This window comes from Primulina eburnea, unplaced genomic scaffold (genome assembly GCF_022965805.1).
Source record: "Primulina eburnea isolate SZY01 unplaced genomic scaffold, ASM2296580v1 ctg1007, whole genome shotgun sequence".
In the NCBI taxonomy this organism is placed as follows: Eukaryota; Viridiplantae; Streptophyta; class Magnoliopsida; order Lamiales; family Gesneriaceae; genus Primulina; species Primulina eburnea.
The window spans coordinates 88,738-160,826 of NW_027330554.1; the positions used below are offsets into that span (position 1 = coordinate 88,738).

Below are 72,089 nucleotides of genomic sequence, written 5' to 3' on the forward strand. Positions count from 1 at the left end.
CTCCCCTTCTTAGTCCTAGGCAACCCCAAAATAAAGTCCATAGAAATGTAAATTCAAGTTCTATTTAAGAATAGCACGCAAAAGTATTCCCAAAGTTCTATTGACAACTTCAGTTTGTCTATCCGTTTGAGGATGACAAGTAGTAGAAAACAACAATTTTGTGCCAAGTTTAGCCCATAAAGTTTTCCAAAAGTAACTCAAGAATTTAACATCACGACCAGAAACAATAGTCCTAGGCATGCCATGCAACCTAACGACTTCTCTAAAGAACAAATCCGCAATGTTTGAAGCATCATCGGTTTTATGACAAGCTATAAAATGTGCCGTCTTAGAGAATCTATCCACAACAACAAAAATAGAATCCCTCCCCTTCTTAGTCCTAGGCAACCACAAAATGAAGTCCATAGAAATGTAAATCCAAGTTTTTCTGAAGAATAGCACGCAAAAGTGTTCCCATAGTTCTATTGACAACTTCGGTTTGTCCATCCGTTTGAGGATGACAAGTAGTAGAAACAACAATTTTGTGCCTAGTTTAGCCCATAAAGTCTTCCAAAAGTAACTTAAAAATTTAACATCGCGACCAGAAACGATAGTCCTAGGCATGCCATGCAACCTAGCGACTTCTCTAAAGAACAAATCCGCAATGTTTGAAGCATCATCGGGTTTATGACAAGCTTTATAATTTGCCTTCTTAGAGAATCTATCCAAAACAACAAAAATAGAATCCCTCCCCTTCTTAGTCCTAGGCAACCCCAAAATAAAGTCCATAGAAATGTCAATCAAAGTTCTTCTTAAGAATAGCAAGCAAAAGTGTTCTCAAAGTTCTATTGACAACTTCAGTTTGTCCATCAGTTTGAGGATGACAAGTAGTAGAAAACAACAATTTTGTGCCAAGTTTAGCCCATAAAGTCTTCCAAAAGTAGCTCAAAAATTTAACATCACGACCAGAAACAATAGTCCTAGGCATGCCATGCAACCTAGCGACTTCTCTAAAGAACAATTCCGCAATGTTTGAAGCATCATCGGTTTAATGACAAGCTATAAAATGTGCCATCTTAGAGAATCTATCCACAACAACAAAAATAGAATCCCTCCCCTTCTTAGTCCTAGGCAACCCCAAAATAAAGTCCATAGAAATGTCAATCCAAGTTATTTTTAAGAATATCACGCAAAAGTGTTCCCAAAGTTCTATTGACAACTTCAGTTTGTCCATCCGTTTGAGGATGACAAGTAGTAGAAAAGAACAATTTTGTGCCAAGTTTAGCCCATAAAGTCTTCCAAAAGTAACTCAAGAATTTAACATCGCGACCAGAAACAATTGTCCTAGGCATGCCAGGCAACCTAGCGACTTCTCTAAATAACAAATCCGCAATGTTTGAAGCATCATCGGTTTTATGACAAGCTATAAAATGTGCCATCTTAGAGAATCTATCCACAACAACAAAAATAGAATCCCTCCCCTTCTTAGTTAGGCAACCACAAAATAAAGTTCATAGAAATGTAAATTCAAGTTCTATTTAAGAATAGCACACAAAAGTGTTCCCAAAGTTCTATTAACAACTTCAGTTTGTCTATCCGTTTGAGGTTGACAAGTAGTAGAAAACAACAATTTTGTGCCAAGTTTAGCCCATAAAGTTTTCCAAAAGTAACTCAAGAATATAACATCGCGACCAGAAACAATAGTCCTAGGCATGCCATGCAACCTAACGACTTCTCTAAAGAACAAATCCGCAATGTTTGAAGCATCATCGGTTTTATGACAAGCTATAAAATGTGCCGTCTTAGAGAATCTATCCACAACAACAAAAATAGAATCCCTCCCCTTCTTAGTCCTAGGCAACCCCAAAATAAAGTCCATAGAAATATAAATTCAAGTTCTATTTAAGAATAGCACGCAAAAGTGTTCCCAAAGTTCTATTGACAACTTCAGTTTTTCTATCCGTTTGAGGATGACAAGTAGTAGAAAACAACAATTTTGTGCCAAGTTTAGCCCATAAAGTTTTCCAAAAGTAACTCAAGAATTTAACATCGCGACCAGAAACAATAGTCCTAGGCATGCCATGCAATATAACGACTTCTCTAAAGAACAAATCCGCAATGTTTGAAGCATCATCGATTTTATGACAAGCTATAAAATGTGCCGTCTCGGAGAATCAATCCACAACAACAAAAATAGAATCCCTCCCCTTCTTACTCCTAGGCAACCCCAAAATAAAGTCCATAGAAATGTAAATCCAAGTTCTTCTGAAGAATAGCACGCAAAAGTGTTCCCAAAGTTCTATTGACAACTTCAGTTTGTCCATCCGTTTGAGGATGACAAGTAGTAGAAACAACAATTTTGTGCCTAGTTTAGCCTATAAAGTTTTCCAAAAGTAACTTCAGAATTTAACATCGCGACCAGAAACAATAGTCCTAGGCATGCCATGCAACCTAGCGACTTCTCTAAAGAACAAATCCGCAATGTTTGAAGCATCATCGGGTTTATGACAAGCTATATAATTTGCCTTCTTAGATAATCTATCCACAACAACAAAAATAGAATCCCTCCCCTTCTTAGTCCTAGGCAACCCCAAAAAAAAGTCCATAGAAATGTCAATCAAAGTTCTTCTTAAGAATAGCACGCAAAAGTGTTCCCAAAGTTCTATTGACAACTTCAGTTTGTCCATCCGTTTGAGGATGACAAGTAGTAGAAAACAACAATTTTGTGCCAAGTTTAGCCCATAAAGTTTTCCAAAAGTAACTCAAGAATTTAACATCACGACCAGAAACAATAGTCCTAGGCATGCCATGCAACCTAACGACTTCTCTAAAGAACAAATCCGCAATATTTGAAGCATCATCGGTTTTATGACAAGCTATAAAATGTGCCGTCTTAGAGAATCTATCCACAACAACAAAAATAGAATCCCTCCCCTTCTTAGTCCTAGGCAACCACAAAATAAAGTCCATAGAAATGTAAATCCAAGTTTTTCTGAAGAATAGCACGCAAAAGTGTTCCCATAGTTCTATTGACAACTTCGGTTTGTCCATCCGTTTGAGGATGACAAGTAGTAGAAACAACAATTTTGTGCCTAGTTTAGCCCATAAAGTCTTCCAAAAGTAACTTAAAAATTTAACATCGCGACCAGAAACGATAGTCCTAGGCATGCCATGCAACCTAGCGACTTCTCTAAAGAACAAATCCGCAATGTTTGAAGCATAATCGGGTTTATGACAAGCTTTATAATTTGCCTTCTTAGAGAATCTATCCACAACAACAAAAATAGAATCCCTCCCCTTCTTAGTCCTAGGCAACCCCAAAATAAAGTCCATAGAAATGTCAATCAAAGTTCTTCTTAAGAATAGCAAGCAAAAGTGTTCCCAAAGTTCTATTGACAACTTCAGTTTGTCCATCAGTTTGAGAATGACAAGTAGTAGAAAACAACAATTTTGTGCCAAGTTTAGCCCATAAAGTCTTCCAAAAGTAGCTCAAAAATTTAACATCACGACCAGAAACAATAGTCCTAGGCATGCCATGCAACCTAGCGACTTCTCTAAAGAACAATTCCGCAATGTTTGAAGCATCATCGGTTTAATGACAAGCTATAAAATGTGCCATCTTAGAGAATCTATCCACAACAACAAAAATAGAATCCATCCCCTTCTTAGTCCTAGGCAACCCCAAAATAAAGTCCATAGAAATGTCAATCCAAGTTATTTTTAAGAATAGCACGCAAAAGTGTTCCCAAAGTTCTATTGACAACTTCAGTTTGTCCATCCGTTTGAGGATGACAAGTAGTAGAAAAGAACAATTTTGTGCCAAGTTTAGCCCATAAAGTCTTCCAAAAGTAACTCAAGAATTTAACATCGCGACCAGAAACAATTGTCCTAGGCATGCCAGGCAACCTAGCGATTTCTCTAAATAACAAATCCGCAATGTTTGAAGCATCATCGGTTTTATGACAAGCTATAAAATGTGCCATCTTAGAGAATCTATCCACAACAACAAAAATAGAATTCCTCCCCTTCTTAGTCTAGGCAACCACAAAATAAACTTCATAGAAATGTAAATTCAAGTTCTATTTAAGAATAGCACGCAAAAGTGTTCCCAAAGTTCTATTAACAACTTCAGTTTGTCTATCCGTTTGAGGATGACAAGTAGTAGAAAACAACAATTTTGTGCCAAGTTTAGCCCATAAAGTTTTCCAAAAGTAACTCAAGAATATAACATCGCGACCAGAAACAATAGTCCTAGGCATGCCATGCAACCTAACGACTTCTCTAAAGAACAAATCCGCAATGTTTGAAGCATCATCGGTTTTATGACAAGCTATAAAATGTGCCGTCTTAGAGAATCTATCCACAACAACAAAAATAGAATCCCTCCCCTTCTTAGTCCTAGGCAACCCCAAAATAAAGTCCATAGAAATGTAAAATTCAAGTTCTATTTAAGAATAGCACGCAAAAGTGTTCCCAAAGTTCTATTGACAACTTCAGTTTGTCTATCCGTTTGAGGATGACAAGTAGTAGAAAACAACAATTTTGTGCCAAGTTTAGCCCATAAAGTTTTCCAAAAGTAACTCAAGAATTTAACATCGCGACCAGAAACAATAGTCCTAGGCATGCCATGCAATATAACGACTTCTCTAAAGAACAAATCCGCAATGTTTGAAGCATCATCGGTTTTATGACAAGCTATAAAATGTGCCGTCTTAGAGAATCTATCCACAACAACAAAAATAGAATCCCTCCCCTTCTTACTCCTAGGCAACCCCAAAATAAAGTCCATAGAAATGTAAATCCAAGTTCTTCTTAAGAATAGCACGCAAAAGTGTTCCCAAAGTTCTATTGACAACTTCAGTTTGTCCATCCGTTTGAGGATGACAAGTAGTAGAAACAACAATTTTGTGCCTAGTTTAGCCTATAAAGTTTTCCAAAAGTAACTTCAGAATTTAACATCGCGACCAGAAACAATAGTCCTAGGCATGCCATGCAACCTAGCGACTTCTCTAAACAACAAATCCGCAATGTTTGAAGCAACATCGGGTTTATGACAAGCTATATAATTTGCCTTCTTAGAGAATCTATCCACAACAACAAAAATAGAATCCCTCCCCTTCTTAGTCCTAGGCAACCCCAAAATAAAGTCCATAGAAATGTCAATCAAAGTTCTTCTTAAGAATAGCACGCAAAAGTGTTCCCAAAGTTCTATTGACAACTTCAGTTTGTCCATCCGTTTGAGGATGACAAGTAGTAGAAAACAACAATTTGTGCCAAGTTTAGCCCATAAAGTATTCCAAAAGTAACTCAAGAATTTAACATCGCGACCAGAAACAATAGTCCTAGGCATGCCATGCAACCTAACGACTTCTCTAAAGAACAAATCCGCAATGTTTGAAAGCATCATCGGTTTTATGACAAGTTATAAAATGTGCCATCTTAGAGAATCTATCCACAACAACAAAAATGGAATCCCTCCCCTTCTTAGTCCTAGGAAACCACAAAATAAAGTCTATACAAATGTCAATCCAAGTTCTTCTTAAGAATAGCACGCAAAAGTGTTCCCAAAGTTCTATTGACAACTTCAGTTTGGCCATCCGTTTGAGGATGACAAGTAGTAGAAAACAACAATTTTGTGCCAAGTTTAGCCCATAAAGTTTTCCAAAAGTAACTAGAGAATTTAACATCACGACCAGAAACAATAGTCCTAGGCATGCCATGCAACCTAACGACTTCTCTAAAGAACAAATCCGCAATGTTTGAAGCATCATCGGTTTTATGACAAGCTATAAAATGTGCCGTCTTAGAGAATCTATCCACAACAACAAAAATAGAATCCCTCCCCTTCTTAGTCCTAGGCAACCCCAAAATAAAGTCCATAGAAATGTCAATCCAAGTTCTTTTTAAGAATAGCACGCAAAAGTGTTCCCAAAGTTCTATTGACAACTTCAGTTTGTCCATCCGTTTGAGGATGACAAGTAGTAGAAAACAACAATTTTGTGCCAAGTTTAGCCCATAAAGTCTTCCAAAAGTAACTCAAGAATTTAACATCGCGACCAGAAACAATAGTCCTAGGCATGCCATGCAACCTAGCGACTTCTCTAAAGAACAAATCCGCAATGTTTGAAGCATCATCGGTTTTATGACAAGCTTATAAATGTGCCTTCTTAGAGAATCTATCCACAACAACAAAAATAGAATCCCTCCCCTTCTTAGTCCTAGGCAACCCCAAAATAAAGTCCATAGAAATGTCAATCCAAGTTCTTTTTAAGAATAGCACGCAAAAGTGTTCCCAAAGTTCTATTGACAACTTCAGTTTGTCCATCCGTTTGAGGATGACAAGTAGTAGAAAACAACAATTTTGTGCCAAGTTTAGCCCATAAAGTCTTCCAAAAGTAACTCAAGAATTTAACATCGCGACCAGAAACAATAGTCCTAGGCATGCCATGCAACCTAGCGACTTCTCTAAAGAACAAATCCGCAATGTTTGAAGCATCATCGGTTTTATGACAAGCTATAAAATGTGCCATCTTAGAGAATCTATCCACAACAACAAAAATAGAATCCCTCCCCTTCTTAGTCCTAGGCAACCCCAAAATAAAGTCCATAGAAATGTCAATCCAAGTTCTATTTAAGAATAGCACGCAAAAGTGTTCCCAAAGTTCTATTGACAACTTCAGTTTGTCCATCCGTTTGAGGATGACAAGTAGTAGAAAACAACAATTTTGTGCCAAGTTTAGCCCATAAAGTCTTCCAAAAGTAACTCAAGAATTTAACATCGCGACCAGAAACAATAGTCCTAGGCATGCCATGCAACCTAACGACTTCTCTAAAGAACAAATCCGCAATGTTTGAAGCATCATCGGTTTTATGACAAGCTATAAAATGTGCCGTCTTAGAGAATCTATCCACAACAACAAAAATAGAATCCCTCCCCTTCTTAGTCCTAGGCAACCCCAAAATAAAGTCCATAGAAATGTAAATTCAAGTTCTATTTAAGAATAGCACGCAAAAGTGTTCCCAAAGTTCTATTGACAACTTCAGTTTGTCTATCCGTTTGAGGATGACAAGTAGTAGAAAACAACAATTTTGTGCCAAGTTTAGCCCATAAAGTTTTCCAAAAGTAACTCAAGAATTTAACATCGCGACCAGAAACAATAGTCCTAGGCATGCCATGCAATCTAACGACTTCTCTAAAGAACAAATCCGCAATGTTTGAAGCATCATCGGTTTTATGACAAGCTATAAAATGTGCCGTCTTAGAGAATCTATCCACAACAACAAAAATAGAATCCCTCCCCTTCTTAGTCCTAGGAAACCCCAAAATAAAGTCCATAGAAATGTAAATCCAAGTTCTTCTTAAGAATAACACGCAAAAGTGTTCCCAAAGTTCTATTGACAACTTCAGTTTGTCCATCCGTTTGAGGATGACAAGTAGTAGAAACAACAATTTTGTGCCTAGTTTAGCCTATAAAGTTTTCCAAAAGTAACTCAAGAATTTAACATCGCGACCAGAAACAATAGTCCTAGGCATGCCATGCAACCTAGCGACTTCTCTAAAGAACAAATCCGCAATGTTTGAAGCATCATCGGTTTTATGACAAGCTATATAATTTGCCTTCTTAGAGAATCTATCCACAACAACAAAAATAGAATCCCTCCCCTTCTTAGTCCTAGGCAACCCCAAAATAAAGTCCATAGAATTGTCAATCAAGTTCTTCTAAGAATAGCACGCAAAAGTGTTCCCAAAGTTCTATTGACAACTTCAGTTTGTCCATCCGTTTGAGGATGACAAGTAGTAGAAAACAACAATTTGTGCCAAGTTTAGCCCATAAAGTATTCCAAAAGTAACTCAAGAATTTAACATCGCGACCAGAAACAATAGTCCTAGGCATGTCATGCAACCTAACGACTTCTCTAAAGAACAAATCCGCAATGTTTGAAGCATCATCGGTTTTATGACAAGTTATAAAATGTGCCATCTTAGAGAATCTATCCACAACAACAAAAATAGAATTCCTCCCCTTCTTAGTCCTAGGAAACCCCAAAATAAAGTCTATACAAATGTCATTCCAAGTTCTTCTTAAGAATAGCACGCAAAAGTGTTCCCAAAGTTCTATTGACAACTTCAGTTTGTCCATCCGTTTGAGGATGACAAATAGTAGAAAACAACAATTTTGTGCGAAGTTTAGCCCATAAAGTCTTCCAAAAGTAACTCAAGAATTTAACATCGCGACCAGAAACAATAGTCTTAGGCATGCCATGCAACCTAACGACTTCTCTAAAGAACAAATCCGCAATGTTTGAAGCATCATTGGTTTTATGACAAGCTATAAAATGTGTCATCTTAGAGAATCTATCCACAACAACAAAAATAGAATCCCTCCCCTTCTTAGTCCTAGGCAACCCCAAAATAAAGTCCATAGAAATGTCAATCCAAGTTCTATTTAAGAATAGCACGCAAAAGTGTTCCCAAAGTTCTATTGACAACTTCAGTTTGTCCATCCGTTTGAGGATGAAAAGTAGTAGAAAATAACAATTTTGTGCCAAGTTTAGCCCATAAAGTCTTCCAAAATTAACTCAAGAATTTAACATCGCGACCAAAAACAATAGTCCTAGGCATGCCATGCAACCTAACGACTTCTCTAAAGAACAAATCCGCAATGTTTGAAGCATCATTGGTTTTATGAAAAGCTATAAAATGTGTCATCTTAGAGAATCTATCCACAACAACAAAAATAGAATCCCTCCCCTTCTTAGTCCTAGGCAACCCCAAAGTAAAGACCATTGAAATGTCAATCCAAGTTCTATTTAAGAATAGCACGCAAAAGTGTTCCCAATGTTCAATTGACAACTTCAGTTTGTCCATCCGTTTGAGGATGACAAGTAGTAGAAAACAACAATTTTGTGCCAAGTTTAGCCCATAAAGTCTTCCAAAAGTAACTCAAGAATTTAACATCGCGACCAGAAACAATAGACCTAGGCATGCCATGCAACCTAACGACTTCTGTAATGCACGAAAATTTGATTATTGTAATCTGATATGATTTATTGATTATGAATTGATGTGAGCATATCCGGGCCATTCCGAACTCGGATTTGGGCAAAGAATATGCAATGCATAGATTCGGGCCGAAGGTGCGGCGCCCGGGCGGAAGTTTATGTCCGCCCGCGCGCCATTGAATGTTGGTAGAAAGCCGAACATCTCGCGCCCGGGCGGAACTTTATGTCCGCCCGAGCGTGATTGTTTATTTTGCGAGGGCCGAGAGTCCCGCGCCCGGGCGGAACTTTATGTCCGCCCGAGCGCGAGACGTGCTGCACAAAGGAATGTGCCACGTTTTCTGAATTTGCATGTGATATATATATGAGACTCGTTCCTTCATTTGTTCAGCTGAAATGGAGTGAAGCGAAGGGACGAGCTTCAATTTTTTTTGATGTAAAGATTTTGGGTTTACGAGAGATCCGTCTAACAGAATTCAAATCCGACTGCAGTTCTGAGTTCCTTTTGCTACGGTCTACACAAGGACGTAACTTTTGTTACGTTTTGAGATGTTTTGAAAATATGATGTTGCTAGAATCAAATATGATTCTGATATGATGTTTCTGCTACTGTAGACATTGTAGAATTGAAAACAGATTAAAGAATAGATTGGTTCTGTAATTGTATGATTTTTGAAAGATATTGACTGAGATTCTATATCAGAATTGTGTTAGTATTCAGATTATGAATTGTATTGACACAGATTATGGGCTCAAGAATTATATTTGAGATTTTCAGATTGACGGGGTTATTCATATTGTATTGTTATGCCGTCGAAACATCAGTTGATTTAGATTGATCAGATATGATATTGATTGAGATTCATGGTTATACTGTTGATTTTGATCAGATTGTATACCGATTTGAGTATTGATCAGAACAGATTCTGAACTGAGATATATACTAATATTGTATTTATGTGATTTGTCATTATCAGATTGATATGGACAGATTTGACTTCGAGACTTCGTCTTCGTCAGACCGGGACGACAAAGGTATAATTCATGTGATATTTGGGAAGACATAACTCAAATCAGATTTCATTTTAGTTTCCCAACTAAATCACATACTAGACTTATTTTTTATCTTTTGATATGATTATGATTTGTTTATAAAATTGTATTTGAATCTTTTGAGATAATTATGCATTGTTTATAGATGGTTATGCATTGCATTTGAGATAGGAAAGTTTGACAGAAACAGTCAGACTTCTAGACGTTCGGTGTATCGTTACATAGGAGCAGACATCGCCTTATTGTAGATTATTCGATACAGATATGACCGAAGTCTAGGAATAAGACGTACGTCACCCCGATTGGGAGGGTAGGTGACAGACAGTGACGTCTTATTCACCCCGAGATCCCTAGAGTTATAGTTGAGTCGAGTCTAGACATGATTTGACTAGAACTGTATGCGTTTATGGATGTGGTTTCATAGATTATGAAACCCTTGTTATTGCTTTCAGTCATGATAGCATGTTTTTATGATTTGATTTGAGTAGCATGTTTAATTGATTTGGGTTGCATGCTTATTTTGAGTTGATTTCATAGATTATTAAAATCTATTGTTTTAAGTTTATTCATGATAGAATATTTGATGATTTATTTTATGTATATGCATGTTTACCATGTTTTATACTGGGATTTATTCTCACCGGAGTTATCCGGCTGTTGTCTTGTTTTGTATGTGTGCATGACAACAGGTGGGGCTGGATCGGGTCAAGAAGATGAGGAGAAAAGACGAGTTAGCGTGGTGATTCCGGACTTATTGTAGACTTGGTTTTATTACTTGAATTTAGTAACTGAACCTTAGACCTAGTTTGTACAATATTGTACTTTTATACTGAAATGTAGTTTTTATACAGAGATGTATATTATTTAGATTCCATTACCTTCCGCAGATACATTTTAAAAAGAAAAATTTTTAGACCCTGTTTATCAGAACTGATAATTAAATCCCAAATAAGATTAAGAAAATGATCAGCGTCCGGGTCCCCACAACAGGTGGTATCAGAGCGATAGATCCTTTAGATTGAGATAGTCAGAATTGATAGATCTTTTAGAATTAGATAGTAGAGAATGAGCGGGGTAGATTGAATTGTCTTCCTTGCATGTAGCATGAGATTTATGTCAATGTTGACTTGCATGTTATGTGCTAGCATGATTTACTGCTTTCCCTATTACATGTTGTTTGTATCTGAGTTGATTGCAGCATGTAATTACTAAGCCTGAATCAGAACCGAGTCTGGATCAGAGGTATATGATCAGAGGAGGGCTGAGACAGATTGTATAGATTATGTACTAATCTGATTGATTGTCAGATATACCGCCTCGAAGAATTTCAGAAAAGGGCAGTACTTCGTCTGAACAGATGGATGCATCAGAAACTCAGATAGAAGTAAAGATGAAAGAATTTCAGTTATTGCAGCCGCCGATTCTGAATGGTATCGAGACGTCCGAAGATTGTCAGAACTGGTTTGATGACATAGAAATACTGTTCGACTTACTTGATTGTACAGATGAACAGAGAGTTAAAATGGTACCTTATCAGTTACGAGAAGCCGCCAGGAGTTGGTGGATTACCAGTAGAAGAATGTGGGAACAGAGAGGTACAGTGATTTCGTGGGAAATATTCAGAACTGAATTTTATCGACGATTTTTCTTAGCCTCGTACCGGGAGGACAAGAAAGCAGAGTTTGAGAATTTGAGCCAAGGACAGTTGAATATTGATGAATATACCGCCAAATTCTCTACTCTACTGCATTTTGCTCCTCAGATTGCTGGAAATGATGAAACTGTAGCGAATCAGTTCATCAGAGGGTTGAATTCGGAGGTAGTTGCATTTAAGAATCTGCAGCAACCTTACCATTTTGCTGACATCCTTAGTAGAGCGAAGAGAGCTGAGGCGAGTCTGATTAGAAAGCTAGGGAGGTTGTATGTGAAGCAGCCCCAGACACAGCAATCCCCTCTCAGAATTGATCGCGGCAGTACGAGTGGAAAGCAAGATTTGCTGAAAGCTCGGAAGAAACTATTCAAGAAAATAGGAAGCGATTTATCTAGCTCCAGCGTTTCTGGTCCAAGCCATACTGGAGTGTATTGCATGAGTTGCGTAGGGAGACATCCCACCGAGAAATGCAAGGGAGTGACTGGTAGATGTAACATTTGTGGACAGCCGGGACACTTTATGATTCTATTGCATATGTATTGTTATATACTAATGCATTTGTTAAGAATATCTTTGACTGAGTTGCATGGAGATATGCTGTATCTGTTGGTTGTGTATGTACTGTAGTATTGATGTCCTTGCTTGTTGAGGAAATGTTGATATCAGAGATTTCTGTATATAGTGTATGCTACAGTAAGATAAGAATGAAATAGAGATAGATTATGATGTACTTGTGTTTTCTGATTTGAACGCATTGTTGATATATATATGCTGAACAAGTACAGACAGATTGTTGAAATTGTTCCAGAAATAGTAAGATTCGGACCAGAGATGACTGATCAGTGGAGATACCACGATAAGGATTCTAGATTTAGAATTCTTTGATATTTGTATTGTATATGACTCGATTAGTACAGAAAGGAGCAGATTGCATCCTTATGTATTCAGTAGATCCACTGAAATCGAGCCTAGCATTGGCAGATTTGCCAGTGATATATGAGTTGGCTGATATTTGCCTAGATAAGATTTCAGATTTGTGTGATGTCAAAAAGATAGACTTCAGAAATTGAATGGAGATTAGGTATAGTTTGTATGCTAGATTCAGTACAGAATGATATTGAATATACAGAATAATAAATACCGAATTGAAAAGTTGAATATCTGGAGATGGTAGTGAATATTCTGAGAATTAGAATTATTGTATACAGAAATTATTCAGATAAGAATTCCGCTTGAAACATATTGTATTCAGAGTAAGTGATATCTGAAATTAGTATACAGATTGACCTTGACACAGATGAGATTGTGATCAGGGGCTGATAACGATATCGATGTCAGAAAGATCAGAAATTTCAGAAATGTCAGAATTGTCAGAAATGTATTTTGTCTGATTTGGCGGATTATTTTATTCGATTATTGCTTTATATATGCTGAATATTTTTATTGTTCTAAATCAGTATTCGTGATATCTTATATTGGTTGGGAGCACATTTTAATTGCAGATGAGATATAGCAGTTGATCAGAATGACCTAAAGATATTTACTAGAACTAGTTGTTTTATGAGTTCACTGAACTCACTAGATCTGTATAGGTTACTGATATTTTGTATCTGATTTGATATTACTATTGTTTTGAATCCGTATATGATACAGATTGTTGTGAACCGTTGAGAATTTATACAGTTCAATTGTATCAGAGTTGTTTTCGAGAGGTACAGCTATTCAGAAATGCGATCAAAATGTTCAGAGCTTGATTGATAATCAGAATGGAGCATGGATCAGAATAACAGATATATGATTTTGTGTTTTGTATGAATTGACTAGCTTGTGATATCAGAATGTTTCGGTATTGTATAACAGAATTGATATTGATAGTCAGAGCCGAATACCAGGTAGGTATTTCTTCTTTAGTTTTATTATTAACTGATTGTTACGCCGAATAGTTCGAAGTTGAAATCACAGATAGTGTCAGAAATGCGCTGTAGTGACTTCAGTTGTCATGTTTGTGACTGAGAATGTATGATATTCGAACACACAGTTTTGATATAGACAGATTAAGTCAGTTGTGACAGAAATTATACTGAAATACGAACAGAATTGGTACCGATATGTCTAAATTGCCAATAGATGAAGACAGAAATCAGAAGATTATTACAGATGTGTATGTTTCTGAATAGAAATGGGAGTGCATTTCTATGGCTTTCGTAATGAAATTACCGCCATTTTCTCCAGATTGAAATATGATATGATTGTGATTGACAGATTGTTCAATCTATATTTATCAGTTTGTACAAAATGATGTACAAACATGAGCAAATGACACAGATTGATGTCAAAGAAATGATCAGATTGCACAGAATGTGGCAATAAAATGTATCAGATTGTGATTGTGATTTATTTTGCACATATGGCAGAATATACCATACGTTATTTCGCAGATTTTTCACCGATTGACGAATAGCCAGAGTGTACTATGCAGATATGGAAGATATCCAGAGAGCGGTAGTGCTGGATGTTAGCACTAGTTGACATGAGGTATTGTTACTTTATGGGTGATTGTGTGGTGATAGCTATCAAAAGAGTACGGAGATAGTTACAGAAGACACATTGTACAGTGAGTACTACAGAGTCCTTATAAAGAAGATTCAGAAAGGAATTAAGATAGATCAGAAATGATAGATTGGATAAACCAACATCGGATGATGATGCTTGGTATTTGTAGTGGAAGATTGAATATATCCTTGATTGGGATAAACAGATTGAACAACGACTGTTGGTATTGTTTTATTGAACTGTGATTGGTTTATACAGATGTTGTATAACCAATATGGCAAGATTGTTTCTGTCAGAGTTCATTTAAGAAGTATTATGATAGTATACTTCATGAAGTCTTATTCCAGATTTGGAATCAGAGGTTGATACAAGAAAGAGATTTCAGAATGGATTCATTGAGATGAGAGTTTGATTTAAACTCTGTTATACATTTCTTCTGATATATCTGAATTGATTGATTGTGAGTTCGAGGACGAACTCAGGTCTAAGATGGGGAGAAATGTAATGCCCGAAAATTTGATTATTGTAATCTGATATGATTAATTGATTATGAATTGATGTGAGCATAGCCGGGCCATTCCGAACTCGGATTTGGGCAAAGAATATGCAATGCATAGATTCGGGCCGAAGGTGCGGCGCCCGGGCGGAAGTTTATGTCCGCCCGAGCGCCATTGAATGTTGGTAGAAAGCCGAGCATCTCGCGCCCGGGCGGAACTTTATGTCCGCCCGAGCGCGATTGTTTATTTTGCGAGGGCCGAGAGTTCCGCGCCCAGGGCGGAACTTTATGTCCGCCCGAGCGCGAGACGTGCTGCTCAAAGGAGTGTGCCACGTTTTCTGAATTTGCATGTGATATATATATATATATATGAGACTCGTTCCTTCATTTGTTCAGCTGAAATGGAGAGAAGCGAAGGGACGAGCTTCAATTTTTTTTGACGTAAAGATTTTGGGATTACGAGAGATCCGTCTATCAGAATTAAAATCCGACTGCAGTTCTGAGTTCCTTTTGCTACGGGCTACACAAGGACGTAAGTTTTGTTACGTTTTGAGATGTTTTAAAAATATGATGTTGCTAGAATCAAATATGATTCAGAAATGATGTTTCTGCTACCGTAGACATTGTAGAATTGAAAACAAATTAAAGAATAGATTGGTTCTGTAATTGTTATGATTTTTGAAAGATATTGACTGAGATTCTATATCAGAATTGTGTTAATATACAGATTATGAATTGTATTGACACAGATTATGGGCTCTAGAATTATATTTGTGATGTTCAGATTGACGGGGTTATTCAGATTGTATTGTTATGCCGTCGAAACATCAGTTGATTTAGATTGATCAGATATGATATTGATTGAGATTCATGGTTATACTGTTGATTTTGATCAGATTGTATACCGATTTGAGTATTGATCAGAACAGATTCTAAACTGAGATATATACTAATATTGTATTTATGTGATTTGTCATTATCAGATTGATATGGACAGATTTGACTTCGAGAGTTCGTCTTCGTCAGACCGGGACGACAAAGGTATAATTCATGTGATATTTGGGAAGACATAACTCAAATCAGATTTCATTTTAGTTTCCCAACAAAATCACATACTAGACTTATTGTTTATCTTTTGATATTATTATGATTTGTTTATAGAATTGTATTCGAATCTTTTGAGATAATTATGCATTGTTTATAGATGATTATGCATTGCATTTGAGATAGGAAAGTTTGACAGAAATAGTCAGACTTCTAGACGTTCGGTGTATCGTTACATAGGAGCAGACATCGCCTTATTGTAGATTATTCGATACAGATATGACCGAAGTCTAGGAATAAGACGTACGTCACCCCGATTGGGAGGGTAGGTGACAGACAGTGACGTCTTATTCACCCCGGGATCCCTAGAGTTATAGTTGAGTCGAGTCTAGACATGATTTGACTAGAACTGTATGCGTTTATGGATGTGGTTTCATAGACTATGAAACCCTTTGTTATTGCTTTCAGTCATGATAGCATGTTTTTATGATTTGATTTGAGTAGCATGTTTAATTGATTTGGGTTGCATGCTTATTTTGAGTTGATTTCATATATTATGAAATCTATTGTTTTAAGTTTATTCATGATAGAATATTTCATGATTTATTTTATGTATATGCATGTTTACCATGTTTTATAATGGGATTTATTCTCACCGGAGTTATCCGGCTGTTGTCTTGTTTTATATGTGTGCATTACAACAGGTGGGGCTGGATCGGGGTCAAGAAGATGAGGAGAAAAGACGAGTTAGCGTGGTGATTCCGGACTTATTGTAGACTTGGTTTTATTACTTGAATTTAGTAACTGAACCTTAGACCTAGTTTGTACAATAATTTACTTTTATACTGAAATGTAGTTTTTATACAGAGATGTATATTATTTAGACTCCATTACCGTCCGCAGATACATTTTAAAAATAAAAATTTTTAGACCCTGTTTATCAGAACTGATAATTAAATCCCAAATAAGATTAAGAAAAAGATCAGCGTCCGGTTCCCCACAACTTCTCTAAAGAACAAATCCGCTGTAATGCCCAAGAAAGGTCGTAGAATTAATCAGATAAGATTAATGTAATGTCCCAAGACTTGTAGAATTGATCAGATAAGATTATGGGAGGTTGCACGGACCAAAAATATAATTCTTAGAAGTTTGCACAACCACACCCGCGGTGCTAGCACGACCGCCCCCGCGGTGCGTGTGCAGAAAATGAAGTACAAATCCCGTAGACCCACCGCACCCGCGGTATTAGATGGAGCGCACCCGCGCTGTGACACCGCACCCGCAGTCTTGTAGGCAGCGCACCCGCGGTCAAGCTTCGGGAAAGCTGGATAAAGTCGACGAGACGGGACCGCACCCGCGGTGCATATATGACCGCACCCGCGGTGGCGACGTGCCGCGCAGAACTAAGCCACGTTTCAGACTTTGCATGCACTATATATATGAGGATTGCACGTGTTTCTCTCAGAAAAATTCAGAAAGGAGGCGAAATCTTGGAAAGAAAATCCTTACGCCTTTTAAATTTGTGATTGTGGAAGATCTGTCTATCAGAATTCAAATCCGACTTCAGTTCTGTGCTCCTCTCGACTCGAGCTACACAAGGACGTAAGCTTTGTTACGTTTTGAGATGTTTTGAAAGTATGATGTTACTAGAATTGCATGTGATTCAGATATGGTGTTTCTGCTACCGTAGGCATTGTATAATCGAAGTCAGATTTCAGATTAGAATGGTTATGCAATTGTTATGAATGAGGAAAGATATTGATTAATATCTTGATATCAGAATGGTGTATCATTGATTGTGAACATACCGGTATTGAGAGTTTGAGTTATGATATTATATATAGGATGTTCAGATTGACAGGGTTATTCAGATTGTATTGCTATGCCGTCAAAACATCAGTTGAGTTAGATTGATCAGATTCAGATATGATTTTGATTAGATTTTGATAGTATTGATATGAATCAGATTGTATCTTGTTCAGATATTGATCAGATTGTATACTGAATTGAGTATTGATCAGAACAGATTGTGAATTGAGTTATTCACTGATACTATGTATTCGATATTGTGATTTCAGATCGGATATGGACAGACTGGACTTCAAGACTTCGTCTTCCTCAGACGCGGACGACAAATGTATAATTCATGTGATATTCGGGAAGTAACAACTCAATTGAGATCACCATTTGAGTTGCCCAATAAATCACATACTATATTCTTGTTTATAGATTTGTTTATAGAACTTGTATGCAAATCTTGCTATGCTTTGTGTACAGATCATGTTGCATTGCATTGGAATGATTATGCTTGTTTACAGATTGTGTATTCATGCATTAAGATAGGGTAGTCTGGAGATCAGGCAGACTACTAGATGTTCGGCGATATCTCAGCTTAAGGGAAAATCACCGCCCCTTTGTAGACGTGGATACAGATCAGGCCGAAGTCTAGGAATAAGACGGTCAGCACCTCGATTGGGAGGGTAGGTGACAGACAGTGCCGTCTTATTCACAACGGGATCCCTAGAGTTATAGATCGAGTCAAGTCTAGACATGATTTGATTAGGACTTCATGCTTATATGGATGTGGCTCCTAGATCATGGGACCCATCGTTATTGCTTTCAGTTGTGCTAGCATGTTTTATGATTTAGATTGTTTATATGCATGTTTATCTGATTTAAGCTGCATGCTTAATTTCATAGATTATGAAATATATTGTGTTTATACATGATAGCATGTTTTATGAATTAGTTTGTTTATATACATGCTTACCATGTTTTATACTGGGATTTATTCTCACCGGAGTTATCCGGCTGTTGTCGTGTTTTGTATGTGTGCATGACAACAGGTGGGGCTGGATCAGGGTCGAGAAGATGACGAGAGAAGACGAGTTTAGCGTGGTGATTCCGGACTTACAGTAGATTGGATTTTACTACTAGAACTTTAGTAGTAAACCTTAGATTAGAAGGTTGTACATTATTGTAATTTAATACTGGATTTGTAATTTTATATACAGACATGTATAGTATTTAGAGTCCATTACCTTTCGCAGTTATAATTTAAAAAAAAAAATTTAGACCCTGTTTTATCTTAATTGATAATTAGATCTCAAAGACGATTAAGAAGATGATTAGCGTCCGGGTCCCCACAACAGGTGGTATCAGAGCGATAGATCCTTTAGTGATAGATCCTTTAGTGATAGATCCTTTAGATTGAGATAGTCAGAACTGATAGATCCTTTAGACTGAGATCGAAGAGAATGTGCGGGGTAGATGAATTTTCTTTCCTTGCATGTGTGTGCTAGCATGAGATTGATTTAATGTCGATTGACATTATGTGCTAGCATGAGACTATGTGTGTGGGGACCCGGGCTCTAACTCAATTCTTTGGGATTTAATTGGATCTTTGTTCGAAAATGTGGGTCAAAATTTTGCTTTTAACATTAATTTAAATGTATAACTAAAGCATATCATGTCTTGATATTAAATAAACAACATAATATACATACATGTCTGTTTGGTAAAATCATACGCTAGTGTTCAAATCCCAACTACAACATAAGTAGTACAAGTCAAAAGGAAAACACTAGAAATCTTCAACGCCCGTGATCTCCACGCTATCGTCAATCTCTCATCTAGCTCGAGACCCAGATCCTGCCCTACCTGTTGCCATGCACACATACAGACACGACAACAGCCGGATAACTCCGGTGAGAACATATCCCAGTATAAAACATGGATGCATGCAATGTAAATATCATGTACAAAAGCATAGCATATATCAAGCAACATGGATGCAAATCTAAACATGTAGAAGAATACAAATCTGTATTCAACATTTAACTCTTGACTCGACTCATTTCTAATCTAGGGATCCCGGTGTGAATAAGACGGTCTGTCACCTACTCAACCAATCGGGGCGACGGTACGTCTTATTCCTAGACTTCGGTCAACTCTGTATCGAGGGTCTACACATAGAGCAAATCTACTCCTATGCGTCGATACACCGAAACGTCTAGTTTTGGCCAGTCTGCCAATATCTCCTATCTCAGGACTCGTAAATCAATAAACAAGGCATTACATAATGAAATGTAATAACAATCTAGTATGTGATTTAGGGAAACTCGTATCAAGTCTGAATCGAGTTGTGCAATCCCGTGACCACATGAATTATACCTTTCGTGTCGAATAGTCGGTGTCGTAGTCGAAGTCTCGAGTTCACAATAGCCAATACAAATCTGAAATGGCATAACCAATGTGCACTTCAGTCATATACATCTCAAGCAAATCAATATACAAAGCTGAAATCGGTTTCAATAAAATTCGACGGCGTAACGACGTAGTTCTTCGAACCGGTAACACCACCATAACATGCTCAATCATAATCAACTCATAAACTCATCAACCTCAATACATAAGCTGAAATCTGTACCATCTTAGCGTAATACATGCTGGAAACTAACAATCGTAGCAAATAACATCCGTTTCTTGATGCGGTTACGAATATACCATGCTCAATACCTCAAGAACACAATATAACTAACATATTACAATTTTTCCAACATCTATAATTCGAAACATGTTGGAATTGCATAAAACTTACTTCACCTTGTATCCGTCGATGTAAGGAGTACAAATCTTACCTCGGAACACAAATCGAATAGCTAAATCTCGCACAATCACCACTCCAAGATCAAAAGAAACGGAAGCTCTCTCCTTGAAGTTCCCTCGGCCTCAGCATTCTGAAATGGAGGAGGTGAAGACACATAATCATATATGCATGACAAGAAACAAGTGGTTTATTTTTCACTTGACACGCAAGACCGCGGGTGCGGTACACTAGCAGCGCGGGTGCGCTGTGCTTTCGGCAGCCCGTCTATTTTCTGAATCTCGATCACCGCGGGTGCGGCGCTTGCATCACCGCGGGTGCGGTCTCACCACCGCGGGTGCAGTCTTGCACGCACCGCGGGTGCGGTGTTGCTTCGCACATTTCCCTCAATTTTCTATCACCTACACCGCGGGGGCGGTAGTCCTAGCACCGCAGGGGCGGTGTGGCTTCGGCCATGCTTGCTCAAACTCTCATTTTTCATGTCACGCATTCTCCTCTTCAAGTCTCACATTGATGACAACGGATAATCCTCGAGCCTTATATTTCTCCCCCTCTTAGACAGGAGTTCGTCCCCGAACTCGCAAACAATTAATCATGCAAGTATATATAAAATTTAAAAATCAAAACGGGAAGAAAGACTCACATCAGAAAAATAGCTCGGGATGCCTCTGTCTCATCTCAGACTCTGTCTCCCAAGTTGCTTCCTCGATGCCATGACGACTCCACTGAACCTTCACAAGCGGAATGGTCTTCGTTCTGAGTCGTTTTTCTTTCCGATCAAGAATCTGTATCGGTCTTTCAACGTAGCTCAAGGTCTGATCCAGCTCGGCTTCGTCAGGTTGAATGACATGAGAATCATCCGGCATATATTTGCGCAACATCGATACATGAAAAACATCATGTATACCGGACAGTGAAGGAGGAAGAGCAAGTCTGTAAGCTCGATCGCCAATCTTCTCAAGAATCTCATACGGACCGACGTATCTAGGAGACAACTTTCCTCGCTTGCCAAATCTGACAACGTCTCTGAAAGGTGAAATCTTCAGAAATACTCTGTCTCCCTGCTCGAATACTAACGGTCTGCGTCTGATATTGGCGTATTTCGTTTGCCTATCCTGTGCCGTCTTCATTCGCTTCTGAATGATCTTCACTTTCTCTGTCATCTCACGAATCATATCAGGCCCCAACACTGGTACCTCAGATATATCATCCCAGTACAACGGAGATCTGCATTTCTTTCCGTATAAAGCTTCGAACGGTGCCATCTCAATGCTAGTCTGATAGCTGTTATTGTATGAAAACTCACACAATGGCAATGAATCTTGCCAACTAGTACCAAAATCTAGTACTACAGCTCTCAGCATGTCCTCTAAAGTCTGGATAGTCCGCTCTGACTGTCCGTCTGTCTGAGGATGATAAGCAGTGCTCAGGTGTAAAGTCGTACCTAAAGCCTGCTGCAAGCTATGCAAAAGTGAGAAGTGAATCGTGGATCACGATCTGATACGATCGACTTCGGCACACCGTGCAATCTGACGACCTCTCTGACATACAACTCTGCCATCTGATCGTGTCGGTAGGTCATTCTGTACGGAATAAAGCACGCTGATTTGGTCAGTCTGTCTATCACAACCCAAATCGCGTCACAGCCCCGCGAAGATCGAGGTAACTTCGTCACGAAGTCCATGGAAATGTGGTCCCATTTCCACTCAGGAACAGACAAACTCTGAAGTAAACCTTCGGGCTTCTTTCTTTTTGCCTTCACCTGCTGGCAATTTAGGCATCTAGACACGAATTCTGCAATGTCTGTCTTCATTTGTTTCCACCAGAATTGTATCTTCAAATCATTGTACATCTTCCTGCCTCCAGGATGAATGCTGAACCGACTACAGTGTGCCTCTGACATGATCTGTCGTCTCAAATCTGAAATTTCTGGCACTACTAAGCGGTTATTCACATACAGAACAGAATCTCTAACCTGATACTCTGATTTATGACCAGCTCTGACCATATAAATCGATCTCTGCACGCTCGGATCAGTTCTCTGTGCTTCTTTGATCCTCGAAATCAGATCTGGCTCAATCTGAATCGCAGCAAGTCGCAGCGGTCTACTCTCTGTATCAAATGTCAATCCAGACAAGCAACAATCTTCTACTAAACTCGATACACCTATAGTCGACAAGGACAAAGAACATACCTTTCGACTTAAGGTGTCTGCCGCTGCATTCGACTTTCCTGGATGGTATTTGATCTCGCAATCAAAATCTTTCAGCAGATCAAGCCATCGTCGCTGCCTCATATTCAACTCTGACTGAGAAAAGAGATACTTCAGGCTCTTATGATCGGAATAGATCTCAAATTTCTCGCCATACAGATAATGACGCCAGATTTTGAGTGCAAAAACAATCGCCGCCAATTCAAGATCATGAATCGGATAACGAGTCTCGTGCGGCTTCAGCTGTCTAGAGGCGTATGCTATCACGTGCCCTCGCTGCATAAGAACACATCCTAACCCTCTGTGAGATGCGTCACAGTATACAACGAACTCACCTGTACCTGCAGGAATCGTCAAGACAGGCGCACTAGTCAGCCTCTTCTTCAGCTCTACAAAACTGGCTTCACAATCTTCGGACCACACAAATAGCATATTCTTCTGTGTCAACTGGGTGATAGGCTTCGCTATACTGGAGAAATCTCGGATAAAACGACGATAATACCCGGCTAGACCCATGAAACTGCGTATCTCAGGCACAGAAGTCGGTCTCGGCGAACTGATCACAGCCTCAACTTTACTCGGATCTACCGCAATACCATCTCCCGATATAATGTGCCCCAAGAAGACAACCTGTCTCAGCCAGAATTCACACTTGGACAGTTTGGCATACAACTGCTCTTTTCTCAAAGTCTTTAATACAATCCTCAGGTGATCTGCATGCTCAGTCAAACTCTTCGAATACACCAAAATATCGTCAATGAACACAATAACAAACTCATCTAAATAGCTCTGAAAAATACGGTTCATCAAACTCATGAAAACCGCTGGTGCATTCGTCAAACCGAAAGGCATAACAACAAACTCGTAGTGTCCATACCTGGTTCGGAATGCAGTCTTCGGAATATCAACGTCTCTAACTCTGAGCTGATGATACCCTGATCTCAAATCAATCTTCGAATATACCGAAGATCCCTGTAACTGGTCAAATAAATAGTCGATGCGCGGCAACAGATATTTGTTCTTCGCTGTTGCCTTGTTCAACTGCCTATAATCAATACACAGTCGCATCGAACCATCTTTCTTTCGAACGAAAAGCACCGGAGCACCCCAAGGAGATACACTGGGTCTGATATATCCCTTGGACAGCAGATCTTCCAACTGTGTTTTCAACTCTTTCAGCTCTATCGGTGCCATCCTATACGGAGCTCTCGAGATAGGAACACTGCCTGGCACAAGATCAATGCTGAAATCAACCTCTCGAACTGGAGGCAACCCTGGAATCTCATCTGGGAACACATCTGCAAACTCGCAAACCACTGGCAGATCTGCCACTGCTGGGCTCGACTTCAGTAAATCTACTGAATATACAAGAAAGCCCTCTGCTCCTCTCTGAAGCAGTCTACTCATAGTCAGAGCAGATACTAAGGGAATCCGAGATCTGGAACCCTTGCCGTAGAATTTCCACTCATCTGTCATCTCGGGTCTGAATCTGACAATCTTGTGGAAACAATCTACAGTGGCCCTGTACTTGGTTAACATGTCTATACCAACTATACAGTCAAAATCAGCTAAACCAAGTACTACACAATCAAGATCAATCTCATGCCCCTCAAACTGAAGCATACAGTGTCTAACAGTAGTCACAGATATCAAACCACTTCCCAACGGAGAATCTATAGACACTACTGTCGACAACGACTCAACAGGCAATGAATGTCTCAATGCAAAATGTTCAGATATAAATGTATGAGATGCCCATGTGTCAATCAACACATATGCAGGATAACCGCAAATAAAACAGCTACCTGCAATGACGTCATCTGGCGCCTCCTGCGCCTGCTCCTCTGTCAGGGCAAAAACACGTGCCTGCTGTCTGGGAGGCTGACTCACCGTCTGACTACCTCCTGGTCTCTGCTGGGTCTGTGTAGAGGGTGGCTGGAAGGAGTGTACAGAAGATGCCTGTCTCTCCATCTGTGGCGCTGGTGCTGATGATCCGGTGCTTTGGAATCGTTGTGCACCTCTCTGGGGACAAACTCTGGCGAAATGTCCCTGTTGCCTACAGATGTTGCAGCGTCCCAGAACTCCTTGACACTGCTCCGTCGCATGTCGCCCTCCGCACGAACCACAGTATGCGCCACTATACTCTGACCCCTGACCTCTCTGTCGAGATCCACTCGAACTCGATGAACTACTCCAAGATTTCTTAAACTGTTTGCCTTTAGCCTTCAGAAATTCCTTCTTACCACTACCACTAGCTTCGCTGTCAAAACGAGGAGGAGGTGGTGGAAACTGTACGGTAGTAGGCTGTGGCGGTCTCTGCCCCTGAACACCGTAGGAAGCCCCTCGCTGCCTGATCAAGCCAGCCTCGACTCCCTTCGCTCGGTTCAGTGCCTCTGAAAAAGTACTAGGCCGGCCCGTGTTCACCAAAGTAAAGACATCGGGATTCAGCCCGTTGATGAACTGATCGGCCACTGCCTCATCGTTCCCTGCCACATGCGGTGCAAATCGTAGCAGTGCAGAAAATTTAGCAACATACTCCTCAATGTTCCACTGTCCCTGCTTCAAATTCGCAAATTCAGCTCCTTTGTCTTTTCGGTAGGAGACGGGGAAGAAGCGCTGATAGAACTCATCTTTGAAGACTTTCCATGTGATATCAATGCCTCGGTGCTCCAAGGCTCTCTTCGTAGTCAACCACCAGCTCTTGGCAACCTCCTGCATCTGATGCCCTATCAGTTTCACACGTCGCTCATCAGTATATGCCAAAGACTCAAACAACATCTCGATATCGTCAAGCCAGCTCTCGCACTCTACTGCACTCTCTGTGCCCTTCAGGTTAGGCGGATGGAAAGACTGAAATCTCTTCAATAAGGTCTCCATCGGCGTAGCGGTAACATCCATTTGTGCACCGGACGTGCTACCCTGCTCTGGCTGTGGCACTCGTCTAGGCGGCATAAATCTGATTATCAAACTGATTAGTACACAACCAAAATCATCTGTCTCAGCCCTCCTCTGATCATAGACTCTGATCGAGAATCAGTTCTGATTCGGGCTTGAAATGCTGTAAATCAATTCAGATAATACAACACAACATATAATAGGGAAAGCAATAATCATGCTAGCATCTCAAAAGCAAGGAAGATGACTCGATCTACCCCGCTCATTCTATTCTATCTCAGTCTACAGAACCTACTGCTCTGATACCACCTGTTGTGGGGACCCGGGCTCTAACTCAATTCTTTTGGGATTTAATTGGATCTTTGTTCGAAAATGTGGGTCAAAATTTTGCTTTTAACATTAATTTAAATGTATAACTAAAGCATATCATGTCTTGATATTAAATAAACAACATAATATACATACATGTCTGTTTGGTAAAATCATACGCTAGTGTTCAAATCCCAACTACAACATAAGTAGTACAAGTCAAAAGGAAAACACTAGAAATCTTCAACGCCCGTGATCTCCACGCTATCGTCAATCTCTCATCTAGCTCGAGACCCAGATCCTACCCCACCTGTTGCCATGCACACATACAGACACGACAACAGCCGGATAACTCCGGTGAGAACATATCCCAGTATAAAACATGGATGCATGCAATGTAAATATCATGTACAAAAGCATAGCATATATCAAGCAACATGGATGCAAATCTAAACATGTAGAAGAATACAAATCTGTATTCAACATTTAACTCTTGACTCGACTCATTTCTAATCTAGGGATCCCGGTGTGAATAAGACGGTCTGTCACCTACTCAACCAATCGGGGCGACGGTACGTCTTATTCCTAGACTTCGGTCAACTCTGTATCGAGGGTCTACACATAGAGCAAATCTACTCCTATGCGTCGATACACCGAAACGTCTAGTTTTGGCCAGTCTGCCAATATCTCCTATCTCAGGACTCGTAAATCAATAAACAAGGCATTACATAATGAAATGTAATAACAATCTAGTATGTGATTTAGGGAAACTCGTATCAAGTCTGAATCGAGTTGTGCAATCCCGTGACCACATGAATTATACTTTTCGTGTCGAATAGTCGGTGTCGTAGTCGAAGTCTCGAGTTCACAATAGCCAATACAAATCTGAAATGGCATAACCAATGTGCACTTCAGTCATATACATCTCAAGCAAATCAATATACAAAGCTGAAATCGGTTTCAATAAAATTCGACGGCGTAACGACGTAGTTCTTCGATACCGGTAACACCACCATAACATGCTCAATCATAATCAACTCATAAACTCATCAACCTCAATACATAAGCTGAAATCTGTACCATCTTAGCGTAATACATGCTGGAAACTAACAATCGTAGCAAATAACATCCGTTTCTTGATGCGGTTACGAATATACCATGCTCAATACCTCAAGAACACAATATAACTAACATATTACAATTTTTCCAACATCTATAATTCGAAACATGTTGGAATTGCATAAAACTTACTTCACCTTGTATCTGTCGATGTAAGGAGTACAAATCTTACCTCGGAACACAAATCGAATAGCTAAATCTCGCACAATCACCACTCCAAGATCAAAAGAAAAGGAAGCTCTCTCCTTGAAGTTCCCTCGGCCTCAGCATTCTGAAATGGAGGAGGTGAAGACACATAATCATATATGCATGACAAGAAACAAGTGGTTTATTTTTCACTTGACACGCAAGACCGCGGGTGCGGTACACTAGCAGCGCGGGTGCGTTGTGCTTTCGGCAGCCCGTCTATTTTCTGAATCTCGATCACTGCGGGTGCGGCGCTTGCATCACCGCGGGTGCGGTCTCACCACCGCGGGTGCGGTCTTGCACGCACCGCGGGTGCGGTGTTGCTTCGCACATTTCCCTCAATTTTATATCACCTACACCGCGGGGGCAGTAGTCCTAGCACCGCAGGGGCGGTGTGGCTTCAGCCATGCTTGCTCAAACTCTCATTTTTCATGTCACACATTCTCCTCTTCAAGTCTCACATTGATGACAACGGATAATCCTCGAGCCTTACAATGTGTTACTGCTTTCAGATACATGTTTACCTGATTATGTGATTGGAATTGGTATTATGTATTCTTAAGTATGAATCAGATCATATTCATGATCAGCAGTAAGATGATCATGATCAGAGAAAGATTGGTACAGATTTGTAGTACTAGATTACTAATGTGTTTGGTAATCAGATGTACCGTCCAGCAGAATTCCAGAAAGAGGCAGTACTTCATATGATCAGACAGGTAGGTCAGAACCTCAGATAGACGTGTCAGAAATTCAGATGGAAACACAGTTACAGAGGTTCCAATCGTTTCAGCCGCCGGTTCTGAAGGGAAATGAGACGTCAGCAGATTGTGAAACGTGGCTTGAAGAAATAGAAATGTTATTTGAATTCCTGGATTTCACAGATGAGTGTAGAATTAGGCTTATTGAGAACCAGTTGCACGAAGCTGCCAGAAGATGGTGGTTACTCACCAAAGGAGCTTTAGAGCAGAGTCGTTCAGTGATTTCATGGAAGATTTTTAAGGTTGAGTTCTACCAAAGATTCTTCCCCGTGTCATATAGGGAGGACAGAAGTGCAGAATTTGCAAACCTAAAACAGGGTCAGATGAGTATTGATGAATACTTAGCACAGTTCTTCACCTTGTTACGTTTTGCCCCTTTTATAGCTAGAACTGATCATGCTATATCTAGTCAGTTCATTCAGGGATTAAATCCAGAAATACGTACATTGGTGAATGTGAAGCAATCGAGTAGTTTTGCTGATACCTTGAATAGGGCCAAAAGAGCAGAAACGGTTCTGATAGGACAACAGGGAGTCTCGTATGATCTTCCAACATCAAATCCACAGCAACTGCCTTCTAGAGTTGAGATTGGCAGCAGCAGTGATAGGAGGAAAGAACCATTGAAGATTAAAAAGAAACAGTTTAAGAAGTTAGGAAGTGATTCCTCTAGTTCTAGCAGTCCTAGTCCGAGCTATACCGGAGTGTATTGCAGGACGTGTGGAGGGCGACATTCTACAGAACAATGCCAAGGAGTGCTTGGTAAGTGCAATATCTGTAAGCAGACGGGACACTTTGCTAAAGTTTGTCCTCAGAGGCATTTTCGAAGATCTTAAAGCACAGAGTCATTGGTGGTAATGACTAAAGAACAGACCCAGAATTCGCAACAGGTACTATTCCTTTTATGATTATATGCATAGGTATTGATATGTACTACTGCATTATTTATGAGTATCTGTGATTGAGTAGCATGGAGATATGCTATATCTGTTGGGTCTGTGTATACTGTAGTATTGATTCCTTGGTTGTGGAGGAATATGTTGATATCAGAAATGTCTGTGACATATGATATACTACGGTTAGATAAAAATGAGATTGAACTAGATTGTGATGTACTTGTGTTATATGATTCTGATTGCAGTATTGACATGTATATGCTAAACAAGTACAGAAATATCGTAGACTGTGTGCCAGAAACGGTAAGATTCAGACCAGATCTGGCTGATAAACGGAGATTTTCCGGTGAGGATTCTAGATCCAGAATTCCTTAAATTATTGTACTGTTTATGACTCGATTATTACAAAAAGGAACAGATGATATCCTTGTGTATTCAATAGATTCATTGAAATCGAGTCTAGCAGTGACAGAATTGCTAGTAATATAATAGCTGACTGGTGTTTGCCTAGATAAGATGGCAGACGTGTTTGATATCAGAAAGGTAGATTTCAGAATTGAATCAATACCGAGTATTGCTGGTATATTAGAACATAGTACAGAATTATTGACAGGATTGATATAATTGACAGATAAAAGAACATTAGCTGAGAAATCCAGTTGATTGAGTATTTCTCTGGAAGATATTTCAGTTCTGTTTCTAAATTGATAGATTTTATGTTCAGAGGTATTCTGAAAATTATGCTTGGCATATCTATGATTTATTGATATATTGCAGCATTTGATTGATTATATTGAATATTTGAAGATTGGGTTAAATATTCAGAGAACTATGATCATTGTATACAGAAATGGGTCAGGTATTAATCCGATATGCAGTTATTGATATAGTGTTTGTAACGTCCGAAAAATCAGTCCACGTAAACCACATGCATGCAAAAATATTTTAATTGCTTAATTGTTTTATTTAATTGCTTTTAAATGCTAGCATGATGTTTATTATATGATTAAATATAGGATTGCATGATTAAATGATTATGTGACATGTTTTCATAAAATTAAAGATTTTGCACGAATATTCGATAATAGGTAGGGGGAAGAAGACCGGGGACGACCAAGACAAGAATATGTATTTTTATTTAAATAGTGGAAAGGCTTCCTAATATGATTAAAAATGATTTAATTTTCCTAAAAATATTGGAGTTCGAATTTATTTTACGAGTTGAGCTCGATTTTTCCCGGGAAGCCGGTTTTGGGCAAACAAGGAGTTTTAAAAGATCAAAAATATTATTTTGAGAAAATTTATTTTATAAACTTTTATTATTTAATTAATTAAGTGTTATTGGGCTCAATTTAATGATTTAAAGAAGGCCCAATTACCCTTAATCATACAAGCCCAAACCAAAGCCCATTTAACTTGTTAATTAATTATAAATATGCTACCTAGGTCCTTGAAACCTAATTTTTCACCTACACCAGCCGTGAAACACACACCACACACACAATTCAGATTTTCGAAATTTAGGAGGAAAGAAAAGCTTGTGTTCTTCGTCGTCCGGTCGTCCAACGTCGCACCCTCGCCGAAGATCGAATAATCGAGCGTTATAAACGCAAAGGCACGTTTCCTAAACTCTTTTAACATCATACAAATCATAATATGTTTGATTTAATTGTTTATACATGAAAAATATGTGGGTTCGATTATTTTACGGTACATTGCGTATTTTCAAAGTTTTAACGATTTCGCGCTAAATTTGAAAACGTTTTTGAATCCAACGAGTGCGCTGCCAAAGGATGATAAAAATATGAATATATTAGGGACAAAAAAATAATAAATTAATCAAAAGAACATGCTGGAACCGTGGGAGAATTTCAGAATTTGAACCGTGGGTTTTGTTGGGTTTGTCAAGGTGCAAGTTTCGGTTCTTATGCATGGGGCTATGTGGCTCGACCAGGGCTGGTTCAGGGGCAGGGGTGGTCTCGGTCTAGGGCTGGGTTGAGTCCTAGGGCGGCTAGGGTTCGAGCTTGGGGCTGGGGAAGAGTCCTCGCTGCTTAGGAGACTTCCCGTAGGGTGATGGAGTGTTGGCCGAGAATTCCAGGGGTTGTGGCTCGGTTTGGGCTGGGCTAGGTGGTCTATCAGGGTCCCAGGGAGATGGTCCAAGGTTGGGGCAGGGGCTGGAGTGGCTCGGACCGCTGATGGCTCGAACAAACATGGAGGAAGCAACTCGCGCACAGGGAGAGCATTCTTGCGCGGCTGCTGTCTTCTGATCCAGGGGGCTCGCTGCTGGGGCTGGGTGGCTTAGGTTAGGTTCATCAGGGTCCTATGGTCATGGGAAGGGGTCGGGCCAGGGGTTGGTGCGGCTGGGTTCGCTGCTGGCTCGGCTGGAAGTGGAAACGTGAGGGATGTTCTTGTAGCGCGCAGCTTGGATCTTTTGGATTCAGGTGGCTCGCTGGTGGGTTCTATGCATTGGGCTGGTATGGGTATAGTATGGGCGTGGTCTAGGCTTGGTGAGGGTCGGTGCTGGTAGATGGTTAGGGGCTATAAGGTTCCTAGAAAGGGTAGGAGTCCTAGTGCACCACTACTCTTCACACGCACACACACATGCAATATGGTGCAGATTGCAGCAGGATTTTCGAGTGTTAAGGGGCTGGTCTAGGGCTTGGGCTTGGTCAGTAAGGTCCCTAGGTGGGTTGGCTAGGTTTTGGCTCAAGGTGGCTCGGGCGTGGCTCGAGCAAATTGGGAGATGGCTCGGTAGGTTCGTTAACGTGTCAAAAACGAGATTTTAAGAACAAAAATTGAATCCATGGGTCCACGGGGGTGGCTTATGACTTGGAAGGGTAGAATAAATACTAAAAATGCTACGTTTAAAATTTGGGGTCAAAATAACGCGTTTTGGGTTTAATCGGGATTTAATCGCCGCACGGAACGCTAATTCACGAGCTAATTAAAACACCTAGTTTTAAGCTTTATAAAATTATGAAAAATTAGGTTTAAGCTTAAATAATTATTAAAAGTTTAAGTTTTTAATTTGGGAATTTTATATTAAGGTTTGGATTAATTCGGGATTAAAACGCGTTAATACGTCTTATTTAAAGATTAAATTTAAAAGTCATCGATTTAAGCCAAATAAAAATATGAGAAAATTCAAGCAAGCTTAAACAATTATTTAGAATAATACCATGTCATTAAAAGTGAGAAAAATATAAATTAGAGGATTTTTACGTCCAGGGGCAAAACGATCTTTTTACACATAGGAAAATACGAAAACGCTTGGCAGCGTCCCGAAGGATAATAATGCATGTAAAATGATATTTTATGATTTATTATGATGATTTCGATGATAATATGTATTTTTACGATTTATGGTAAAGCTGTGCAATTTATACTGTCTAAAATGCTAGTTTCTGAAAGCTGTCGTATTTTATGATTTTTAAAGAAAAGGAAAAATATTTTGAGGGACGTGAATTGACTGTGACAAAAGATATGAGTTATGATATATGATTTTGTGGGGATAACGCGAGGGGAAAAGGCCCCAGAGGGAACTCATTTACGGGAAAAGGCCCCAGAGGGAACCCATGTTTGGGAGAAGGCCCCCGAGGGAACCCGTCTATGGGAAAAGGCCCCCGAGGGAGCCCCAACGATCGTATTTCCACGGTGGAGCCTAGTGCACACCCCCGTGGGCCATGTGGAGCTAAGACTGCAGTCGACCAAAGGATAAAAGCTAGTCACTTTCAAGGATCAAACTTCACCCAAAATGATATATGATTAAAAGCTTATGATAAAAATGATTTCTATGATATATGATTTATGATGATGATTAAAGCTATTATTAAATTATTTTTTTAAGGATTTATTAATGCTTAAAGTTATTTTAAAATAATTTCACTATTTATGATTTAGTTATGCTCAAATGATTTTTAATGGTTTATTTATGTTCAAAATATTATTTTAAATAAAAATATGATTTTTAAAGGTATGTGTATGTATATGTATTATTTGTTATCCATGTTTAGAACGTGTTGAGTCCTTAGACTCACTGGGTTTGTATGATGCAGGATTTTATGATTTTGGAGGCGGTGACGATTGAGTCGATCGAGTGCAGCAGTACACACCCGAGGGCCTTTATGTTTCCGCACTAGCTAGATAGATTTATGATATAAAGATTTTGATAATGATTTTTATTAGAAATATTTTTATGCTTTATTTTTATTGTTAGCCGATGAGTTAGGATTTTAATTCATGCTCTTGAGATTTAAATTGATAAATTATTATGATTCATGATTATGTTAAATTATTTTATTCAGTAATTTAGAATTTATGATTTAAGATTATAAAAAAAAAAAAAAAAAAAAAAAAAAATCGAGGTCGTTTCATTTGGTATCAGAGCCAGGTTTTCCCAAAAGGGTTGTGTACTGTCACTTCGAGAAGCTCAAGAAATCACGCCTCAAATATGTGAGTTTTTACTGCTTTATATTTTATATGCTTAAAATTCTTTTAAATGTTTATATGATACATGTAAGTTGCATGTTGCATGTAAAAAAAAAAAAAAAATTAATGCATGTTGGTTACGTGGTTTGGACGACGTATACAGAGATGCCTCCTAGAAGGAATGTGCTTAGGACTGATGAGGGTAGACAGGAGGAGGATATCCCACAGCCTCCACCTGGTCAGGATGCTAGTGCCCGTGTACTAGCCGGTATGGCCCGTTTCTTTGAGCAACACGTAGGGAATGGAGCAATGGGTAAACCAGAGCCAGTATATGAGCGTTTCAGGAGGATGCACCCCGATGAGTTCCATGGCACTACTGATCCATTTATGGCTGAGGGATGGATTAGATCATTAGAGGTAATATTTCGTTATATGGACATGGCGGACGCCGATCGCGTTCGATGTACTATCTACCTGTTGAAAGGCGACGCTTCCTTATGGTGGGAGGGAGCGGAGCGAGGAGTGAATATGGCGACTTTGACTTGGGAAGGATTCAAGAGAGTGTTCTATGACAAGTACTTCACATCCGATGTTCGTTCTAGGCTTAAGAGAGAGTTTATGAGTCTCCGTCAGGGGGATTGGACTGTTGCCGAGTTTGTGCAGAAGTTTGATAGGGGCTGTCACTTTATGCCCTTGATTGCCAATGATCCTGCTGAAAAATTACGACATTTTCTAGATGGTTTGAGGCCGACTATCCGACGCGATGTGACACTTGTCGATCCTGCTGATTATACTACCGCCGTTGCCAGGGCTCTTAGAGCCGAGCAGTCATTGAAGGATATCGATTGGGAGATGCAGCGAAAGAGGAACCGTGCTCAGCAAGCTAATCAGAGTAATAAGAAGCCTCATACGGGACCTTCTAAGCAACCAGAACCACCAAAACCACAAGGACAACCACCTAAAGGAAATGTTCCGAAAGCTGAAGAAAAACCACTTTGCAAGGAGTGCAATCGTCCACATTATGGCAAGTGCATGTGGGGCACCTTCAAGTGCTTCAAGTGCGGGGAGTTGGGACACAAGGCTGCGGATTGCACCAAGCCTAGGCAACCCATGACCGGAAGAGTCTATGTGATGCAAGCTACAGAAGATGAGACAGAGTCGACACTACACTGATTTCGAGGTAACCTAGCTGTTTAACATTTTTCTATGCTCTTCTTGCATGAAATGTTAAATTGGGTGATGGGATTTGATTGGGATATTGAAGAACTTAGAGGAAAATAGGATGCATGCGCTACTTGAGCTAGATTTAGGAGTCGTCATTGAGAATTTTTGGGTTAGAATTGCAATTTTCAAGATTTTGAGGACTGAATTGAAAAGTAAGATTTAAGCTAGAGGTTAAGTTTGAGGTGGATGAAGGAATCTAAACTTTTCAATCATCAAGTCAAGGAAAATTTCGAGGTCGAAATTCTAATTAAGGGGGGGGGAATTGTAACGTCCGAAAAATCAGTCCACGTAAACCACATGCATGCAAAAATATTTTAATTGCTTAATTGTTTTATTTAATTGCTTTTAAATGCTAGCATGATGTTTATTATATGATTAAATATAGGATTGCATGATTAAATGATTATGTGACATGTTTTCATAAAATTAAAGATTTTGCACGAATATTCGATAATAGGTAGGGGGAAGAAGACCGGGGACGACCAAGACAAGAATATGTATTTTTATTTAAATAGTGGAAAGGCTTCCTAATATGATTAAAAATGATTTAATTTTCCTAAAAATATTGGAGTTCGAATTTATTTTACGAGTTGAGCTCGATTTTTCCCGGGAAGCCGGTTTTGGGCAAACAAGGAGTTTTAAAAGATCAAAAATATTATTTTGAGAAAATTTATTTTATAAACTTTTATTATTTAATTAATTAAGTGTTATTGGGCTCAATTTAATGATTTAAAGAAGGCCCAATTACCCTTAATCATACAAGCCCAAACCAAAGCCCATTTAACTTGTTAATTAATTATAAATATGCTACCTAGGTCCTTGAAACCTAATTTTTCACCTACACCAGCCGTGAAACACACACCACACACACAATTCAGATTTTCGAAATTTAGGAGGAAAGAAAAGTTTGTGTTCTTCGTCGTCCGGTCGTCCAACGTCGCACCCTCGCCGAAGATCGAATAATCGAGCGTTATAAACGCAAAGGCACGTTTCCTAAACTCTTTTAACATCATACAAATCATAATATGTTTGATTTAATTGTTTATACATGAAAAATATGTGGGTTCGATTATTTTACGGTACATTGCGTATTTTCAAAGTTTTAACGATTTCGCGCTAAATTTGAAAACGTTTTTGAATCCAACGAGTGCGCTGCCAAAGGATGATAAAAATATGAATATATTAGGGACAAAAAAATAATAAATTAATCAAAAGAACATGCTGGAACCGTGGGAGAATTTCAGAATTTGAACCGTGGGTTTTGTTGGGTTTGTCAAGGTGCAAGTTTCGGTTCTTATGCATGGGGCTATGTGGCTCGACCAGGGCTGGTTCAGGGGCAGGGGTGGTCTCGGTCTAGGGTTGGGTTGAGTCCTAGGGCGGCTAGGGTTCGAGCTTGGGGCTGGGGAAGAGTCCTCGCTGCTTAGGAGACTTCCCGTAGGGTGATGGAGTGTTGGCCGAGAATTCCAGGGGTTGTGGCTCGGTTTGGGCTGGGCTAGGTGGTCTATCAGGGTCCCAGGGAGATGGTCCAAGGTTGGGGCAGGGGCTGGAGTGGCTCGGACCGCTGATGGCTCGAACAAACATGGAGGAAGCAACTCGCGCACAGGGAGAGCATTCTTGCGCGGCTGCTGTCTTCTGATCCAGGGGGCTCGCTGCTGGGGCTGGGTGGCTTAGGTTAGGTTCATCAGGGTCCTATGGTCATGGGAAGGGGTCGGGCCAGGGGTTGGTGCGGCTGGGTTCGCTGCTGGCTCGGCTGGAAGTGGAAACGTGAGGGATGTTCTTGTAGCGCGCAGCTTGGATCTTTTGGATTCAGGTGGCTCGCTGGTGGGTTCTATGCATTGGGCTGGTATGGGTATAGTATGGGCGTGGTCTAGGCTTGGTGAGGGTCGGTGCTGGTAGATGGTTAGGGGCTATAAGGTTCCTAGAAAGGGTAGGAGTCCTAGTGCACCACTACTCTTCACACGCACACACACATGCAATATGGTGCAGATTGCAGCAGGATTTTCGAGTGTTAAGGGGCTGGTCTAGGGCTTGGGCTTGGTCAGTAAGGTCCCTAGGTGGGTTGGCTAGGTTTTGGCTCAAGGTGGCTCGGGCGTGGCTCGAGCAAATTGGGAGATGGCTCGGTAGGTTCGTTAACGTGTCAAAAACGAGATTTTAAGAACAAAAATTGAATCCATGGGTCCACGGGGGTGGCTTATGACTTGGAAGGGTAGAATAAATACTAAAAATGCTACGTTTAAAATTTGGGGTCAAAATAACGCGTTTTGGGTTTAATCGGGATTTAATCGCCGCACGGAACGCTAATTCACGAGCTAATTAAAACACCTAGTTTTAAGCTTTATAAAATTATGAAAAATTAGGTTTAAGCTTAAATAATTATTAAAAGTTTAAGTTTTTAATTTGGGAATTTTATATTAAGGTTTGGATTAATTCGGGATTAAAACGCGTTAATACGTCTTATTTAAAGATTAAATTTAAAAGTCATCGATTTAAGCCAAATAAAAATATGAGAAAATTCAAGCAAGCTTAAACAATTATTTAGAATAATACCATGTCATTAAAAGTGAGAAAAATATAAATTAGAGGATTTTTACGTCCAGGGGCAAAACGATCTTTTTACACATAGGAAAATACGAAAACGCTTGGCAGCGTCCCGAAGGATAATAATGCATGTAAAATGATATTTTATGATTTATTATGATGATTTCGATGATAATATGTATTTTTACGATTTATGGTAAAGCTGTGCAATTTATACTGTCTAAAATGCTAGTTTCTGAAAGCTGTCGTATTTTATGATTTTTAAAGAAAAGGAAAAATATTTTGAGGGACGTGAATTGACTGTGACAAAAGATATGAGTTATGATATATGATTTTGTGGGGATAACGCGAGGGGAAAAGGCCCCAGAGGGAACTCATTTACGGGAAAAGGCCCCAGAGGGAACCCATGTTTGGGAGAAGGCCCCCGAGGGAACCCGTCTATGGGAAAAGGCCCCCGAGGGAGCCCCAACGATCGTATTTCCACGGTGGAGCCTAGTGCACACCCCCGTGGGCCATGTGGAGCTAAGACTGCAGTCGACCAAAGGATAAAAGCTAGTCACTTTCAAGGATCAAACTTCACCCAAAATGATATATGATTAAAAGCTTATGATAAAAATGATTTCTATGACATATGATTTATGATGATGATTAAAGCTATTATTAAATGATTTTTTTAAGGATTTATTAATGCTTAAAGTTATTTTAAAATAATTTCACTATTTATGATTTAGTTATGCTCAAATGATTTTTAATGGTTTATTTATGTTCAAAATATTATTTTAAATAAAAATATGATTTTTAAAGGTATGTGTATGTATATGTATTATTTGTTATCCATGTTTAGAACGTGTTGAGTCCTTAGACTCACTGGGTTTGTATGATGCAGGATTTTATGATTTTGGAGGCGGTGACGATTGAGTCGATCGAGTGCAGCAGTACACACCCGAGGGCCTTTATGTTTCCGCACTAGCTAGATAGATTTATGATATAAAGATTTTGATAATGATTTTTATTAGAAATATTTTTATGCTTTATTTTTATTGTTAGCCGATGAGTTAGGATTTTAATTCATGCTCTTGAGATTTAAATTGATAAATTATTATGATTCATGATTATGTTAAATTATTTTATTCAGTAATTTAGAATTTATGATTTAAGATTATAAAAAAAAAAAAAAAAAATCGAGGTCGTTTCAGTGTTTATTCAGAATATGCAGTATCTGAAGATCGACTGATTTAGACAGTTAAGACAGAAAGATTAAGAATTCCAGAAATGTCAGAAATTATTATCTGCAGATTATCGTATTCTGATTATTTTTTCTCTTATTATTATATATATCTGCTGAGTATTGTCATTGTTCTACATCAGTATTTGCGATATCTTATATTGTTGGGAGCACATGTTATTTACAGATAATATATAGCAGTTGATCTGGGCAGTATGAGGATTGGTCAGATAGCCAGAATTTACAGTTGCCTGATTTTGTTATTTTATGAGTTTCTTAAACTCACTAGATCTATATAGGGTCTTTCTATTCTGAACCTGATGAGATATTACTATTATTGTGAATCGGTGTTTGATACAGATTAGTGTAAACAGTCAGACATGTGATCAGAATGTTCAGAACTTGTTTGTAATAATCAGAACAGAACATCAGTCAGATTAACAGATATGTGATTTTGTGTTGTATCAGATTGATTATTTTATGATATCAGATGTTTCAGAATTGGTTACAGATTTTGATATTGATAGTCAGAGCCGAATACCAGGTAGGTATTTCTTCTTTATTTTATGTTATTAACTGAATTGTTTATACAGAATGGTTCGAATCTGAAGTCACAGATAACGTCAGAACCGAACAGTTATGGATTCAGTTTTCATTCAGATAGTTGTGAATGTGCGTTATTCGAACAGATAGTGGTGATATAGACAAATTAGATCAGTTGTCACAGAATTGTACAGAAATGTTGGCAGAAATTGTACTGACAAGTCTGAATTGCTAACAGAAGAAGGCAAAAAGATAGAAATCAGAAGATTATTACGGATTTTGTATAGTTCTGAATAGAAATGGGGGTACATTTCTATGTTTTTCGTAATGAAATTACCGCCATTTTCTTTAGATTATGATATGATATAATTATGATTGACAGATTACTCAATCTATATCTATCAGTTTGTACCAGATTACGTACAAACAGAACTAGATGACATAGAATGATGTCAAAGAAATAATCAGATAGATTAGAATATTGAATAAGATAATATCAGATTGTGATTTTGAAGGAGTTGTACTTGTGATAGAGTATATCATAAGCTCTCTTGTGCAGATTATTCACAGATTGACAGATAGTCAGGGCGTGGTTACCAGATATTGACAGATATTTGTAGAGCATTAGTACTGGATGTTAGTACTAGTGTATATAGATTATTATCATTGTGTGACTTACTGTACGACAATAGTTATTGAGCTAGTTCAGAATGGACAGATTTAAGAAACCAATGTCGGATGATGACAATTGGTATTGGAAGATGAAGATTGATTATATCCCGGGTTGGGATAAGCAAATATGATAACAATTACAGGTAATATGGTTTTGTGATAAGCTGTAGATTGGTTTATACGGAGATTGTATAAACAACATGGCGAAATTGATTCTGTCAGAAGGATTGGAGAAGTATTATGACATTATACTTAGTGAATTCTTATTCCAGACTGGAATCAGATATGGGAGTTTGGTTTAAACTCTATTATGCATTTCTTCTGATATCTCTGAATTGATTATATGAGTTCAAGGACGAACTCCGATCTAAGAGGGGGAGAAATGTAATGCCCAAGAAAGGTCGTAGAATTAATCAGATAAGATTAATGTAATGTCCCAAGACTTGTGGAATTGATCAGATAAGATTATGGGAGGTTGCACGGACCAAAAATATAATTCTTAGAAGTTTGCACAACCGCACCCGCGGTGCTAGCACGACCGCCCCCGCGGTGCGTGTGCAGAAAATGAAGTACAAATCCCGTAGACCCACGCACCCGCGGTATTAGATGGAGCGCACCCGCGTTGTGACACCGCACCCGCAGTCTTGTAGGCAGCGCACCCGCGGTCAAGCTTCGGGAAAGCTGGATAAAGTCGACGAGACGGGACCGCACCCGCGGTGCGACGTGCCGCGCAAGAACTAAGCCACGTTTCAGACTTTGCATGCACTATATATATGAGGATTGCACGTGTTTCTCTCAGAAAAATTCAGAAAGGAGGCGAAATCTTGGAAGAAAATCCTTACGCCTTTTAAATTTGTGATTGTGGAAGATCTGTCTATCAGAATTCAAATCCGACTTCAGTTCTGTGCTCCTCTCGACTCGAGCTACACAAGGACGTAAGCTTTGTTACGTTTTGAGATGTTTTGAAAGTATGATGTTACTAGAATTGCATGTGATTCAAATATGGCGTTTCTGCTACCGTAGGCATTGTATAATCGAAGTCAGATTTCAGATTAGAATGGTTATGCAATTGTTATGAATGAGGAAAGATATTGATTAATATCTTGATATCAGAATGGTGTATCATTGATTGTGAACATACCGGTATTGAGAGTTTGAGTTATGATATTATATATAGGATGTTCAGATTGACAGGGTTATTCAGATTGTATTGCTATGCCGTCAAAACATCAGTTGAGTTAGATTGATCAGATTCAGATATGATTTTGATTAGATTTTGATAGTATTGATATGACTCAGATTGTATCTTGTTCAGATATTGATCAGATTGTATACTGAATTGAGTATTGATCAGAACAGATTGTGAATTGAGTTATTCACTGATACTATGTATTCGATATTGTCATTTCAGATCGGATATGGACAGACTGGACTTCAAGACTTCGTCTTCCTCAGACGGGGACGACAAAGGTATAATTCATGTGATATTCGGGAAGAAACAACTCAATTGAGATCACCATTTGAGTTGCCCAATAAATCACATACTATATTCTTGTTTATAGATTTGTTTATAGAACTTGTATGCAAATCTTGCTATGCTTTGTGTACAGATCATGTTGCATTGCATTGGAATGATTATGCTTGTTTACAGATTGTGTATTCATGCATTAAGATAGGGTAGTCTGGAGATCAGGCAGACTACTAGATGTTCAGCGATATCTCAGCTTAGGGGAAAATCACCGCCCCTTTGTAGACGTGGATACAGATCAGGCCGAAGTCTAGGAATAAGACGGTCAGCACCTCGATTGGGAGGGTAGGTGACAGACAATGCCGTCTTATTCATAACGGGATCCCTAGAGTTATAGATCGAGTCAAGTCTAGACATGATTTGATTAGGACTTCATGCTTATATGGATGTGGCTCCTAGATCATGGGACCCATCGTTATTGCTTTCAGTTGTGCTAGCATGTTTTATGATTTAGATTGTTTATATGCATGTTTATCTGATTTAAGCTGCATGCTTAATTTCATAGATTATGAAATATATTGTGTTTATACATGATAGCATGTTTTATGAATTAGTTTGTTTATATACATGCTTACCATGTTTTATACTGGGATTTATTCTGACCGGAGTTATCCGGCTGTTGTCGTGTTTTGTAAGTGTGCATGAAAACAGGTGGGGCTGGATCAGGGTCGAGAAGATGATGAGAGAAGACGAGTTTAGCATATTTTAATACTGGATTTGTAATTTTATATACAGACATGTATAGTATTTAGAGTCCATTACCTTTCACAGTTATAATTTTAAAAAAAAAAATTTAGACCCTGTTTTATCTTAATTGATAATTAAATCCCAAAGACGATTAAGAAGATGATTAGCGTCCGGGTCCCCACATCCGCAATGTTTGAAGCATCATCGGTTTTATGACAAGCTATAAAATGTGCCATCTTAGAGAATCTATCCAAAACAACAAAAATAGAATCCCTCCCCTTCTTAGTCCTAGGCAACCCCAAAATAAAGTCCATAGAAATGTAAATCCAAGTTCTTCTTAAGAATAGCACGCAAAAGTGTTCCCAAAGTTCTATTGATGACTTCAGTTTGTCCATCCGTTTGAGGATGACAAGTAGTAGAAAATAAAAATTTTGTGCCAAGTTTAGCCCATAAAGTCTTCCAAAAGTAACTCAAGAATTTAACATCGCGACCAGAAAAAATAGTCCTAGGCATGCCATGCAACCTAACGACTTCTCTAAAGAACAAATCCGCAATGTTTGAAGCATTATCGGTTTTATGACAAGCTATAAAATGTGCCATCTTAGAGAATCTATCTACAACAACAAAAATAGAATCCCTCCCCTTCTTAGTCCTAGGCAACCCCAAAATAAAGTCCATAGAAATGTAAATCCAAGTTCTTCTTAAGAATTGCAAGCAAAAGTGTTCCCAAAGTTCTATTCACAACTTCAGTTTGTCCATCCGTTTGAGGATGACGAGTAGTAGAAAACAACAATTTTGTGCTTAGTTTAGCCCATAAAGTCTTCCAAAAGTAACTCAAGAATTTAACATCGCGACCAGAAACAATAGTCCTAGGCATGCCATGCAACCTAGCGACTTCTCTAAAGAACAAATCCGCAATGTTTGAAGCATCATCGGGTTTATGACAAGCTACATAATTTGCCATCTTAGAGAATCTATCCACAACAACAAAAATAGAATCCCTCCCCTTCTTAGTCCTAGGCAACCCCAAAATATAGTCCTTAGAAATGTCAATCCAAGTTCTTTTTAAGAATAGCATGCAAAAGTGTTCCCAAAGTTCTATTGACAACTTCAGTTTGTCCATCAGTTTGAGGATGACAAGTAGTAGAAAACAACAATTTTGTGCAAAGTTTAGCCCATAAAGTATTCCAAAAGTAACTCAAGAATTTAACATCGCGACCAGAAACAATAGTCCTAGGCATGCCATGCAACCTAGCGACTTCTCTAAAGAACAAATCCGCAATGTCTGAAGCATCATCGGGTTATGACAAGCTATATAATTTGCCATCTTAGAGAATCTATCCACAACAACAAAAATAGAATCCCTCCCCTTCTTAGTCCTAGGTAACCCCAAAATAAAGTCCATAGAAATGTCAATCCAAGTTCTATTTAAGAATAGCACGCAAAAGTGTTCCCAAAGTTCTATTGACAACTTCAGTTTGTCCATCCGTTTGAGGATGACAAGTAGTTGAAAACAACAATTTTGTGTCAAGTTTAGCCCATAAAGTCTTCCAAAAGTAACTCAAGAATTTAACATCGCTACCAGAAACAATAGTCCAAGGCATGCCATGCAACCTAGCGACTTCTCTAAATAACAAATCCGCGATGTTTGAAGCATCATCGGTTTTATGACAAGCTATAAAATGTGCCATCTTAGAGAATCTAACCAAAACAACAAAAATAGAATCTCTCCCCTTCTTAGTCCTAGGCAACCCCAAAATAAAGTCCATAGAAATGTAAATCCAAGTTCTTCTTAAGAATAGCACACAAAAGTGTTCCCAAAGTGTGGGGACCCGGGCTCTAATTCTTTTTCTTGGGATTAAATGGATCGTTATTCTAAAATGTGGGTCAATTTTTCAATTTTTACATTAAATCAAATGTAACTAAACAAGCATAAGTTCTTTATTTATTGTACAACATACAACAAAAGATACATGTCTTATTCTATATACAACTAGTGTTCACTACCATCTATAAACAAAAGATAGTCCAAAGCTAATAAAAAGACCACTAGTCCTCTGCTGCGCCCGTGATCTCCACGCTAACACGATCATCGCTGTCTCGACCCAGATCCTGCCCCACCTGTTGTTATGCACACATACAGACATAACAACAGCCGGAAAACCGGTGAGAACAAATCCCAGTATAAACATGTATACATGCATTAACACAATTTAAAACATGAAACATGCTGATATGAATGTCATTCATATAAAATCATGCAATGCGAATCTAATCATGTCTAAACTCGACTCGACTAGAACTCTAGGGATCCCGTTGTGAATAAGACGGCACTGTCTGTCACCTACCCTCCCAATCGAGGTGCTGTCCGTCTTATTCCTAGACTTCGGCCTGATCTGTATCCACGTCTACAATAGGGGCGGTGATCTTCCCCTAAGCTGTGATATCGCCGAACTTCTAGTAGTCTGCCTGATCTCCAGACTGTCCTATCTTAATGAATGAATACACAATCTGTAAACAAGCATAATCATTCTAATGCAATGCCACATGATCTGTAAACAAAGCATAGCAAGATTTGTATACAAGTTCTATAAACAAATCTATAAACAATCATAATCATATCTAGATATAAACATTAAAACAAGTATGTGATTTTGGTTGGGAAACTCAAATGTGATCTCATTTGAGTCGTAATTCCCCAAACAAAACATGTACTATACCTTTCGTCGCACAATTGCTGTCACGGTCGTAAAGACGAATCTGAAATGGAAATGTGGATATACAATCTATCAATTTCTAACTCAACCAAGACATTTATACAATCTATACTTGATCTTGGTACAATTTGACGGCATAACGACGTATATTCTTAATACCGGTCAATCCAATCTCAACAAATATCAACATATACCATCCTCAACTCACAATCGAATCATATGCACAAAACCATACTCAAATTCGATACATCTTATTCCTAAACATGTTGAAATTCATAAGAAATGCATACGACATCCTTTCTTTGTTCTAGTTTCGATTATAAACTCATAATCCTCACTAGAATATCTAATACAATCACATCATAATTTCTCCAACACATAAAATCTGAATCATGTTGGAATTCAAAGATACTTACATCCTCTTAAAGCCTTTGATGAGAGGAACAAGAATCTCCACTTGTATCAAAGTTTGGATGTGTAAATCTTGAAAAATCAAAGTTCTAAAATGATTGAAGCTTGAGGAATTGCTCTGGAGTTTCCCGGTGGTTTTCAGCTGAAATGAGAAGGAAATAAGCCACACACTATATATACCTTGCATGTCTAAGAACACATGGCTCATCCTTTGGTGTACACGTCTCGCGCATATGCGCGGCATTACTCGCGCATGTGCGCGAGACCTACTGTCTCGGCAGCTTGGCAGAAAATAACGCTCGCGCATATGCGCCACTTATCTCGCGCATATGCGCCACAGCTACTGGAGGTGTCGCGCATATGCGCCGCTTCTTTCCGCGCATATGCGCCAATGCTACTGTAAATGTCGCGCATATGCGCCACTCTTTCCGCGCATATGCGCCAACTATTCTGTCCAAATTTTAAGGTTTTCTCCTCTTGTCCATGTATTTCTTATTCTCATCTCACTTAACACTCCTCATTATATATATATACATACTCATATATTCCGAGTATTATGTCGATGAGAACTATTAATCTCGAGCCTTACATTTCTCCCCCTCTAAGAAATGATTTCGCCCTCGAAATCGCAGGCAAATTATCAAACATACATGACAAGTAATATAATCAATACTGAAAATTTACTTACATCATGTAAATAATTCAGGATGTTTCTGTTGCATATCCGCTTCTGTTTCCCAAGTCGTTTCTTCTATTCCATGACGACTCCATTGGACTTTCACTAACGGAATAGTCTTCGTCCTGAGCTTCTTTTCTTTCCGATCAAGAATTTGGATCGGTTGTTCGATATAGCTCAAGGTCTGATCAAGCTCTGCTTCGTCAGGCTGAATGACATGAGAAATATCTGGCATATACTTACGCAACATTGACACATGGAAGACATCATGTATCCCGGAAAACGAAGGAGGAAGAGCAAGTCGATAGGCTTGATCGCCAATCTTCTCTAGGATCTCGTAAGGACCGACGTATCTAGGAGACAGCTTTCCAAGCTTGCCAAATTTGACAACGCCTCTGAATGGAGAAATCTTTAAAAATACTCTGTCTCCTTGCTCGAATACCAACGGTCTACGTCTGACATTGGCGTATTTGGCATGCCTTTTTTGTGCCGTCTTCATTCTCTTCTGGATGATTTTCACCTTCTCAGTCATGTCACGAATCATGTCTGGCCCAAGTTCTGGTACCTCTGAAACGTCATCCCAGTATAGTGGAGATCTGCACTTCTTACCATATAAAGCTTCAAACGGTGCCATCTCAATGCTCGTCTGGTAGCTATTATTGTAAGAGAATTCGCAAAGAGGTAAGGAATCTTGCCAACTAATGCCAAAATCTAGCACGACGGCTCTCAACATATCCTCTAATGTCTGGATAGTCCGTTCTGACTGTCCTTCTGTCTGAGGATGATAAGCAGTACTCAGGTGTAATGTCGTACCTAAGGCCTGCTGTAACCTGTGCCAGAAGTGTGAAGTGAATCGTGGATCACGATCTGATACGATAGACTTCGGCACTCCATGCAATCTGACTACCTCTTGAATATAAATCTCCGCCATCTGATCTTGTCTATACGTCATTCTGTATGGAATGAAACAAGCAGATTTGGTCAATCTGTCAATAATAACCCAAATCGCATCGCAACCTCTGGATGATCGAGGTAACTTCGTCACAAAATCCATGGAAATGTGATCCCATTTCCATTCTGGAATAGATAAACTCTGAAGTAACCCCCCCGCCTTCTTCCTTTCAGCTTTTATCTGTTGGCAGTTCAAACACTTAGACACAAATTCTGCAATATCTGATTTCATATGTGTCCACCAGAATTGTGTCTTCAAGTCATTATACATCTTCCTGCCACCAGGATGAATACTGAACCGACTACAATGTGCCTCTGACAGAATCTGCTGTTTCAACTCTGCAACATCTGGTACAACAAGACGGTTATTCACGTACAGCACATGATCATGTACCTGATATTCTGACATATGCCCTGATCTGACCATTTGAATCGATCTTTGCACGTTCTGATCTCTTCTCTGTGCTTTTCTGATCCTCCTGATCAAATCTGGCTCAACTTGAATAGCAGCAAGTCGTAGTGGCCTCCTATCTGTATCAAATTCTAGTCCAGAGAAACAGCAATTTTCAACGAGTTTTGTAACACCTATCGTCGATAAGGATAGAGAACAAACCTTTCGACTCAAGGCGTCCGCTGCTGCATTTGATTTTCCTGGATAATATTTGATTTCACAATCAAAATCTTTTAATAGATCAAGCCATCTACGCTGCCTCATGTTCAATTCTGACTGAGAAAATAGGTACTTTAGGCTCTTTTGATCGGAAAAGATCTCAAATTTCTCGCCATAGAGATAATGACGCCAAATCTTTAATGCAAATACGATAGCCGCCAATTCCAGATCATGAATGGGGTATCGAATTTCATGTGGCTTTAATTGTCTCGAGGCGTATGCGATCACATGACCTCGTTGCATAAGTACACATCCCAAACCTCTGTGAGAAGCATCACAATAGACAACGAAATCACCCGTACCTGAAGGTATCGTCAACACTGGTGCACTAGTCAGCCTTTTCTTCAGTTCTAGGAAGCTAGACTCGCACTCCTCTGACCAAATGAATGGCATATTCTTCTGTGTCAATTGTGTTATTGTGTAAGGCTCGAGAATTATCAGTTTCCATTGATGCTAGACTCATAAAGGTAAGAATACATGATATTTAAATGAGAATTTTGAAGGCATGGCCGAAGCCACACTGCACCTGCGGTGCTTAGACTACCGCCCCCGCGGTGTAGGTGACAGAAATTTGTGGAATTTTGCGAACAGACACCGCACCCGCGGTGTTAGCGTGACCGCACCCGCGGTGTGAGACCGCACCCGCGGTCATGTAAGGACCGCACCCGCGGTCTAGGTGCAACATTTTTGGATGGACTCGCCGTGAGCACAGCGCACCCGCGATGCAAGAGGAGCGCACCCGCGGTGCTGCATGCGAGAGATCCACCTCCTTTTCTTAGCTTGACACATGGCATGTATATATATACGAAATGGCTGAATCTTCATCCTTCATTTCAGCTGCTAAGAGCACCGAGAGTTCCTTTTTCCTTCTTCTAAGTTTCTTCATGATAGAATTGAGATTATGCAACAACTAGCTATCCGATTTTAATTCCGAGTGTAGATTTATGCTCCTTGTATCGTTGGCTACGAAAGGACGTAAGTTTCTTACATTTCCAGCATGTTTCGAAAATTATGTGTTGGGGAAATTCAGATTTGAGTTAGAATATATGTTCTTGATATATAGAGCATCGTATATTTGTTATCAGATCGATTTTCGGACACCGTATACGAGCCTTGCGAAATTCCAGCATGTATATTGATATTGATTGGAAGAATTGAGCATATTATATTGTGTTGATGAGTATATTATGAAGATTATGAGTTGTGGCTATGGTATATATTGTTTGTTGAGATTGAGTTGACCGGTATTGCGAGAATACGCTGTTATGCCGTAGATTTGTACCGAGATTTATTATTGGTTGGTATATATGTTGCTTTGAGTTAGAGATTGATATTGGGTGTCTACACATTGCCGTTTCAGATTTGAGGTGACAGGTTTGACATTGGATTCGAGATCTCGACAGACGATTCGACAAGAAAGGTATAATTCATGTGGTCACGGGATTGCACAACTCGATTCAGATTTGATACGAGTTTCCCTAAATCACATACTAGATTGTTATTACATTTGATTATGTAATGCCTTGTTTATTGATTTATATTCGAGTCCTGAGATAGGAGAGATTGGCAGACTTGCCAAAACTAGACGTTTCGGTGTATCGACACATAGGAGCAGATTTGCTATATGTGTAGACCCTCGATACAGAGTTGACCGAAGTCTAGGAATAAGACGTACCGTCGCCCCGATTGGTTGAGTAGGTGACAGACCGTCTTATTCACACCGGGATCCCTAGATTAGAAAAGAGTCGAGTCAAGTTGTGAATTGTCGAATACAGATTTGTATTCTACTACATGTTTAGATGTATATTCATGTTACTTGATTTATGTTATGCATTGTACATGATTTATTACATTGCATGCATCCATGTTTTATACTGGGATATGTTCTCACCGGAGTTATCCGGCTGTTGTCGTGTCTGTATGTGTGCATGGCAACAGGTGGGGCAGGATCGGGGTCACGAGCTAGATGAGAGATGATGATAGCGTGGAGATCTCGGGCATTGCAGATTACTAGTGGTTTCTTATGGCACTTGTACTACTTATGTTTAGAGTTGTCATGTGAACACTAGTGTATGTTGTACGAACAGACTTGTATGTACATTACGTTGTTTAATTTCTATCGAGATATGTTATGCTTTAGTTAATACATTTGAATTAAAATTAAAAGCAAAATTTTGACCCACATTTTCGAACAAAGATCCAATTAAATCCCAAAAGAATAGAGTTAGAGCCCGGGTCCCCACATATTGGCTTTGCAATACTGGAGAAATCTTGGATAAATCTTCGGTAGTATCCTGCCAGACCCATGAAACTGCGTATTTCTGGTACCGAAGTCGGTCTTGGCCAATTGATCACAGCTTCCACTTTACTCGGATCAACAGAAATACCATCTCCAGAAATGATATGCCCCAAGAATACAACTCGATTCAGCCAAAACTCACACTTTGATAATTTTGCATACAGTTGCTCGTTTCTCAACGTCTGCAAGAAAATTTTGAGATGCTCTGCATGCTCATTTCTGTTCTTGGAATATACCAAAATATCATCAATGAAGACAATCACAAATTCATCCAAATACCTCTGAAACACTTGGTTCATCAAGCCCATAAATACCGCTGGAGAATTTGTCAAACCAAAAGGCATGACAATAAATTCGTAATGTCCATACCTGGTTCGAAATGCTGTCTTCGGTATATCTACATCTCGAACTCTGAGCTGATGATACCCAGAACGTAAATCAATCTTAGAATAGACTGAGGATCCCTGCAACTGATCAAATAGATCGTCAATTCTAGGCAAAGGATATTTATTCTTGATCGTTGCCTTATTCAATTGCCGGTAGTCTATACACAATCGCATCGAACCGTCTTTCTTTCGCACAAACAGCACCGGAGCGCCCCAAGGAGATACACTAGGTCTGATATATCCCTTGGCCAAAAGATCTTCTAACTGTGCTTTCAATTCTTTTAGTTCGATGGGTGCCATCCTATACGGAGCTCTCGAAATAGGGACGGTACCTGGTACAAGATCAATACTAAAATCTACCTCTCGCACCGGAGGTAATCCTGGGATTTCATATGGAAAAATATCTGCAAATTCCCGTACTACTCGCAGATCAGCCAATGCCGGGCTCGACTTCTGCATATCTACAGCATAAATAAAGAAACTATCTGCTCCTTTTTGTAACAATCTGTTCATAGTAAGAGCTGAAATCAAGGGAATCCGAGATCTGGAACCCTTCCCGTAGAATTTCCACTCGTCTGTCATCTCGGGTCTGAATCTGACAATCTTGTGGAAACAATCCACGGTAGCTCTGTACTTCGTTAGCATGTCAATACCGACTATACAATCAAAATCAGCTAGACCCAATACTATACAATCTAGGTCAATCTCATGCCCCTCAAACTGTAGAATGCAATGTTTAACCGTAATTACAGATATCAATCCACTTCCCAACGGAGAATTAATAGATACAACTTCTAACAAAGACTCAACAGGAAATGAATGCAACAATGCAAATCGCTCCGAAATGAATGTATGCGATGCACCTGTATCTATCAAGATATAAGCAGGATAACCATAAAGAGAGCAGTTACCTGCTATAACATCATCTGGTGCATCTTGTGCTTGCTCTTCTGTCAATGCAAACACTTGAGCCTGTTGCCTCGGAGGTTGACTCACTGTCTGACTACCTCGAGCTCTGGGTTGAGTCTGTGCCGGTGGAGGCTGGAAAGAGTGAACCGATGATGCCTGCCGCTCAAACTGAGGTACTGACCCGGATGCTCGTCCACTCTGGGCTGGCTGTACACTCCTCTGTGGGCAAACTTTGGCAAAATGCCCCGGTTGCCTACAAATGTTGCATTGGCCTGTAACTCCCTGGCACTGTTCAGTCGCATGTTTTCCTCCACAGGAACTACAATAAACACCTGAATACCTGGTACTCTGATCAAAACCCGTCTGTCTTGATCCACCGGAGCTCGACGAACTGCTCCCTGGTCTTTTAAACTGTTTACCCTTGGCTTTCAATTGATCCTTTCTGCCACTTCTGCTACCGCCGCTTTCAAATCTAGAAGGAGGAGATTGTACTGAAGGTTGTGGTGGTCTTGGCACAGGAGCAACATATGGAGCACTCCGCTGTCTTATCAATCCTGCTTCTGCTCCTTTGGCCCGATTTAACGCATCTGCGAAATTATTCGGTCTCCCCGTGTTTACCAACGTAAAGATATCTGGATTTAGGCCATTTATAAATTGATCCGCCATGGCCTCATCATTACCTGAAACGTGAGGTGCAAAGCGAAGCAAAGAAGAAAATTTAGCAACATACTCTTCAATATTCAGTTGCCCTTGCCTCAAGTTTGCAAACTCAGCGCCTTTATCTTTACGGTAGGATATAGGAAAGACACGCAGATAGAACTCCGTCTTGAACACTTTCCATGTAATTTCGGTACCACGTTGCTCTAGTGCTCTCTTCATGTTCAACCACCAGTTCTTAGCTACATCCTGGAGTTGATGGCCAATGAGTTTCACTCTTTTCTCATCATTGTATTCGAGAGATTCGAACAACATCTCGATATCCTCCAACCAGCTTTCACATTCGATGGAGTTTTCTGTACCTCGTAAGGTAGGTGGTCGGAAAGACTGGAATCGTTTGAGCAACGTCTCCATTGGCGTAGCAGTAACATCCATTGGATCCCCGGATGTTGTGGGGACCCGGACGCTAATCATCTTCTTAATCATCTTTGGGGTTTAATTATCAGTTAAGATAAACAGGGTCTAAAAATTTTCTTTTAAAATGCGGAAGGTAATGGAATCAATCTATTATACAAACTAGTATAATAATACAAATCTTGTATAACATGCCTCTAATTTAAAATTAGGTTCAACTACTACGTTCAAGTAATAAAACCTATCTACATCCAAGTCCGTGATCACCACTCTAATCTCGATCTCTCCTCATCTTCTGGACCCTGATCCTGCCCCACTTGTTGTCATGCACACATACAAAACAAGACAACAGCCGGATAACTCCGGTGAGATATAAATATCCCAGTATAAACAATGTATTAAATGCAATCATATAAAACATATATAAAAGCATAAACAACATCAAAACATGTATCTAATCTGACTACATGAATCAACGACTCGTGATCTAATCTTATCTTATCTCAAATCTAGGGATCCCAATCTAATTTAGACTTTGGTATGCTGTATCGAATGTGTCTGAGATAGACGTCGATCTACATCTGAAGCTCTTCGATACACCGTAAGTCTAGAGTCTTATCGGTTCTGAGAAAGACTCGGCGGTTCTGCCCTAGCTAGGCTGTCTGCCCTAGACTCGGACTCTGACTCTATTCTAAGTCAATCCATTAACATATCAATCTGATAATCTGCAAATATCTATGCAATAAAATAAAGTATGTGATTTAGGGAAACTCAAGTCAAACCTAACTTGAGTTGTACAATCCCAACTAAACATTAATTTATACCTTTGTCGTCCCGGTCTGACGAAGACGATGACCTGTATTCAACTCTGTCCATATCAAATCTCAAATGACAATATCGAATACAACGTATCAGTAAATAACTCAATATACAATCTGTTCTGATCAATACTCAATCCAGTATACAATCTGATCATTGTCTGAACAAGATACAATCTGAGTCATATCAATAATATTACGATACAATCGAAATCATTATCAAATCTGATCAGATGTCAGTCTGCTGATGTTTTGACGGCATAACAATACTATCTGAATAACCCCGTCAGTCTGAAGATCACAAATATAATACCAGAATTCATAATCAATATCAGTACAATTCATAATCTCAATATCTGTACACTCAAAATCAATATCAACACCATTCTGATATCAAATCTCCATCAATTTCACTCTGAAATTCATAACAATTGCATAATCCGTCTATTCTTAAATCTGACCTCAATTATACAATGTCTATTGTAGCAGAAACACCATATCTGGTTTCTATTCAATTCTGACAATATCATAAATTCAAATCACGTCTAAACGTAATAAAACTTACGTCCAGATGAAGCCTGCGTTGCTAGGAACACGGTACCGAAGTCGGATTTAAAATCTAACAGAAGGATTGAAATATAAAGGCGTAAGGATTCTAGGCTATTCTCGGAAGTCTCCTCCTTATTTCTGAAGGATATCACGTTTGTATGTATATATATATCCACCTTGCACGTTAATGGAACGTGGCATATTTTCTTGCATTTTGGTCGGCGCTCGAGCGGTAATAAATTACAGCTCGGGCGCGACCCTTTCTGCCCAAGCCTATCGAAAAGTACCCTTGGCGCTCGGGCGGTCAAAAACTACCGCCCGGGCGCCAACTCTTCTGCCCGCAACGATTACTCGATAAACATCGGCGCTCGGGCGGGGTTTTTCTACCGCCCGGGCGCCACATATTCTGCCAAAAATCTTGGCTCACAATGCGACGACGCCCGGCTTCTTCATTTGAGTTCTTATAACCTCAATCATGTCAATAATCAACGCCTGATTATAATGATTAAATTTCGGGCATTACATTTCTCCCCCTCTTAGATCGGAGTTCGTCCTCGAACTCACAAACAATCAATTCAACTATATCAGAAGAAATGTATACAGAGTTTAAATTTAAACTCAGATTTCTAATTCCTGTCTGGAATAAGAATTCTCTAAGCCTAATGTCCTAATATTTCTTCAAATTCTTGTGACAAAATCAATCTCGCAGTACTGGCTATACAACATCCGTATAGACCAATCTACAACTCATCACATATCAGTACCATCTGCTATTATCAAATCTGTTAATCCCAAGTCAAGGATATCATTCCCCTACCAACCGTCATCATCCGACGTTGGCATCTTAAATATGTCAAATCTGATCTATATTCATTCTTTTCTGCCTTCTCTGCAAAAGAATTCTGTAGTATTCACTGTATAATATCTTGTCTGAATCTATCTCATCACCCATCTGATAATCTGATAGCTATAATTATACAATAATTCACACAATGACAATATATCATATCATCTAGTGCTAACATCCAGCATTACAATTCTCTGGATATCTTCCAATATCTGGATAGTATACTCTGACTGTCTGTCAATCGGTGAATAATCTGCAAGATAACTTATTGTATGATCTGCCATAATTGCAAACTTAATCAAAATCACAATCTGATATAGTCTACTTCTACATTCTAGTCACTCTGACTATGCTCTGACATCAATCTGTGTCATTTTGTTCTGTTTGTACATCATCTTGTACAAACTAATAGATATAGATTGAACAATCTGTCAATCATAATCATATTATATCACAATCTGGAAAATATTATAATGATCTTATTACGAAATTCATCGACATATACTCCCCATGTCTAGTCAGAAATATACTAAGTCTGAAATAAATCTACTGATTTCTTTCTTTCTGTCTTTTCTGTTAGCGATTCATACATATCAGTACACTTTCTGCCAACATTTCTGTACAAATTCTGTCACGACTGATCTAATCTGTCTATATCATACCTATCTGTTCGAATCTCACACATTCTCAGTCAGCAAAATGAACACTGAATCCACTACAATGCATTTCTGACACTATCTGTAATTCCAGATTCAAACTATTCGATATAAACAAATCAGTTAATAATAAAAATTATAGAAAAATACCTACCTGGTATTCGGCTCTGATTATAAATATCAATTCTGTTATACAACTCTGAAACCTTCTGAGATCATGACACAATCAGTCTAATACAAAACACAAAATAAAATATCTGTTTCTCTGACCGATACTCTGCTTTGATTATCGAAATGCTGTTCTGACCACTCTGATCACGTTTCTGAACTGCTGAAATTCTCGAATTTAATTCTGATACAATTGAACTGTATATATTCTCAACGGTTCATAACAATCTGTATCACAAACGGATTCAGAACAACAGTAATATCCAATCAGATACGAAATATCAGTAACCTATACAGATCTAGTGAGTTCATTGAACTCATAAAACGGTAATCTCTGGCAATAAGATTGCTTCTGATTAATCAAACATGTCTTCATGTCATTCTGATCAACTGTTATATCTCATCTGCAAATAAAATATGCTCCCCAAAACAATATAAAATATCTCAAATACTGATTTAGAACAATAATAATACGCAAGCAGATATAAGGCAACAGTCGAATAAGATAACCTGCCCAATCAGACAATAAAAAATTCTGATATTTCTGACTTTTCTGAAATTTCTGATCATTCTGACATCGATATCATGCTCTGTCACGGATCCTAATCTCAACTGTATCAAATCAGTCTGTATACTACTTCCAGATATCGCATATTCTGAATACAATCTGTTTCAAGCGGAATTCTTATCTGAATAATTTCTGTATACAATACTCACCGTTATCTGAATATTCAACAAAATCTTTAAATATTCCATATCGTTCTGTACTGACTCTAACAGACAAACAATACGGGATCGTAATTCGCTTCTGAAATCTATCTACAAATCTGAAATCTTATCTAGGCAGATATCAGCCAACCTATATATATATCACTGGCGAATCTGCCAATGCTAGGCTCGATTTCAGTGGGTCTACTGAATACATAAGGATGCAATCTGCCCCTTTCTGTACTAATCGAGTCATATACAATACAGATATCAAAGGTATTCTAAATCTAGAATCCTCTCCACTGATCAGTCATCTCTGATCTGAATCTTACCATTTCTGGAACAAATTCTACAATATGTCTGTACTTGTTTAGCATATAAATGTCAATAATGCAATCAAATCAGAAAACATAAGTACATCAGAATCTAACTTTATCTTATTCTTATCTTACTGTAGTATATAATATGTCACAGAAATCTCTGATATCAACATTTTCCTCAACAAGCTAGGAAATCAATACTACAGTACAACTAGACCCAACAGATACAGCATATCTCCATGCTACTCCATCAAATATAATCATATGAAATGCATTAGTATATATATCAACACATATGCATCCTAATCATAAAAGAATAGTACCTATGATGTTCTAGGTCTGTTCTTCTGTCATTATCACCAATGACTCTGCTCTCTAAAATCTTCGAGGACCCTTCTGGGGGCAGATTCTAGCAAAGTGTCCCTGTTGTCTGCAGATATGGCAAGTACCAGTCACTCCCTGGCATTGATCTGTGGGATGTCTCCCTGCGCAAGTTCTGCAGTATACTCCAGTATAACTCGGGCTTGACCCGCTGGAACTAGAGGAACCACTCCCCAACTTCTTGAATGGCGTCTTTCGAGCTTTCAGCAAATCTTGCTTTCCACTCGTGCTGCCGCGTTCAAATCGGAGAGGGGATTGTTGTGTCTGGGATTGTTTCACGCTCAATCTTCCTAATTGTCTAATCAAACTTGCCTCCGCCCTCTTTGCTTTACTCAAGGCATCAGAAAAATGATAAGGTTGCTGCATGTTCATCAACGCAACTATTTCTGAATTCAATCCTCCGACGAACTGATTCACTACAGCTTCGTCATTCCCAGCCAAATGAGGAGCAAAACGCAGTAGCATAGAGAATTTAGCAGCATATTCGTCAATATTCAATAGGCCTTGTCTCAAATTCTCAAATTCTGCTCTTTTGTCCTCCTGATACGAAACGGAGAAAAACCTTTGGTAGAATTCAGCTATGAAGACTTCCCACGTGATCACAGTACCACGTTGTGTTAATACTCCTTTCATGGTAACCCACCAACTTCTGGCAGACTCTCGTAACTGGAGAAATACCAATTTAACTTTCTGTTCCTCTGTACAAGCAATTAAATCAAATAGTATTTCTATGTCATCCAACCAGTTCTGACAATCTTCCGATGTCTCGATACCACTCAACATCGGCGGCTGAAATAACTGAAGTTCTGCCAACTTTGCTTCTATCTGAGTTTCTGATGCATCTATCTGTTCAGAAGAAGTACTACCCCTTTCTGGAATTCTCCGAGGCGGTATATCTGAATATCAAACAGATTAGTACACAATCTATACCATCTGTCTCAGCCCTCCTCTGATCATATACCTCTGATTCAGACTCGGTTCTGATTCAGGCTTAACAATTACATGCTGCAATCAACTCAGATAACAAACGACATGTAATAGGGAAAGTAATAAATCATGCTAGCACACACAATGTACATCAACATTATAATCAATCTCATGCTAGCACACACATGCAAGGACAAAAAATTCAATCTACCCCGCTCATTCTCTGCTATCTCAGTCTGAAGAATCTATCAACTCTGATTATCTCAATCTAAAGGATCTATCGCTCTGATAATCTAAGTCTAAAGGAACTATCAGCTCTGATACCACCTGTTGTGGGGACCCGGACGCTAATCATCTTCTTAATCATCTTTGGGTTTAATTATCAGTTAAGATAAACAGGGTGTAAAATTTTTTTTTTTAAATGCGGAAGGTAATGGAATCAATCTATTATACAAACTCGTATAATAATACAAATCTTGTATAACATGCCTCTAATTTAAAATTAGGTTCAACTACTACATTCAAGTAATAAAACCTATCTACATCCAAGTCCGTGATCACCACTCTAATCTCGATCTCTCCTCATCTTCTGGACCCTGATCCTGCCCCACCTGTTGTCATGCTCACATACAAAATAAGACAACAGCCGGATAACTCCGGTGAGATATAAATATCCCAGTATAAACAATGTATTAAATGCAATCATATAAAACATATATAAAAGCATAAACAACATCAAAACATGTATCTAATCTGACTACATGAATCAACGACTCGTTATCTAATCTTATCTTATATCAAATCTAGGGATCCCAATCTAATTTAGACTTTGGTATGCTGTATCGAATGTGTCTGAGATAGACGTCGATCTACATCTGAAGCTCTTCGATACACCGTAAGTCTAGAGTCTTATCGGTTCTGAGAAAGACTCGGCGGTCCTGCCCTAGCTAGGCTGTCTGTCCTAGACTCGGACTCTGACTCTATTCTAAGTCAATCCATTAACATATCAATCTGATAATCTGCAAATATCTATGCAATAAAATAAAGTATGTGATTTAGGGAAACTCAAGTCAAACCTAACTTGAGTTGTACAATCCCAACTCAACATTAATTTATACCTTTGTCGTCCCGGTCTGACGAAGACGATGACCTGTATTCAACTCTGTCCATATCAAATCTGAAATGACAATATCAAATACAACGTATCAGTAAATAACTCAATATACAATCTGTTCTGATCAATACTCAATCCAGTATACAATCTGATCATTGTCTGAACAAGATACAATCTGAGTCATATCAATAATATTACGATACAATCGAAATCATTATCAAATCTGATCAAATGTCAGTCTGCTAATGTTTTGACGGCATAACAATACTATCTGAATAACCCGGTCAGTCTGAAGATCACAAATATAATACCAGAATTCATAATCAATATCAGTACAATTCATAATCTCAATATCTGTACACTCAAAATCAATATCAACACCATTCTGATATCAAATCTCCATCAATTTCACTCTGAAATTCATAACAATTGCATAATCCGTCTATTCTTAAATCTGACCTCAATTATACAATGTCTATTGTAGCAGAAACACCATATCTGGTTTCTATTCAATTCTGACAATATCATAAATTCAAATCACGTCTAAACGTAATAAAACTTACGTCCAGATGAAGCCTGCGTTGCTAGGAACACGGTACCGAAGTCGGATTTAAAATCTAACGGACGGATTGAAATATAAAGGCGTAAGGATTCTAGGCTATTCTCGGAAGTCTCCTCCTTATTTCTGAAGGATATCACGTTTGTATGTATATATATATCCACCTTGCATGTTAATGGAACGTGGCATATTTTCTTGCATTTTGGTCGGCGCTCGAGCGTAATAAATTACAGCTCGGCCGCGACCCTTTCTGCCCAAGCCTATCGAAAAGTACCCTTGGCGCTCGGGCGGTCAAAAACTACCGCCCGGGCGCCAACTCTTCTGCCCGCAACGATTACTCGATAAACACCGGCGCTCGGGCGGGGTTTTTCTACCGCCCCCGCCCGGGCGCCACATATTCTGCCAAAAATCTTGGCTCACAATGCGACGACGCCCGGCTTCTTCATTTGAGTTCTTATAACCTCAATCATGTCAATAATCAATGTCTGATTATAATGATTAAATTTCGGGCATTACATTTCTCCCCCTCTTAGATCGGAGTTCGTCCTCGAACTCACAAACAATCAATTCAACTATATCAGAAGAAATGTATACAGAGTTTAAATTTAAACTCAGATTTCTAATTCCTGTCTGGAATAAGAATTCTCTAAGCCTAATGTCCTAATATTTCTTCAAATTCTTGTGACAAAATCAATCTCGCAGTACTGGCTATACAACATCCGTATAGACCAATCTACAACTCATCACATATCAGTACCATCTGCTATTATCAAATCTGTTAATCCCAAGTCAAGGATATCATTCCCCTACCAACCGTCATCATCCGACGTTGGCATCTTAAATATGTCAAATCTGATCTATATTCATTCTTTTCTGCCTTCTCTGCAAAAGAATTCTGTAGTATTCACTGTATAATATCTTGTCTGAATCTATCTCATTACCCATCTGATAATCTGATAGCTATAATTATACAATAATTCACACAATGACAATATATCATATCATCTAGTGCTAACATCCAGCATTACAGTTCTCTGGATATCTTCCAATTTCTGGATAGCATACTCTGACTGTCTGTCAATCGGTGAATAATCTGCAAGATAACTTATGGTATGATCTGCCATAATTGCAAACTTAATCAAAATCACAATCTGATATAGTCTACTTCTACATTCTAGTCACTCTGACTATGCTCTGACATCAATCTGTGTCATTTTGTTCTGTTTGTACATCATCTTGTACAAACTAATAGATATAGATTGAACAATCTGTCAATCATAATCATATTATATCACAATCTGGAAAATATTATAATGATCTTATTACGAAATTCATCGACATATACTCCCCATGTCTAGTCAGAAATATACTAAGTCTGAAATAAATCTACTGATTTCTTTCTTTCTGTCTTTTCTGTTAGCGATTCATACATATCAGTACACTTTCTGCCAACATTTCTGTACAAATTCTGTCACGACTGATCTAATCTGTCTATATCATACCTGTCTGTTCGAATCTCATACATTCTCAGTCAGCAGAATGAACACTGAATCCACTACAATGCATTTCTGACACTATCTGTAATTCCAGATTCAAACTATTCGATATAAACAAATCAGTTAATAATAAAAATTAAAGAAAAATACCTACCTGGTATTCGGCTCTGATTATAAATATCAATTCTGTTATACAACTCTGAAACCTTCTGATATCATGACACAATCAGTCTAATACAAAACACAAAATAACATATCTGTTTCTTTGACCGATACTCTGCTTTGATTATCGAAATACTGTTCTGACCACTCTGATCACGTTTCTGAATTGCTGAAATTCTCGAATTTAATTCTGATACAATTGAACTGTATATAATCTCAACGGTTCATAACAATCTGTATCACAAACGGATTCAGAACAACAGTAATATCCAATCAGATACGAAATATCAGTAACCTATACAGATCTAGTGAGTTCATTGAACTCATAAAACGGTAATCTCTGGCAATAAGATTGCTTCTGATTAATCAAACATGTCTTCATGTCATTCTGATCAACTGTTATATCTCATCTGCAAATAAAATATGCTCCCCAAAACAATATAAAATATCTCAAATACTGATTTAGAACAATAATAATACGCAAGCAGATATAAGGCAACAGTCGAATAAGATAACCTGCCCAATCAGACAATAAAAAATTCTGATATTTCTGACTTTTCTGAAATTTCTGATCATTCTGACATCGATATCATGCTCTGCCACGGATCCTAATCTCAACTGTATCAAATCAATCTGTATACTACTTCCAGATATCGCATATTCTGAATACAATCTGTTTCAAGCGGAATTCTTATTTGAATAATTTCTGTATACAATACTCACCGTTCTCTGAATATTCAACAAAATCTTTAAATATTCCATATCGTTCTGTACTGACTCTAACAGACAAACAATACGGGATCGTAATTCGCTTCTGAAATCTATCTACAAATCTGAAATCTTATCTAGGCAGATATCAGCCAACCTATATATATATCACTGGCGAATCTGCCAATGCTAGGCTCGATTTCAGTGGGTCTACTGAATACATAAGGATGCAATCTGCCCCTTTCTGTACTAATCGAGTCATATACAATACTGGAGGTGTCGCGCATATGCGCCGTTTCTTTCCGCGCATATGTGCCAATGCTACTGTAAATGTCGCGCATATGCGCCACTCTTTCCACGCATATGCGCCAACTGTTCTGTCCAAATTTTAAGGTTTTCTCCTCTTGTCCATGTATTTCTTATTCTCATCTCACTTAACACTCCTCATTATATATATACATACTCATATATTCCGAGTATTATGTCGATGAGAACTATTAATCTCGAGCCTTACACAAAGTTCTATTGACAACTTCAGTTTGTCCATCCGTTTGAGGATGACAAGTAGTAGAAAACAACAATTTTGTGCCAAGTTTATCCCATAAAGTCTTCCGAAAGTAACTCAAGAATTTAACATCGTGACCAGAAACAATAGTTCTAGGCAAGCCATGCAACCTAACGACTTCGCTAAAGAACAAATCCGCAATGTTTGAAGCATCATCGGTTTTATGACAAGCTATAAAATGTGCCATCTTTGAGAATCTATCCACAACAACAAAAATAGAATCCCTCCCCTTCTTTGTAATGCCCGGTTACTTGTACAAATGATAATAATGCGTTTATGTCGTTTATTATGTAGTTATTTAGCTAATTAGATTTTACGTGATGATTGAAGTATCAATATTGAGATTGAACATGACTTTTATATTGCCCATGGTATATTGAGAATGAATATATGCCTAAATAGTTAGAGTAATGTAAGGCTCGAAGATTTAGTTATCATAATCAGATGGATTTGTTGATAATTAAGATGATTGTAGATGTATTTCATTGGACTAGAAAAGAAAGGGAAATGTATAATAAAGATGTGAAAGATAGTCAAAAGAATAAGTAAGGCCGAAGCTATGGCGCATATGCGCGAAGGATTGCGCGCATATGCATGAGAATTCCAGTAGCATTGGCGCATATGCGCGGAAAGAGTGGCGCATATGCGCGACATGTACAGCAGCCTTGGCGCATATGCGCGGGAGTAGTGGCGCATATGCGCGGAGCGTCCAGAACCATTGGCGCATATGCGCGAGTTTAGTGGCGCATATGCGCGAGTGCTAAATCTGCCGAGACAGTAGGTTCGGCGCATATGCGCGAATAATGCCGCGCATATGCGCGAGACGTGTAGTGCAAAGGATGTGCCATGTGTATCGAAGCATGCAAGATATATATATACATGTCACGATTCTTTCTTCATTTTTCAGCAGGACTTGATACTTTCAGAGAGAAAGGTTTCAAAGTTTTCTCCTTCACTTAGAATTGCAAGTTTGTAAGATTCATACATCCAAACTTTAATCCGATTGCGGTTTTGAACTCCCCTCCGTATTAGCTACAAAGTGATGTAAGTATTGTTCAATTCCAGCATGTTTTGAGAATTACATATTGGGGAAATACTGATATGCTTATATATATGTGTTCTTGAGAGAATTGTTATCGTAGAAACGCAACCAGATCGAATAACGGATGTTGGATGCGATTATTACTCTTTTCCAGCATGTCTAGAGCTAAGATTATACAGGATCTGAGTATTATCTTATGTGTATGAGAATAATCATGAGTTTAGAATGAGATAATGTTGATATCTGTTAAGATTTGGATTGACCGGTATCGAGAATTACGTCGTTATGCCGTCAGATTGTATAGAGATCACGTAGTGACTTGGTTATGTGTTGATTTAGATTAGAAATTGATAGAGTGCATATCCACATTTCCATTTCAGATTCGTATTGACGACCGTGACAGCGATTCTACGACGAAAGGTATAGTACATGTTTTGTTTGGGGAATCACGACTCAAATAAGATCACATTTGAGTTTCCCAACCAAAATCACATACTTGTTTTATTGTTCATACCTTGATATGATTATGATTGTTAGAGATTTGTTTATAGAATTTGTATGCAGATCTTGCTATGCTTTGTTTACAGATCGTGTAGCATTGCATTATGCTTGTTTACAGATTTTGTATTCATGCATTAAGATAGGCAGTCTGGAGATCAGGCAGACTACTAGATGTTCGGCGATATCTCAGCTTAGGGGAAGATCACCGCCCCTATTGTAGACGCGGATACAGATCAGGCCGAAGTCTATGAATAAGACGTACATCACCTCGATTGGTAGGGTAGGTGACAGCCAGTGACGTCTTATTCACAACGGGATCCCTAGAGTTCTAGTCGAGTCGAGTCTAGACATGATTAGATTCACATTGTATGATTTTATATGAATGACATTCATATCAGCATGTTTCATGTTTGATTGTTTATATGCATGTTACATGTTTATACTGGGATTTGTTCTCACCGGTTTTCCGGCTGTTGTTATGTCTGTATGTGTGCATAACAACAGGTGGGGCAGGATCTGGGTCGAGACAGAGATGATCGTGATAGCGTGGTGATCTCGGGCGCAGCAGAGGACTAGTGGTTCTTTTGTTAGACTTGTACTACCGTTTGTTTATAGATGGTATTGAACACTAGTTGTAAGAACAAGACTTGGACTTCATGTTTATATTGTAAGTTAAACTAAGAATTATGTTTGTTTAGTTACATTTGATTTATTGTAAAAAGCAAAAATTTGACCCACGTTTTTAATAACAATCCATTTAATCCCAAGAAAAAGAATTAGAGCCCGGGTCCCCACAACAGGTGGTATCAGAGCAGAGAGTTCCTTTAGACTGAGCTAGGATAGAATGAGCGGGGTAGATCGAGTCTTCTTCCTTGCTTATGATGTGCTAGCATGTTTATTGCTTTCGTTATTACATGTTGTTTATTATCTGATTGATTACAGCGTGTAATAAACTGAATCAGAACTGATTCTAGATCAGAGGTAACTGACTAGAGGATGGCTGAGACAGTTGTATATATTGTATACTAATCCTTTGGATTATTAGATATGCCACCTAGAAGAGCAGCCGTACCTCTACGACCAGCAGCGCCAGAACAGGGGAGCACATCCGGATATCCCATGGATGTTACAGCGACCCCTATGGAGACGTTGCTGAAGCGATTCCAATCCTTTCGACCTCCCACATTAAAAGGTACTTGAGGACATTGAAATGCTATTCGACTCTTTGGAGTACAGTGACGAGAAGAGAATAAATCTAATTGGCCATCAATTGCAAGATATAGCCAAGAATTGGTGGTTGAACATTAAGAGAGCTTTAGAGCAGCGGGGTACCGAGATTACTTGGAAGGAATTCAAGACGAAGTTCTATCAGCGTTTCTTTCCCATCTCTTATCGCAAGGATAAAGGTGCTGAATTTGCCAACCTGAGGCAAGGGCCACTGAACATTGAGGAGTACGTTGCCAAATTCTCTTCTTTGCTTCGTTTTGCACCCCATGTTTCAGGTAGTGACGAGGCGGTGGCGGACCAATTCATAAATGGCTTGAACCCGGACATCTTTACCTTGGTAAACACGGGAAGACCTAATAACTTTGCGGATGCATTGAATCGAGCCAAGGGTGCAGAAGCAGGATTGTTGCGGCAGCGGAGTGCTCCTTATGTTGCTCCGATACCGAGACCACCAGCACCTACCATTCCACCCCCTCCAAGATTTGATAGTGGCGGTAGTAGCAGTGGCAGAAAGGAACAGCTGAAGGCGAAGGGGAAATAGTTTAAGCGACCTGGGAGCAGTTTGTCCAGCTCCAGCGGATCAAGACAGACTGGGTTTGATCAAAGTTCAAGGACTTCAGGTGTCTACTGTAATTCTTGTGGAGATAGGCATGTGACTGAACAGTGCCAGGGTGTTACAGGCCGATGCAACATTTGTAGGCAACCGGGGCATTTTGCCAAAGTCTGTCCCCAGAGGAGCGTACAGCAAGGCCAGAGTGGAAGAGCATCCGGTTCCGTACCTCAGTTTGAGCGGCAGGCATCATCAGTTCACTCTTTTCAGCCTCCACCGGTACAGACTCCACCCAGAGGCCGAGGTAGTCAGACGGTGAGTCAACCTCCGAGGCAACAGGCTCAAGTGTTTGCATTGACCGAAGAGCAAGCACAAGATGCACCAGATGATGTGATAGCAGGTAACTGCTCTCTTTATGGTTATCCTGCTTATATCTTGATAGATACAGGTGCATCGCATACATTCATTTCAGAGCGATTTGCATTGTTGCATTCTTTGCCTGTTGAGTCTTTGCTAGATGTTGTGTCTATTAATTCTCCGTTGGGAAGTGGATTGATATCTGTAACTACGGTTAGACATTGAATTCTACAGTTTGAGGGGCATGAAATTGACCTAGAGTGTATAGTGTTGGGTCTGGCTGATTTTGATTGTATAGTCGGGATTGACATGCTAACAAAGTACGGAGCTACCGTGGATTGTGTGACACCCTGACCTCTTTTAAAATAAATACGCAACGGAAATAAAATTTTCTCTTTAAAATATACGGAAGGAGTTTCAAAATACATTTCATCAAATATCTTTACAAAATAAATACATGATCATTTAAATGACATAACAAAAACAAAATATCATTCCTATGATCATGCCAAAATCCTCCTTCCAACGGTGTATGCATATGACCCCCGATCTACAGTCAATGTCCCGAGGCACCACTCTGATCTGCATCACATGAAAATAACTGGAATGAGAATAAATCTCAGCAAGTGGAACTCTTATATAACAATGAACAATAACTCTGTAAAACATCTCTTTGAAATCATAAATACCATCAACTCTGAACTGTAAACTCTGAATATCAATAATATAGCAATAGCATAAAATATGATGGTATTTCTCTTTTGCTCTGGGGATTGATATCAATAGTATCTCTGCTCTGGGGTTGCTCGTATCCCAAATCGATATAAATACCGATAACTCTGAGGGATATAAGCCTCTGGGCGATGATCATCTAATATTGCATGCAATCTCTGACTATGTATTTATCAATCCGAAAACATTTAAACTCTTCTCTGGTTTTAACAATCACTTTGAACTCTATATATCTCTTTGTATTCCCTTTAATCAATAATGAGACATACAATGCCTCCAATACATATAACAATACATACTATGGATCAAATGAAAGGGAATAACACAATAAACTCTTTGAAACACATACATATAAAATCATGTGAGCAAAAGGAATGAATTTCCACTTACAAACCACAACAAACACCTCAACTTAGCTCTTGATCACCACCTACAACAAATAATCCACAAATAACACCAATATCAACTAAATATCCAAGATTACAAGCTAAATAATCCATAAATCCACATAAACAACCAACCTAAACAACTCTTAATTTACAACTTTAACAGAATCGCACCAAAAACTTACCCAAGCTTCCTAGCACCAAGGAGAACGTCGATCTCAAGTCGAAATTCCAAACAAACGCTTGAATCGAAGATAGGAAGTGAAAGAAATGACCAAAAACCCTTGCAATGGAGAGAAATGCGAAAATGAGAAGGAAAGAAAAAGGAAAAGTGATGGCCAACCACTCCAAAATCGACTAAATATCTCGCCCATACCTTCACCGCGGGTGCGCCAACACAAGGACCGCGGGTGCGCAATGGCTACGGCATCAAAAAAAAAATCTGGAACTCGAACAGCGCGGGTGCGGCACTGCAAACAGCGCGGGTGCGGTCTCCACCGCGGGGGCGGTCACTACAACGCCGCGGGAGCGGTGTGCTCACGGCAAAACACTATTCCCATGCAACAAAAATCAAACCGAAACGCTGAAACGAACAACCAACATCATCTAATACCTCAAGACAATAAAACTAACAATACTATAGCCCAAAAATACAACTCTGAACATCTAATCAAATATCCCAAATAACAAACGAAACTTAAATCGTACCGTACACCGGGCTCGGCTATTACAATCTCCCCCCCTTAAGGGAATTTCGTCCGCGAAATTGACGTCACGGCACGAACAACTCAGGATACTTCTCTCTCATCTCATCCTCTGGTTCCCACGTAGCCTCCTCTAACAAATGGTTCCTCCAAAGAACTTTGACAATGCCGATCTCTTTGTTCCTCAGAACTCTAACTGTGCGATCCAAAATCTGAATCGGAATCTCTTGATATGTCAAATTCGGCGTCAAGTCCAATGGCTCATGGCGTAGAACATGGGAAGGATTTGCAACATACTTCCTGAGCATCGAAACGTGAAACACATTATGAACTCTGTCAAGATCTGGAGGTAGGGCTAATCTGTAGGCTCGATCGCCAACTCTGTCCAATATTTCGAATGGACCAATAAATCTAGGACTCAACTTGCCCTTCTTACCAAATCTCATCACACCCTTGAGAGGTGCTATCTTCAGAAACACGTGGTCGCCAACCTCGAACTGCAAAGGTCTGCGACGAACATCTGCATAGCTCTTCTGTCTGGACTGGGCAGTCTTCATCCTTTCTCTGATAACAGCAACAACATCAGCAGTCTGCTGGACCAGCTCTGGTCCCAACATCTTCCTCTCACCAACCTCGTCCCAATACAAGGGAGACCTGCACTTCCTGCCATAAAGTGCCTCATACGGTGCCATGCCAATCGTCGCCTGGTAGCTATTATTATAAGTGAACTCAGCCAAAGGCAACAAAGAATCCCAGCTACCTGGAAAGTCTATAGTACACGCTCTGAGCATATCCTCAAGAATCTGAATGACTCTCTCTGACTGACCATCACTCTGAGGATGATAGGCTGTACTGAACGCTAACCGCGAACCCATAGCTCTGTGCAAACTCTTCCAAAACTCTGAAGTAAATCTGGGGTCACGATCAGACACGATCGACACAGGAACACCATGAAGTCTGACAATCTCTGCTATGTAGTCCTCGGCATACTGGTTCATCGAATACGTCGTCTTGACTGGAAGAAAGTGCGCTGACTTAGTCAATCTATCAACGATAACCCAAATAGAATTGAAACCTCTCCGCACTCTGGGAAGACCAGTCACGAAATCCATCGTAATATGCTCCCACTTCCACTGAGGAATCGGCAACGACAACAATGTCCCAGCAGGTCTCTGGTGCTCAATCTTCACCTGCTGACAAGTAAGGCACTGAGAAATGAACACGGCAACATCCTTCTTCATACCTGGCCACCAGTAGAGTCGACGAAGATCCTGATACATCTTCGTACTGCCTGGATGAATCGAATACGGCGCGGTATGAGCCTCTGTCAGAATATCTCTACGAATATCATCGCCAACAGGAACACAAATACGACCTCTGAAAGTCATCAAACCATCACCATTCAAGGCAAACTCTGAATTACCTCTAATCTCTGCTCTATCTCTCAACTCTGTCAACTGAACATCAGTCGACTGCTCTCTACGAATCCTGTCCGTCAATGAAGATCGAATAACTAACGCTGAAAGACGAGCAATGGTGCCTGGAATCACCAGATCAATATCCTCTCTCTGCAAATCCATCAGTAACGGTCTCTGAATCAAAGAACTCAATGAAACACTCGACTTGCGGCTTAAAGCATCAGCCACAACATTCGCCTTCCCTGGGTGATAACTGATAGTTACATCGTAATCCTTGACAAGCTCTAACCACCTCCTCTGCCGCATATTGAGCTCTTTCTGCGAGAACAGATACTTCAAACTCTTGTGGTCTGTGAAGATCTCACACTTTTCGCCATACAGATAATGTCTCCAAATCTTAAGGGCGAAAACCACAGCTGCTAGCTCCAAATCGTGCGTCGGATAATTCTTCTCATAATCCTTCAACTGGCGAGAAGCATAGGCAATGACCTTACCTCTCTGCATCAACACTGCACCGAGACCCTTCTTCGACGCATCGGTAAAGACCACAAAATCCTCTGAACCACTGGGCAATGCGAGAATAGGAGCTGACGTCAATCTATCCTTCAACTCCTGAAATGCGCTCTGGCAATCTATAGACCACTCGAACTTCACAGTCTTCCTTGTCAGATTGGACAATGGCAGGGCAATCTTGGAAAAATCCGAAATAAAACGACGATAATAACCCGCCAAACCAAGGAAACTGCGTACCTCTGAAACAGTCGTAGGAATAGGCCACTTCTGAATCGCCTCTATCTTCATCGGATCAACAGCAATGCCATCCCTCGAAACGACATGGCCTAGAAAAGAAATCTGATCCAGCCAAAACTCACACTTCTTCAACTTAGCAAACAACCTCCGCTCTCTCAGCAACTGGAGAACAACTCTGAGATGCTCTGAATGAAGCTCTCTGGTCTTGGAATAGATCAATATATCGTCGATAAAGACAATGACGAAGCTATCCAAATACGGCTTGAACACACGGTTCATCAGGTCCATGAAAACAGAAGGGGCATTGGTCAAACCAAAAGACATCACGAGAAACTCATAGTGACCATACCTGGTCCTGAAAGCCGTCTTAGGGATATCAGACTCCCTAACCTTCAACTGATAGTAGCCAGACCGAAGATCAATCTTCGAGAAAACAGTGGCACCCTGGAGTTGGTCAAATAGATCGTCAATCCGTGGCAACGGATACTTGTTCTTGATCGTCACTTTGTTGAGCTCTCTGTAATCGATACACAGACGCAAAGACCCGTCCTTCTTCTTAACAAATAGAACCGGAGCTCCCCAAGGCGAAGAACTCGGACGAATGAAACCCTTATCTAGAAGATCCTGCAACTGCGTCTTCAACTCTTTCATCTCGGTAGGAGCCATCCTATACGGAGCCTTAGAAATAGGAACCGTACCTGGAGCAAGATCAATAACAAACTCTACATCTCTATCCGGCGGCAAACCCGGAACATCATCCTCAAACACATCCGCAAACTCCCTCACCACATCAATATCATCAATATTCAACTTAATCAGTCTATCCATATCCACAACAGATGCTAGAAAAACATCACAACCTCTACACAATAGCCTCTCAGCATCAAGACACGAAATAAAAGGAAGGACCAGCGAAGTACCTGAGCTGGCGAGAACTCCTCCCTGGCCATCATCTGCAAAAGTCACCGTCTTAGCAACGCAATCAATAACAGCACGATAGGTCGACAGCCAATCCATGCCAAGAATAACATCAAAGGCAACCATCGGGATCACAATCAAATCAGCAAAGACCTCTCGATCAACAAAACGAACGGGGCACGCATACACTATGGAAGTCGGGCACAAAACATCTCCCGAAGGCAAAACAACACTAAGCTGAAGGGGAATAACAGAAGGAACTATACCCAAAGATCTCAAAAACAATTCAGACATAAAAGAATGAGTAGCACCAGTATCAATCAAAGTAGTAGCTACTCTGCCTGAAATTAAAATGGAACTAGAGATTACAGAAGAATTACGATTAATACCTTCCTTAGTCATCGAAAAGATACGACCCTGCACCTTCTCCTGGCTAGCTCCCCTAGGACAATCTCTGGAAATATGGCCTGGCATGCCACAACGATAGCAAGAACGAGAGCCAAATCTACACTCTCCACGATGGGGTCTGCTACACTTGGGACACAAGGATCTCTCAGAATCAGACGGAGCAACTGGCACTGACGGTGGCCTAGGACTCTGATCCACCTTGCCCTTCCCCTTGAATCGATCTCTGCCACGCTGACCTGAACTCTGGCCTCTTTGAACACTAGCCTGGTGCCTCGCCTGTCTCTCCCTGGCGATATCCTTCTCGTCCTGCTCTGCTAGCAACGCCTTGGACACAATCTCCTTGAAAGTCACAGCCTTGGACATATTGATATCACGCCTGATCTCCGCTCTAAGGCCTCGAATGAAGTGAGCACCTTTATCTTTATCACTGGTAGCAATGTACGGAGCAAAAAGGCAACCCTCCTCGAACCTGAGAATATACTCGTCCACATTCAAGCTCCCCTGACGAAGCTCCAAGAACTCTGTGACCTTCCTCGCTCGCAGTGCATCAGGAAAGTACTTGTCGTAGAAAAGCTCAGTAAACTCAGACCACTTCAAAGTAGAAACATCAATGCCAACCTTGGTCGCATTCCACCACAAACGTGCAGCTTTAACCAGCATGAAAACAGCACAACTGATACGGTCTCTGTCCTCATAGTGGAGATGATCAAAAATCGCCTCCAAAGCCTTGACCCACTCTACTGCAGCTAAAGGATCGGAGCTGCCTGGAAACTCGGGTGGATCCATCCTCTTAAACGCAGAAAAGATAGCATCAGAACCAACTGCTACTGGAGCAACCTGCCCCCTACCTTGGCCTCTGCCCTGGTCTGCTCCTTGCAGTCTAAGCAACTGCTGGATCTGCTCACTGTGAACCTTAGCCTGCTCCTTCAGTAACTTGCCGAACTCGTCGACAACTCTCGAGGACGAACTATCCTCCCCCTCTGACGCCTTACGCTTAGGAGGCATCCTCTACTCTACAATGCTCACAAGATACCAATCAATACATAACAATAGATAGATGCAAAGAAAACATACCCGGACAGTTGAAAGTAGACGAAGTCATATGCATTGGTCCGAAGAACACCGCTCTGATACCACTAAATGTGACACCCTGACCTCTTTTAAAATAAATACGCAACGGAAATAAAATTTTCTCTTTAAAATATACGGAAGGAGTTTCAAAATACATTTCATCAAATATCTTTACAAAATAAATACATGATCATTTAAATGACATAACAAAAACAAAATATCATTCCTATGATCATGCCAAAATCCTCCTTCCAACGGTGTATGCATATGACCCCCGATCTACAGTCAACGTCCCGAGGCACCACTCTGATCTGCATCACATGAAAATAACTGGAATGAGAATAAATCTCAGCAA

At 39.5% G+C, this 72,089-nt stretch overlaps 1 protein-coding gene across 1 annotated transcript; it reads left to right on the top strand.

The window, feature by feature from the left end:
* The first annotated feature begins 33,350 nt into the window (after positions 1-33,350).
* On the top strand, positions 33,351-34,358 carry LOC140820399 (uncharacterized). Its single transcript, XM_073180689.1, has one exon. The coding sequence runs from the start codon at positions 33,351-33,353 to the stop codon at positions 34,356-34,358; it is 1,008 nt and encodes a 335-aa protein (XP_073036790.1).
* Positions 34,359-72,089: the final 37,731 nt, after the last annotated feature.

Excerpts from the sequence above, each read along its gene's own strand:
- LOC140820399 (XM_073180689.1), top strand. The coding sequence starts at position 33,351 with ATGCCTCCTAGAAGGAATGTGCTTAGGACTGATGAGGGTAGACAGGAG.